We start from the raw sequence: 72,089 nt of genomic DNA, 5'->3' as shown, positions 1-72,089 counted from the left end.
TTCTTCTCAGTTAACGCCAGCTTCGGGCTGGAGTGTTTTTGCGCCTAAATGAAAAGTCGCAAGTGATGAATATCATTAGGCGCATCAAAACATCTGGATTGCTAGGATAAATGAGGGAAAGCTGGTTATTTTTGCTGCGCAGCTAGTTTGGCATTTAGTCGCAAAAATGGCACAAAAACGGGGCGCCTGAATGAAAAGGCGCAAAAACAACAGAAAAAAACGATTGATACATGTGGCCCAAAGTGTGTTCTTAGATTTGCATAGAGAAGGGTTAAAAACATGAATATTAGTTGATATTATCCCTTCTCAAAATGTAGTAACATATAAAGTGAATATTTCCATTATCTGTGAGGTGCAGCAATTCCTATGTGCAGCAAATTCTCCCTGCAGCCTGATGGCTAAGAATCTGGAGATGGGGGAGACACTTCAGGGGGCTGTATCTCTGGTTCTGTGACTCATAGAACCTCACTCCTTTTTTCCTATGAAAGAAGAAAGTCTCCTCTTTTATATGAATCTAAATTTGTGTTTCTAAAATGTAGGAAAACGGAGATATTTATATATAAAAATGGCACCTGATATTCTCACTTTAAACCTGAATATCTCTGGATCCATAGCACCTAGAAACAAAATTCAAGATTCATTTGAAAGAAGAGATTCTCCCCTTTCTCCCAGGGGCCCTGGGCAATTGCCACCTTTGCCTACCCATAGCGCCGGCCCTGTACATAACTCCCTCACATACTATTGTACATAACCCCTCACATACTACTGTACATAACCTCCTCACATACTACTGTACATAACCTGCTCACATAATACTGTACATAACCTTCTCACATACTCCTGTACATAACCTCCTCACATACTACTGTACATAACCCCCTCACATGCTACTGTACATAACCCCCTCACATACTACTGTACATAACCCCCTCACATGCTACTGTACATAACCCCCTCACATACTACTGTACATATCCCCCTCACATACTACTGTACATATCCCCCTCACATACTACTGTACATAACCTCCTCACATACTACTGTACATAACCCCCTCACATACTACTGTACATAGCCCCTCACATACTACTGTACATAACCCCCTCACATACTACTGTACATAACCTCCTCACATACTACTGTACATAACCCCCTCACATACTACTGTACATAAACTCCTCACATACTACTGTACATAACTCCCTCACATACTACTGTACATAACCTCCTCACATACTACTAAACATAACCCGCTCACATACTACTGTACATAAACTCCTCACATACTACTGTACAAAACCCCCTCACATACTACTGTACATAAACTCCTCACATACTACTGTACATAACCCCCTCACATACTACTGTACATAAACTCCTCACATACTACTGTACATAAACTCCTCACATACTACTGTACATAACCCCCTCACATACTACTGTACATAACCTCCTCACATACTACTGTACATAACCCCCTCACATACTACTGTACATAACTCCCTCACATACTACTGTACATAACCTCCTCACTTACTACTGTACATAACCCCCTCACATACTACTGTACATAACCCCCTCACATACTACTGTACATAACCCCCTCACATACTACGGTACATAAGCTCCTCACATACTACTGTACATAACCTCCTCACATACTACTGTACATAACCCCCTCACATACTATTGTACATAACCCCCTCACATACTACTGTACATAACCTCCTCACATACTACTGTACATAACCCCCTCACATACTACTGTACATAAACTCCTCACATACTACTGTACATAACCCCCTCACATACTACTGTACATAACTCCCTCACATACTACTGTACATAACCTGCTCACTTACTACTGTACATAACCCCCTCACATACTACTGTACATAACCCCCTCACATACTACTGTACATAACCCCCTCACATACTACGGTACATAAGCTCCTCACATACTACTGTACATAACCCCTCACATACTACTGTACATAACCTCCTCACATACTACTGTACATAACCCCCTCACATACTATTGTACATAACCCCCTCACATACTACTGTACATAACCTCCTCACATACTACTGTACATAACCCCCTCACATACTACTGTACATAAACTCCTCACATACTACTGTACAAAACCCCCTCACATACTACTGTACATAAACTCCTCACGTTCTACTGTACATAACCCCCTCACATACTACTGTACATAACCCCTCACATACTACTGTACATAACCCCCTCACATACTACTATACATAACCTCCTCCCATACTACTGTACATAGCCCCCTTACATACTACTGTACATAAGCTCCTCACATACTACTGTACATAACCTCCTCACATACTACTGTACATAACCCCCTCACATACTACTGTACATAACCCCCTCACATACTACTGTACATAACCTCCTCACATACTACTGTACATAACCCCCTCACATACTATTGTACATAACCCCCTCACATACTACTGTACATAACCTCCTCACATACTACTGTACATAACCCCTAACATACTACTGTACATAACCCCTAACATACTACTGTACATAACCCCCTCATATACTATTGTACATAACCCCTCACATACTACTGTACATAACCTCCTCACATACTACTGTACAAAACCCCCTCACATACTACTGTACATAACCTCCTCACATACTACTGTACATACGCCCTCACATACTAGTGTACATAACCCCCTCATATACTACTGTACATAAGTTTCCTCACTTACTACTGTACATAACCCCCTCACATACTACTGTACATAACCTCCTCACATACTACTGTACATATCCCCTCACATACTACTGTACATAACCTTCTCACATACTCCTGTACATAACCTCCTCACATACTACTGTACATAACCCCTCCCATACTACTGTACATAACCCCCTCACATACTACTGTACATAACCTCCTCACTTACTACTATACATAACCTCCTCACTCACTACTGTACATAACTCCCTCACATACTACTGTACATAACCACCTCACATACTACTGTACATAAGCTCCTCACATACTACTGTACATAAGCTCCTCACATACTACTGTACATAAGCTCCTCACATACTACTGTACATAACCTTCTCACATACTACTGTACATACCCCCTCACATACTACTGTACATAACCCCTCCCATACTACTGTACATAACCCCCTCACATACTACTGTACATAACCTCACATACTACTGTACATAACCCCCTCACATACTACTGTACATAACCTCCTCACATACTACTGTACATAACCCCCTCACATACTACTGTACATAACCTCCTCACATACTACTGTACATAACCCCTCACATATTACTGTACATAACCCCCTCACATACTACTGTACATAACCTCCTCACATACTACTGTACATAACCCCCTCACATACTACTGTACATAACCTCCTCACATACTACTGTACATAACCCCCTCACATACTACTGTACATAACCTCCTCACATACTACTGTACATAGCCCCCTCACATACTACTGTACATAACCCCTCCCATACTACTGTACATAACCCCTCACATACTACTGTACATAACCCCCTCACATACTACTGTACATAACCCCCTCATAAAATATGTCCTTATTGTGAGAATCTTTTCTCGTCTTGATACATGCCATAATTTTATTTGCTTTAGCAGCACCTGCCTGGCTCTGGTCACTAAAAGTGCGTTTACTATGTACCAATACCCTCAAGTCTATTTCTCCATCAGTTTTACCAAGAAATTTATTGTATAACACATACCGTATATACTCGAGTATGAGCCGACCCGAGTATAAGCCGAGACTCCTAATTTCAACACAAAAAACTGGGAAAACCTATTGACTCGAGTATAAGCTGAGGGTGGGAAATGCATTGGTCACATCCTCCCAGTATATAGCCAGCAAGACCCCTGTAGTGAATAGCCTGCCAGCCCCCTGTAGTATATAGCCTGCCCATTCTGTCTCCAATGCTGCCTCATGTCCTTCACTCCTCTTCGGAATCTTCTGCTCCTCTTCGGGTCTTCGCGCTCGACCGGCACACAAAATTCCGTCAGCTGCTTGCCGACGTCATTGTTTGTGAGCTGCCGGCATTGCGAGGGGACCCGAAGAGGAGTGGAAAAACCCGAAGAGGATCGGAAGGACCCGAGGCAGCACCAGAGCATCGAAACAGGCATAGGACCTATGGGTGACGTTGAAAAGGTGAGTTTTGACTATTTTTTTTTTTACTCGAGTAACAAATTTTGTGCTGAAAAACTAGGCTTATACTCGAGTATACATGGTAATTATAATTTTCATTTTCCTGACCCAAGTGCGTAGCGTTTCCTTACATTGTCCCCTGAGGAAGCCACTGCAGATGGCGATACGCGTGGGGTTTCTGCCCCAACTCCTTAACTTAGACAGACTACTTGCTTTATCAGGTAATTAATTGTTTTATTCAGGGCCTTCATGGTGAATGGTGGATTGAGTATTAATGATATGTTGTGCTTTCTTGAGCACCTGTTCTATGTGAATAGTTTACTATCCTATGAATGCTGTGACAAAATATACACAATTGTTTATTTATCTACTGTCCAGGTGGGGGAGCTAGGCTGCTGGGTCTGCACACACTATCACATGTTATGCTTTCCCTAGATATTTGTTTCTTTGTTTTGCACATAACCTTACATTTATCTACATTAAACCTCATCAGCCATTTCTCTGCCCATTCCTCCAGCTTCCACAAATCCCTCTGTAATTATATACTATCCTCCTCTTTATTAATTACTTTACAGAGCTTAGTATCATCTGCAAAAATTGAAACTGTTATAAAAAAATATTAAAAAGAAGTCGGCCCAATACTAACCCCTGTAGCCCCCACTGTGCCATGAATGACAACCCTTTGTTTTCTATCACTAAGCCATTTGCTTACCCAAATACACAGATTTTATCCTAGTCCAATGATACTATAAATCCTTATCTCATTGTCAGGTTTCTACTGCTGGACGGACTGTACTACTCCTGTGAGTTATTTCCATTACTGCTTGGCAATCATTGTAGAGATGTGCTTGTATTGTGGCCAACATAAAGTTATTTGCTGCTGTAGGGAGGATGTTGTTATGTAATGGAAGATTTTGTGAGGTTTCGGTGTGGACCTGTCTCAGGCACATTAATCCCAGATAGGAAATGACAATGTAGAGATGATCGATGAGAGGACTTGGTCAGAGTTCAGGTTTACGCAGTTTATGTTGTTGTTATCTGGTCTTAGAATCTTTGCCTGTTTTAAATTACATGAAAGGCTTTGGGATGGGCACCATGAGGGGGGAAGGGGGGGGGTGGTAGGTAGCTGTAGGTATCTTCTGCTTTATTTTACCCAAAGCTCTATTTAAAGGGAAGGTGTCAGATAAACTAACCCACATTAACTTTACATATCTTTGAAAACTGCTATTATACAGCAGTATAACTAACCCTATATTGTTCCGCCTCATGCCTGAAATGTTCAACAGTTCATTTGTAAAGTTGATTCACCATCTATGCCTATTCATGTTCTTCTAGCTCAGCCGTGCCTTTAGGGTCCTAATTGACAAGGTGCCTGCTTTCTCTTTAGCCCAGTGAACTCAGCTAAATCATTCACACGCTGGCTATGAGACTCGCTGAAGAGAATTACTGAGGGAGAGGAAAATGCGATTTAAGAAAGATACAGCCTATACGTGACTGGCTGAAGTAAAATCAGCTCACCCCTATGTCAGGATTTCTCTTCTGTGAGGGGAATGAGAAGGCACTGTGGTACAGAAAGAGGTGAATATGCCAGACACAGCTCAGAGAAAAGATCATGATCATTTGCATAAATGGTGAATCGGCTTTACAAATGGACTGTGGAACTTTTTCAGGCATGGGGAGGAACAATATAGGGATAGTTGTACTGCTGTAGAAAAGTTTTCAAAGATATAGTTAGTTAGTGTGGGGTATTTTAAGTGAGAGGTTCACTTTAAACATTTTTGATTATGACTAGAGATGAGCGAACACTAAAATGCTCGGGTACTCGTTATTCGAGACGAACTTTTCCCGATGCTCGAGTGCTCGTCTCGAATAACGAACCCCATTGAAGTCAATGGGAGACTCGAGCATTTTTCAAGGGGACCAAGGCTCTGCACAGGGAAGCTTGGCCAAACACCTGGGAACCTCAGAAAAGGATGGAAACACCACGGAAATGGACAGGAAACAGCAGGGGCAGCATGCATGGATGCCTCTGAGGCTGCTTAATCGCACCATTATGCCAAAATTATGGGCAACAGCATGGCCATGACAGAGTGACAGAATGAAGCTAGATAGCATGTAAAACATCCAATAATTGACCCTGACACTATAGGGGACGGCATGCAGAGGCAGAGGCAGCGGCAGCAGGCTAGAGAGTGGCATGGCGACATACCCTAATTGGACTCAGGCTTCAAACCAATGGGTGTCAGAGAGGAACCAAAGGAGGTGAGCAAGAAGCGCTCAAATAATATCGGTACATGATAAAAGTTTGCCAGTATATTTTGTGGATTACACAGCAGGGTGGCGACAAAGTTAACATGGAAGCCATGAAAACAACCCAAAATTCTGCCTGACACAGCTCGTTTGATAAGGGGACCATGTATGCTTACAGTTCATGCCAGTCGCTGCACTGGCTGCCAGTCTCCTTTCGAATACAGTTTAAAATAATAATAACCCTCATCCATAAAGCTCTGTATAATGCTGCACCCCCCTACCTCTCCTCTCTTATCTCAGTCTATCGCCCAACCCGTGCTCTTAGATCCGCCAGTGATCTTAGATTAACCTCTACCCTAGTGCGGACCTCCCACTCGCGTCTCCAAGACTTCTCTAGAGCTGCACCAATTCTATGGAATGCTCTGCCCCGGACTATCAGACTAATACCTAACCTCCAAAGTTTCAAACGTGCTCTTAAAACCCATTTCTTTAGGCAAGCCTATAACACTCATTAACTGCATGAAGTTTTAACTCTTCTACTAACCCGTCCTGTGTCGTCCTCCCATCTGTTATCCAGCAACCAACAGGCACCAGACTTCTCTGCAGTCCCATTCACCCTGGACCTGGTATATAAGATGACGGCTGAGTGGTTCAAGCGACAGCAATTCCATTTATTATATTTTTTTCTATTCCCTAAGAAGAATGGCTTGACCATTAAATATTCTTTTACCTCGTGTTACCCCATCATCTTCATAAACCGTAAGCTCTGGCGAGCAGGGACCTCACTCCTGTTGTTCCATACAAATGTTGTGCTCTGTTACATTACATTTGTATTTGTTTCCTATGATTTGTAAAGCGCTACAGAATATGATGACGCTATATAAATAAAGATTATTATTATTATTATTATGGAGGCAGTGAACTAGTAGTAGATTAAAGGTGCTGCAACTATGTTAGTTGGATCTTGGGATGGAGCTGGCGCTCTGCAGCCAGGCGAGCTTTTGCCAATCCAAGCCCCTGTCTCTAGGCTACTCCCCAAACAGCACTTCTAAGAACCTTTTGTATAAGATCAAGTGTAGTAGCGTTCTTATAAGTTTAGGATATGGCGGGTGAGGGGAATGTAAACAGATGCGCAAGAAGCGCTGAAATAATATCCCTAAATGGTAAAAGTTTGCAAGTATATTTTGTGGATTACACAGCAGGGTGGCGACAAAGTTAACAACTTTGATGTGGAATGCCCTGTAATAGCTCTTGGGCGGTGTGCCTTTTATCGCCTAGGCTCAGCAGTTTCAGCACCGCCTGCTGTCGCTTAGCGACGGCACTGCTGCTGTGCCTAGAGCTACCGACTGATGGCGCCATGCCCACGGATGGTAATTCGGAGGAGGAGGAGGTGGAGGAGGGGTGGGAGGAGGTATAGTAGGCCTTTGAGACCTGGACCGAGGTAGGCCCCGCAATTCTCTGCGTCGGCAGTATATGACCAGCCCCAGGGTCAGACTCGGTCCCAGCCTGCACCAAGTTAAGTGTAGTAGCGTTCTTATAAGTTTGGGATATGGCGGGTGAGGGGAATGTAAACAGATGCGCAAGAAGCGCATGATGCGCATGGAGCTGGCGCTCCGCTGCCAGGCGAGCTTTCGCCAATTCAAGCCCCTGTCTCTAGGCTACTCCCCAAACAGCACTTCTAAGAACCTTTTGTATAAGATCAAGTGTAGTAGCGTTCTTATAAGTTTAGGATATGCCGGGTGAGGGGAATGTAAACAGATGCGCAAGAAGCGCTGAAATAATATCCCTAAATGGTAAAAGTTTGCCAGTATATTTTGTGGATAACACAGCAGGGTGGCGACAAAGTTAACAACTTTGATGTGGAATCCATGAAAACAACCCAAATTTCTGCCTGACACACCTCGTTTGATAAAGGGACGATGTATGGAGGCAGCTATATGGACGACTTTTGGAGGTAGCAATGGAGACAACGTGTGGAGGCTGCTATGGAGACAATTTAATTTGGATAGTGCCTGTATGTGGCAGTCCCAAACATTTTTCAAACCAGAGGAGCAGGTAGGTGGCCCTGCAGTAAAATGGAATAGATTGAGTGCCTGTATGTGGCAGTCCCAAAAATGTTTCAAACCAGAGGAGCAGGTAGGTGGCCCTGCAGTAAAATGGAATAGATTGAGTGCCTGTATGTGGCAGTCCCAAAAATTTTTCAAACCAGAGGAGCAGGTAGGTGGCCCTCCAGTAAAATGGAATAGATTGAGTGCCTGTATGTGGCAGTCCCAAAAATGTTTCAAACCAGAGGAGCAGGTAGGTGGCCCTGCAGTAAAATGGAATAGATTGAGTGCCTGTATGTGGCAGTCCCAAAAATGTTTCAAACCAGAGGAGCAGGTAGGTGGCCCTCCAGTAAAATGGAATAGATTGAGTGCCTGTATGTGGCAGTCCCAAAAATGTTTCAAACCAGAGGAGCAGGTAGGTGGCCCTGCAGTAAAATGGAATAGATTGAGTGCCTGTATGTGGCAGTCCCAAAAATTTTTCAAACCAGAGGAGCAGGTAGGTGGCCCTCCAGTAAAATGGAATAGATTGAGTGCCTGTATGTGGCAGTCCCAAAAATGTTTCAAACCAGAGGAGCAGGTAGGTGGCCCTGCAGTAAAATGGAATAGATTGAGTGCCTGTATGTGGCAGTCCCAAAAATTTTTCAAACCAGAGGAGCAGGTAGGTGGCCCTCCAGTAAAATGGAATAGATTGAGTGCCTGTATGTGGCAGTCCCAAAAATGTTTCAAACCAGAGGAGCAGGTAGGTGGCCCTGCAGTAAAATGGAATAGATTGAGTGCCTGTATGTGGCACTCACAAAAATTGTTTCAAACAGAGGACCGGGTAGGTGGCCCTCCAGAAAAATTAAATGCATGAAGTACTATAGCAAGAGCCAGTGGGCCCTGTCAAAAAATAGCCATTTTCCTCTGCTTTACTGTACAAAGAGGAGGAGAAGGAGGAAAATGAGGAGGAGGAGGAGTGGATCAATTATTCAGGTTGAGCTTCCTTCACCTGGTGGAGATTGGAAATTCTGAGAAATCCAGCCTTTATTCATTTTAATAAGCGTCAGCCTGTCAGCGCTGTCAGTCGACAGGCGTGTACGCTTATCGGTGATGATGCCACCAGCTGCACTGAAAACCCGCTCGGACAAGACGCTAGCGGCAGGGCAGGCAAGAACCTCCAAGGCGTACAGCGCCAGTTCGTGCCACATGTCCAGCTTTGAAACCCAGTAGTTGTAGGGAGCTGTGTGATCATTTAGGACGATGGTATGGTCAGCTACGTACTCCCTCACCATCTTTCTGTAAAGATCAGCCCTACTCTGCCGAGACTGGGGACAGGTGACAGTGTCTTGCTGGGGTGACATAAAGCTGGCAAAAGCCTTGTAAAGCGTACCCTTGCCAGTGCTGGACAAGCTGCCTGCTCGCCTACTCTCCCTCGCTACTTGTCCCGCAGAACTACGCACTCTGCCGCTAGCGCTGTCAGAAGGGAAATACTGTTTCAGCTTGTGCACCAGGGCCTGCTGGTATTCATGCATTCTCACACTCCTTTCCTCTGCAGGGATGAGAGTGGAAAGATTTTGCTTGTACCGTGGGTCCAGGAGAGTGAACACCCAGTAATCGGTGCTGGAATAAATTCTTTGAACGCGAGGGTCACGGGATAGGCAGCCTAGCATGAAATCTGCCATATGCGCCAGAGTACCAACGCGTAAGAATTCACTCCCCTCACTGGCCTGACTGTCCATTTCCTCCTCCTCCAACTCCTCCAACTCCTCTTCTTCTGCCCATACACGCTGAACAGTAAAGGACTCAACAATGGTCCCCTCTTGTGTCTCGCCAACATTCTCCTCCTCTTCCTCCTCATCCTCCTCCACCTCCACCTCCTCCGATATGCGCTGAGAAACAGACCTGAGGGTGCTTTGGCTATCAACAAGGGAATATTCTTCCCCTGTCTCTTGTGACGAGCGCAAAGCTTCCGACTTCATGCTGACCAGAGAGTTTTTCAACAGGCCAAGCAGTGGGATGGTGAGGCTGATGATGGCGGCATCGCCACTGACCATCTGTGTTGACTCCTCAAAGTTACTCAGCACCTGACAGATATCAGACATCCACGTCCACTCCTCATTGTAGACTTGAGGAAGCTGACTGACCTGACTACCAGTTCTGGTGGAAGTTGACATCTGGCAGTCTACAATCGCTCTGCGCTGCTGGTAAACTCTGGATAACATGGTCAGTGTTGAATTCCACCTCGTGGGCACGTCGCACAACAGTCGGTGAGCGGGCAGTTGGAGGCGGCGCTGCGCTGCCCTGAGAGTGGCAGCATCTGGGCTGGACTTCCTGAAATGCGCACAGATGCGGCGCACCTTCGTGAGCAAATCAGACAGATTGGGGTATGTCTTGAGGAAACGCTGAACTATCAGATTTAACACATGGGCCAGGCATGGCACATGTGTCAGTCTGCCGAGTTGCAGAGCCGCCACCAGGTTACGGCCGTTGTCACACACAACCATTCCCGGCTTGAGGTTCAGCGGTGCCAGCCACAGATCAGTCTGCGCCGTGATGCCCTGTAATAGCTCTTGGGCGGTGTGCCTTTTGTCGCCTAGGCTCAGCAGTTTGAGCACCGCCTGCTGTCGCTTAGCGACGGCACTGCTGCTGTGCCTAGAGCTACCGACTGATGGCGCCGTGCCCACGGATGGTAGTTCGGAGGAGGAGGTGGAGGAGGGGTGGGAGGAGGAGGAGGCATAGTAGGCCTGAAACACCTGGACCGAGGTAGGCCCCGCAATCCTCGGCGTCGGCAGTATATGAGCAGCCCCAGGGTCAGACTCGGTCCCAGCCTCCACCAAGTTAACCCAATGTGCCGTCAGAGATATATAGTGGCCCTGCCCGGCAGCACTCGTCCACGTGTCCGTGGTCAGGTGGACCATGTCAGAAACGGCGTTGGTCAGGGCACGGATTATGTTGTCTGACACGTGCTGGTGCAGGGCTGGGACGGCACATCGGGAAAAGTAGTGGCGGCTGGGGACCGAATACCGAGGGGCGGCCGCCGCCATGAGGCTGCGAAAGGCCTCGGTCTCTACTAGCCTATAGGGCAGCATCTCCAGGCTTAGCAATCTGGAAATGTGCACATTAAGGGCTTGGGCGTGCGGGTGGGTTGCACTATATTTGCGTTTCCGCTCCAGCGTCTGGGGTATGGAGAGCTGAACGCTGGTGGATGCTGTGGAGGATCGTGGAGGCGACGATGGGGTTTTTGTGGCAGGGTCCTGGGCAGGGGGCTGACTAGCAGCTGACACAGGGGAAGGAGCAGTGGTGTGCACGGCCGGAGGTGAACGGGCTTGTTGCCACTGAGTGGGGTGTTTAGCATTCATATGCCTGCGCATACTGGTGGTAGTTAAGCTAGTAGTGGTGGAACCCCTGCTGAGCCTGGTTTGGCAAATGTTGCACACCACAGTCCGTCGGTCATCCGGTGTTTCCTTAAAGAACCTCCAGACTTCTGAAGATCTAGCCCTCGCCGCAAGAGCCCTCGCCACGGGAGCTTCACTAGTTGACACATTTGGCGCTGATGCACCAGCTCTGGCCCTGCCTCTCCGTCTGGCCCCACCACTGCCTCTTCCAACCTGTTCTGGTCGAGGACTCTCCTCCGTCTCAGAAGCACTGTGTTCACCCGGCCTCTCAACCCAGCTTGGGTCTGTCACCTCATCATCCTCCGATCCCTCAGTCTGCTCCCCCCTCGGACTTCCTGCCCTGACAACAACTTCCCCACTGTCTGACAACCGTGTCTCCTCATCGTCGGACACCTCTTTACACACTTCCACTACGTCAAGAAGGTCATCATCACCCACAGACTGTGACTGGTGGAAAACCTGGGCATCGGAAAATTGCTCAGCAGCAACCGGACAAGTGGTTTGTGACTGTGGGAAGGGTCCAGAAAACAGTTCCTCAGAGTATGCCGGTTCAAATGCCAAATTTTCCTGGGAGGGGGCAGACTGGGGGGGAGGAGGCTGAGGTGCAGGAGCTGGAGGAGTGGCGATTTCGGTGACATGGGTGGACTGCGTGGAAGACTGACTGGTGGTGGACAAATTGCTCGAAGCATTGTCAGCAATCCACGACATCACCTGTTCGCACTGTTCTGGCCTCAACAGTGCTCTACCACGAGTCCCAGTAACTTCAGACATGAACCTAGGGAGTGTAGCTCTGCGGCGTTCCCCTGCTCCCTCATCAGCAGGTGGTGTCTCACCCCGCCCAGGACCACGGCCTCTGACCCCTGCAGTAGTTGGACGCCCACGTCCCCGCCCTCGTCCTCTACCCCTAGCCCTCGGGTTAAACATTTTTAAAATGAGAGTTATAACTTTATTTTTTTTTTAACTTTTTTTTGTTTTTTTTTGTGTTTTTTGTTTTTTTTTGTGTTTTTTGTTTTTTTTTGAGTTTTTAAAACCAAACAATGCTATCCTATTGCTATGGCTATTTTCTAGCCAAGTATCAAAGCACACTACTATGCCAGATGAGATGACACTGAGTTAGTGCCTAATTGAAATCCAACCCCTACTAAATTTTCCCACTTCGGTCTTTGCTATGGATATGTGCGTCACTAAGCGCAGAACACAGCGGTCGCAAGTCTCACTACAAATTGCTCAGAATTGGCTAGTACATGCACTGCAGAAAGTACAGCCACCAGCAGATCAACCAGAAATCAAATATATAGAACGCTACTGTAGGCGTAAGTAAGCTCTTTGTATTCTCCTATGGCTATTTTCTAGCCAAGTATCAAAGCACACTACTATGCCAGATGAGATGACACTGAGTTAGTGCCTAATTGAAATCCAACCCCTACTAAATTTTCCCACTTCGGTCTATGCTATGGATATGTGCGTCACTAAGCGCAGAACACAGCGGTCGCAAGTCTCACTACAAATTGCTCAGAATTGGCTAGTACATGCACTGCAGAAAGTACAGCCACCAGCAGATCAACCAGAAATCAAATATATAGAACGCTACTGTAGGCGTAAGTAAGCTCTTTGTATTCTCCTATGGCTATTTTCTAGCCAAGTATCAAAGCACACTACTATGCCAGATGAGATGACACTGAGTTAGTGCCTAATTGAAATCCAACCCCTACTAAATTTTCCCACTTCGGTCTTTGCTATGGATATGTGCGTCACTAAGCGCAGAACACAGCGGTCGCAAGTCTCACTACAAATTGCTCAGAATTGGCTAGTACATGCACTGCAGAAAGTACAGCCACCAGCAGATCAACCAGAAATCAAATATATAGAACGCTACTGTATGCGTAAGTAAGCTCTTTGTATTCTCCTATGGCTATTTTCTAGCCAAGTATCAAAGCACACTACTATGCCAGATGAGATGACACTGAGTTAGTGCCTAATTGAAATCCAACCCCTACTAAATTTTCCCACTTCGGTCTTTGCTATGGATATGTGCGTCACTAAGCGCAGAACACAGCGGTCGCAAGTCTCACTACAAATTGCTCAGAATTGGCTAGTACATGCACTGCAGAAACTACAGCCACCAGCAGATCAACCAGAAATCAAATATATAGAACGCTACTGTATGCGTAAGTAAGCTCTTTGTATTCTCCTATGGCTATTTTCTAGCCAAGTATCAAAGCACACTACTATGCCAGATGAGATGACACTGAGTTAGTGCCTAATTGAAATCCAACCCCTACTAAATTTTCCCACTTCGGTCTTTGCTATGGATATGTGCGTCACTAAGCGCAGAACACAGCGGTCGCAAGTCTCACTACAAATTGCTCAGAATTGGCTAGTACATGCACTGCAGAAAGTACAGCCACCAGCAGATCAACCAGAAATCAAATATATAGAACGCTACTGTATGCGTAAGTAAGCTCTTTGTATTCTCCTATGGCTATTTTCTAGCCAAGTATCAAAGCACACTACTATGCCAGATGAGATGACACTGAGTTAGTGCCTAATTGAAATCCAACCCCTACTAAATTTTCCCACTTCGGTCTTTGCTATGGATATGTGCGTCACTAAGCGCAGAACACAGCGGTCGCAAGTCTCACTACAAATTGCTCAGAATTGGCTAGTACATGCACTGCAGAAAGTACAGCCACCAGCAGATCAACCAGAAATCAAATATATAGAACGCTACTGTATGCGTAAGTAAGCTCTTTGTATTCTCCTATGGCTATTTTCTAGCCAAGTATCAAAGCACACTACTATGCCAGATGAGATGACACTGAGTTAGTGCCTAATTGAAATCCAACCCCTACTAAATTTTCCCACTTCGGTCTTTGCTATGGATATGTGCGTCACTAAGCGCAGAACACAGCGGTCGCAAGTCTCACTACAAATTGCTCAGAATTGGCTAGTACATGCACTGCAGAAAGTACAGCCACCAGCAGATCAACCAGAAATCAAATATATAGAACGCTACTGTATGCGTAAGTAAGCTCTTTGTATTCTCCTATGGCTATTTTCTAGCCAAGTATCAAAGCACACTACTATGCCAGATGAGATGACACTGAGTTAGTGCCTAATTGAAATCCAACCCCTACTAAATTTTCCCACTTCGGTCTTTGCTATGGATATGTGTGCCACTAAGAGCTAAACACAACGGTAGCAAGTCCCCCTGCTAATTCCTCACAAAATGGTACTAGATGCAAATTAAAATAAAAAAAGTAGAACGTTATTGTAGCCCTAAGAAGGGCTGTTGGGTTCTTTGAGAATCACTCCTGCCTAACAGTAAGCTAATAGAACACCCTAACGCTTTCCCTGACCAGCAGCAGCTCTCTCCCTAGCGGCATCCAGACACAGAATGATCCGAGCAGCGCGGGCAGCGGCTAGTCTATCCCAGGGTCACCTGATCTGGCCAGCCAACCACTGCTATCGACGTGTAAGGGTACCACGTCATGCTGGGTGGAGTGCAGAGTCTCCTGGCTTGTGATTGGCTCTGTTTCTGGCCGCCAAAAAGCAAAACGGCGGGAGCTGCCATTTTCTCGAGCGGGCGAAGTATTCGTCCGAGCAACGAGCAGTTTCGAGTACCCTAATGCTCGACCGAGCATCAAGCTCGGACGAGCATGTTCGCTCATCTCTAATTATGACTAAACTACTTGAAAGATGCAGGTCCCACTTCTGTGGCTCACTCCTATCTTGAGAATGGGGACCCAGTGACCCCCTATTTTGGCAGTTAGCACATGTGTGAGCACTCTACATTCACTTCTATTGGATTGTCTAAAATAGGCACAGCTATACACTCTTATAGACTTGAATGGAGAAAAACTACAAACTCTGCTTTTGGTCTGGTCATGGGAAGTAAAGTGGGTATCAGCTAACCCTAGTGGCGTGACGCTGATGGGCCCCAGTGCAAAGTCTGTGCCAGACCTCCGACTATAATGTATGGTTCATAGTACTAGTCTACTTATATGAGAAAGTGAGACCTTATGGGCCCCCAAAGCCTCTTGGGCCCGGTTGCAGCCGCATCCTCCTCAAGTTACGCCCCCCATTCTCAAGACAAGTGAGTCCCTTATTTATCCTGTATTTATAATATTAAATATGAGAATACCCCTTTAAGTATGTGAGTTTCCCTTCACATAATGAGGCGGCCACTAGATGAGTGTAGGTCTCAGCTCATGCTGATGTATACAAGTCACGTATCATACCTGTTCCCGTTCCACCTGTTGTAGGTTCATCTAGTGCGGAATCGGATACATATGTATCTGAATATTCCATAGATGTCTACAATCCCTTTAAACAAACCTTCCCCTGCAGAGCCACCCGGATGCACACAGCACTTTCATCACTCCCAGACTCTGTATATAAACACAAGACTTTAGCTATTTTGTCATTTTTTACCTTATTTTTCCCTTTTTTCGCCTCTTCAAAGCTGTTAATAAAAGAAAGCACAATACAACCTGATATCCTACGATAAGAACTACCTACAACAAAGACGTCGCAGCTAAACCTAAAGGTCGGGACCAGATGTTCCCGGGACAAAACCAAGTTCTCTGGAAAGATTGCAATCTGTTCTCCAGCATCAGGCATCTAGAATATCAGCCACATCTGCTAGAACAATCGCTATCTTATACGCACACGTCTCCCGTGCCCTAGGTGTAAAGGTAGGTTTAATAGGCTTCAAAGGGAACATAAAGCGCAGAATTTCTCCTCCACTTAAACACGATTTACGGCCAGCGTAGTATTTCCTCTCCAATCGCGTTGCATCAAGTAGGATATTAAAACGGTCTCTAGTAGGGTGAATGGAAAAGTGGAAGGGTAGACGCGTTATGAAATCGGAGACTCTCAGCAAACCCTTTATAACAGCTCCTTGGGGGAAGCCGGGTAAGGAGGAGATAGACCAGATAGAGATATAAATGCTGCACTCATGCCCCTCTATGTCCTAATCCGATTAGGGAATTGTGGGTTAATAGAGGGGGTCACTCATTCAGGACTCTTATCCATCTGCCCTAGTGAGGAGAAACTCTGATGATTCTGTTGACTTCTGTTTTGATAGATCAATATGAGATCCATCACATTTGATGCAACAAACATGCAACACAATTGCCTCATTCAATGGACCACATGAGTGAGTATTGTGTCGCTGCTTAAAGGCAACCTGACATCAGAAATTGACCTAATAAACCAATATCAGTATGTTTTAAAGTAGCTGAACAGCTTCTAGATGATGTTTCTTTCATGACCCAGTGTGGTGGCTTCATCCAGAAAATCAACTTTGAAGTGAGATGTATATTGGATGTATAAAGTCAAGAAGGTGGAGAGTTAAATACTGAAGTCAAGCTCTCCCTGTCTTTGAACACTTCCTCCTATGTGATTGACATCATTCCCCAGAATTCAGTAGATCTAATCAATGATGTTCCTTGACAAAGTACCATCAATTACGGTACTGGGGCAGGGAAAGCTTGACTTCAGTCTTAAACTCTCCCCCTTCTTGACTTCATAAAACCATTTTACATCTCACTTCAAAGTTCATTTTCTGGATGATGCCACCACCAAGGGCCATTAAAGAATCATCATCTAGAAACTGCTCAGCTGCTTGACAACATACTGCTAGTGGTGTATTAGGCCAATTTCCGATGACAGGTTCCCTTTAAAAAATATATATATTTTTACCAAACTGTAGCCCGTTAAACTTCAGGGAGTGGATGAAATGTTCTTTCTAGAATTCCCTCTTTTAGGTGAAATCTCAACTCAAAATGTCATCCAAAGTCATGTGATAATGAGCAGATAGTCATATTCTGCATTAGGAGAGTCAAGTTTAGAGGCTGGAGGGGGAGAGTTACTTCAGGCCCCCAATCTTTGCATATATTGAAATATATATAAATATTCTGCTGGTGTCATATTAAAGATAGAAATCTCATCTTTTCAGCTTGTGTTTCTGTAAGCTACAGAACCAGAGACACAGGCAGTTAAAGACATAGTTGGGAATGTATATGATATGATAGAACTACAGATAAAGATCCAGTTGCCTCTTGTGTCTTTAACTGTCTGTATCTATGGTTCTGTAGATAACAGAACCACAACATGTCTGAAAGATGGGATTCTTATCTTTAATATGACACCAAAAGCAAGTTTCTAGGTACTAGAGAACCGGAGATAGGGGCATCTGAAGTGAGACTTTCCCTGCAGCCTCTAAAAGTGACTTATCTGAGATTTTATTCCATAAGATAACAACATACTCAAGGAAGGAAAAACAGGGAAAATGGAATTCACAATATGTGTGTTATACCACAGAGTTTTATCGCCCTTGGATTAGCTGCCGCAGTACTTGCAGTGGCGCACCCATGCTCGTAATTAGTCTCTGCCTAGTAGATTTGAATATTAGAAATCCCATTCACATTCCACATTGAAAACCTGCAGCATATGGATTATTGCTGCAGATTCGGCCAGTTCTGAAATCTGTAGCAGCCGCTGAGAAGTTGTGTCTGAATTGTGTGTGTTCTTGTCCTTACACACACAAATAGCTTATTTAAAGGGGTTGTTCGGACATGGCTACTTTCTTCCATAAACAGCTCCACACCTGACCATGGTCTGTATCAGTATAACAGCTCAGGTGTATAGAAATTAAAGGAACTTAGTCGCAATACCACACACTTCTACAGGAAAGGAGCTGTTCTTGGAAGAAAGCAGCCATATTTTTCAACCTCTAGACAACCCCTTTAATTAAAATATAAACTAAAATACAATACTTTAATGCACCATGCATTGTATGATCTCAATCATGATGAGGAAGTGCAGCCACTGCTGGCAGATATGGTTCCCTCTTTGTCTGATCATGGGATATGTGCTGAAGCATCATGGGATATCAGCAAATTAGAGAAAAGAATAGATTGGGATAAATAAGTGCAGCGGATAGCAGACCATAACTCCCCTTCAGTGCAAACCACCTGATTTCATAGACTGTAAGGTATTGTGTCACCCCCTCATCCTCATAGACTGTAAGATCTTGTGTCACCCCCTCATCCTCATAGACTGTAAGGTATTGTGTCACCCCCTCATCCTCATAGACTGTAAGCTCTCGTGTCACCCCCTCATCCTCATAGACTGTAAGCTCTTGTATCATCCCCTCATCCTCATAGACTGTAAGGTCTTGTGTCACCCCCCTCATCCTCATTGACTGTAAGCTCTTGTGTCACCCCCTCATCCTCATAGACTGTAAGCTCTTGTGTCACCCCCTCATCCTCATAGACTGTAAGCTCTTGTGTCACCCCCTCATCCTCATAGACTGTAAGCTCTTGTGTCACCTCCTCATCCTCATAGACTGTAAGCTCTTGTATCACCCCCTCATCCTCATAGACTGTAAGCTCTTGTGTCACCCCTTCATCCTACTAGACTGTAAGCTCTTGTGTCACCCCCTCATCCTCATAGACTGTAAGCTCTTGTGTCACCCCCTCATCCTCATAGATTGTAAGCTCTTGTGTCACCCCTTCATCCTACTAGACTGTAAGCTCTTGTGTCACCCCCTCATCCTCATAGATTGTAAGCTCTTGTGTCACCCCTTCATCCTACTAGACTGTAAGCTCCTGTGTCACCCCCTCATCCTCATACACTGTAAGTTCTTGTGAGCAGGGCCCTCGCTCCTATTGTTCCATTTGTTTGTTCTTTGTAATGTAATATAATATTTGTACATGTCCCCTATGATTTTCAAAGCGCTACGGAATATGATGGCACTATATAAATAAAGATGATTATTATAAGACACTATCTTGTTAGATCTCTTGTTCTCTGTTATCATTCCCATGATGCTTCAGCAAAAGTATTACATGAAATTCTACTGACTGCTGGGAGGACAGTGTAATTATCTTTCTTTCCATATTCTTCTGAAATGACTATAAGTATACAGTCAGGGAGGCTGCATAGTCATCTTCTGTATTATAACTGTGTGAAAGAACCCAATGTAATCATCCGCAGTAACTGTGATAAGAGTTGCTCCTCCCCCTTTGGAGAGCCTAGGGGGTTGGGCGGAGTCCTTATGAAATCACATGACCCAGATAAAGACAAGATACAAAGAAACAACTGAATGAGATTAACTTTGTAGGTTTTTAATAACAGCTAACTCACTTATTACATGACTGGACCCCAAATAAAAACACAAAAAAAGTACAAAAAAAATAATTATTGAAAATATTAATCAAATAGACATCAGTTACTGAAGGAGAAGCATTAGACACCGGTCAGCACTTGAAGCATCATAAATCCCCAGTGAGTAAATAACACAGCACAGGGAAGCACATTCAGCCCCCAGGCCGCTCGCCAGCTCCGGTGTAGGTCCTGCGCAGGAGGTAATCGGTGATCGAGGAACACGGCCAGAACAATTAAACAAACACTGCAAGAGAACGGGCCAAAAATACCCGGCCGCATCCTCACTCAGGTCTTACATTGTAAGATGTTTATTGAACTCTTAATAAAATGATCACGTAAAACCTAAGTCGTAGACGTAACCCACCGCTCGTCACTGGCACCAGTCATAGAGCGTCTACCGGCATCCAAGTCACCCCACAAGTAGATCCGGTGCTGCGTTTAATGACATTTCCAGACATGTTTTTTTTCTGTTTCGCAGCAATTTATCTTTTTTTACAGAAAATCCCACTTTATGCAAATTAGCTCCTCAGTGCACAGAGGGAGTGGCCATACCAGCTGGTGCACCCATATTCTACTTTCTACACTACTCGCTATTACCCACCACCACCTCTCTCACAATTTTTGACATCTACGGCAAAAAGAGGGTGTAATAAGAAGAGAATGGGAGTGCCAGTAGAATAAGCCACACCCCCAGTGCACCGAGAAAGGAATTTGCTCAAAGATTAAAATATATAAGTTTCTCTGAAATGGCAAGTGACAGGGAAACAAGAAATACAAATACAGGCAGTCCCCGGGTTACGTACAAGATAGGGTCCGGAGGTTTGTTCTTAAGTTGAATTTGTATGTAAGTCGAAACTGTATATTTTAGAATTGTAGTTCCAGACCAAAAATCTTTGGCCCAGAGACAATTGGAGTTTCAATTTTTTTTTGCTGTAATGGGACCAAGGATTATCAATAAAGCTTCATTACAGACACCTTACAGCTGATCATTGCAGTCTGGGACTATAGTAGCATCCAGAGAGGTCACCAGAGGTCAGAGGGGTCTGTCTGTAACTATGGGTTGTCTGTAAGTCGGGTGTCCTTAAGTAGGGTATCACCTGTATAGAAAGCTAATAAAGTGTCCTACTCAATGCTGTTCTTACTTTTGATGTGATTTGGAACCTCGCAGACTCCCTTTAAGGGAATAGTTTACTTTTTAGTAGTTTTGAGCCTGTGTAATGGTACCTTAAGAATATGTAACAACACATCCTAGTAAAAAAGATTAAGTTAGGCTCATCTTACACTACTGTTCCTTCCCTCTGTTAAAAAAAGTAAAGAATGGGGGTTTAATAGAGGTTCTATGTATCACTTAAAGGGGTTTTCCGAGGAAAGAAAATTCTCACATCTCAATCCCCTACTGATGTTAACACAATAAGGATCATGCTGAGCCCGTAATTCACAATTTTACTCAGTTTTATTGCTGTTTTAACACTCCCTAGGCTGCTCAGTACAAAATCCCAGGTTGTGGGTGGGGCCTCTCTAAGCAGACACAATGGGGCTCATTTACTAAGGGCTCCGCAGCCGCACTTTTGTCGGGTTTCCTGATTTTTTCAGTTTTGCGCCGAATTCCGACGGGATTTTGGCGCATTCGATTGGTTTTTGGCGCCGGCTTGCACGCGTCAGAAATTGGGGGGCATGGCCATCGGAAAACCCGACGGATTCGGAAAAACCGCGGAATTTAAAAAACAAATTGTGTCGCAAAATCAATCACTCACATGCACCAAGAATAGGTTGGTGAACTCGGTGGACATCGGGCGCACGACCTTAGTGAATCGCCGGAAAACCCGAATCCTTGTCTTAGAATGTGCCACTGGATCGTGACAGGACCGGGTAAGTAAATGTGCCCCATTATGATCCATCTAGTTCTGTGGGGTGACAATGTGGTCAGATTATCAGGGTACAGGTGTATATGGCTTCTGACATTGTACTAACACACTGACACATAGAAGGAGAGATGAGACAGATCAGATATGCATGATGCCTATTAGAGGCTGACAGACTTTTACACTGTTACACTGTGAGCTCTGCTACATCTCACAGATATGTGCCTACCTCCCCCTTCCTGTGGATCACTTATCTCCTTGTAGTTTGTAGTTTCTCTCTGCTCACAATCTCCTGGTAGGAAGTGAACAGTGCAAGTCTCTGAGCTCCGTGCAGGGGGCGGGGCTACAGGCACACAGCAGAGAGACACAAACATCACAGCAGCACAGCTGTCACACAGAAATCCAAGATGGCGGCCACCCAACCCAAAGTTAGAAGTTACAGGGTTGGTCTAGGGGAAACTGAAATTGTGTACAGCAGGACTGATAGAGACAGGTTGGACATATATCTGTGAAATGCTGTATTAGAGAATGTGTTATTTTGTTATCCTGAGTGCATTTAAGAAACTTGTCTTTATGGGAATATCCCTTTAAAAATCCCATTTACATCAATTCAAACTGTATGTTATCTGTTATGTTCCGTTTAGACAGGGATCCATGTGTTTTTTGGATGGAAAAAATGCTGGAGGCTTCAGTACTTTGAAAAAAACCCCGCATGGATAACAGATCCCTGCCCAAACGGAACATAACGGATGACATAAAATGTACATTGATGTCAATGGGGTTTTTTTTTACTGTTACGTTAAACCTCCGTTCTTCACTTATTTAGTGGAGGGAAAGAAAGTAGTGTGAATTTAGCCTTATTAATCTATTCATACATTTCCAGGAATAATAACACAGCAACAGAACAATGAAAAGGTTCTCCAGAATTGTAAAGTTCTTAATTCCATGTATAGATACACCAATATTCTATCAGTGCATTATAGGGGCTCTATGAAACTTTTTGCTGTAATACAACCTTGTACATGAGACGCAGTGCAAATACAAATCTAATGCCGACTAAATCCTTTCCCCCAAGGTCTCACTCAATGGACATGATAGGGTAAAGTTAAAAAACATGATAGATCCATTTGTTATTCACGAAAAAGTACTCAGGGGTCAAGATCAAGTTCTACAAAACATGTCTTCTAAGGGAGATTTCCCCGTCAATTTCCCATATTGTTGCGCCACCTAGAGAGAGTAATAGAAATTGCTTAATTTCTTAGGAATGTAATAGACAACTAAAAAGCCGGTTTGTGTGGGGGGAATCTGGAACAACAGTAATCATCTGAGGGTATAAACGACTGTGCAAGAGTAAGTACCTTGTTGTCCCAGAGGTCGGACTCCCACAGATCAGCGCTATGCCGTAGACTTAGAATCTCTTATCCAGGATCTCCATCAATTACTCACAGCTGAAATTAGTGTAATGCTTCATTTCTCCTGTAGAGGCACTGCAGGGTAAATGAACCCCTGATTATTACTTGTCCCAGCAACAGGACAACATTTGAGTAGCCTGTTAAAAAGATTATTTTATCAAACATGGCCTACACATTAGAAAACAAAGCCACGGACCATATATAAGCTTCAGAGTGAGCACATGGCCCCTTCAATCAGCTGTTTGAAGGGCATCTTCATAGTTTACATGTATCTGAAGCATAAGAAGCTTAAAGGGAACCTGTCATCAGGAATTGGCCTAATAAACCACTACCAGAATATTGTCTGGCAGTGTAACACCTTCCAGTTTTTGTTTCCTTCAAGGTCGAGTGTGGTGACTTTCTCCAGAAAATCAACTTTAAACTGAGATTTGATTGATTGGATAAAGTCAAGGAGGCGGAGAGTTTAACACTGAAGTCAAGGTGGGGAGCTCAGAGCGCCTCCTCCTCTGTGATTGACATCATTCATTGGACTTCAAGAGATCTGTTTAGTGATGTCTCTGGATGCAGGACCATCAATTACAGTGAGGAGGGATTTTTGAGGAAGAGAGAGCTTGACTTCAGTGTTAAACTCTCCGCCTCCTTGACTTTTTACAACCAATTTACATCTCACTTCAAGATTTTCTGGATGCTGCCACCACACTGGGTCATGAAAGCAACATGATCTGGAATCTGGTCAGCTGCTTGACAACACACTGGTATCAGTTTATTAGGTCAATTTCTTATGAGAGGTTCCCTTTAAAGAAAAGTGGATCCTGCCAGAGATCCTGACACACCAGCATGTAAGTGCACTTGGTTTACAATCCTCAATCGGCGCGATTCACTAAGATAGTGCGCCAATATCCTGCATGTGTGACTTCCCCGCTGAGGTCCGCCGGAGTTCACCTTCTACTTCCCGGTGTATGTGAGTGCACGTCTTGCGACACAATTTGAATTATAAATCCCGCGCTTAGTTCGAATCAGTCGGATTGTACAACAGCCACGCCCCCCGATTTGTGTTGCATGAAAGTTGGTGCGATTGCACCAAAATCCGATCGCGTGCGCCAAAAACCCCTGTTAAATGTGGAGCAAATAGGAAATAGTTGGGAAACCAGACGGAAATGCGGTCCGCGGACCCTTAGTAAATGTGCCCCAATGACCTGAATCAGTGTTACTCCTCATCTATACACATTGGACTATTAACGTCTCCAATGTTTGGTGAGGAATGTGTACCTTAGGATACGCCCCACTGCTCCTGCTCATCATGTAGCTCCACCATAACTAAATGTAAGCAACATTTTCCTCTAGTTCCTGGATTTCTCACTGTCTGGTTTGTGACGTGAGGTAATTATCCGGGCAGCTGGGACATATGAGGTTTCAGCCTGCACAGCACAATACCGTGTCCCTAGTTAAGGCTGAAGTTCTACGTTCCTAAATGTAAACACAGCCGTCCATTTTGGATATTAAGTTTAGCCTTTCTCCTATTTTTCTCTTTCTAGTGGAAATGATTTTTGTCAATGTATGGTTTCCACTTGGCACGTGCTGTATTTGTGATGGCGTCTAGGCTTGCTTTTCACTGCATTTTGTGTGAGCTTTGACTTTAGCCAGTTGTGGAATGGAAAGAAAGCTAATTAAGCCTGACTTGTTGGCAAATAGGCCATATCTTCTCGTTACTTACACTTCCATGTTCCAAGAATACCAAAGAGACCTGTTCGGTTTGTTTGAGGTTACTGAGTCTTCTCTCCGCTACATAAACAAGTCTACCTAGGAAGAACTAGATAAGTGGAGGTAGAGTTTTACACCCTGTAATATAAGAGGTATAACTAACTATTTAACCCTAATCGGGTGAAAGATGATAGTAACAATAGTAGTAGAGAATTTGGTGTTGTATATGAAGCATTTCCTGCTGTGCAATAGGAGTATACAACGTAAGAAACATTCTCACCATGGACATCATCAACAACAGGGTCGAATTTGGTCCAACCTTGGCAAATTCAGCTTATCTTGGTTTGGGGGCAATAGGGTGAAAGGAATAGTGTTTAGCAGACCCAAGCTTTTATTGGACCAGGACTTCAGGTAGAATTTTGGGTTTGGCATTTGGGCTCAACCCAGAGAAAGCTGGTTTATGGGCTGATGAGCAGTCCATCATCCAGCTTTTAATGATGTTTGAAGAGGGCTCACTGGTTGAGCCCTCTCGAAACAACCAGTGCTGGCAACAATCCTAGGGAGAATTTCATTGGATTTTAATGGATTTTAAGGGTTGTGGATATAACCGGCAGGCTGAGCCTGAACAGCGAACCCAAAATTTTACCTGAAGTTGGTGATTGGGTTCTTGAACATGCTATATTCAGCATGGACCTGAACATTGCAGTTTGGGTCAGCTCGTCCCTACACTTCATAATAAAATAGTAAATACAAACCTCAAAAATTCTGAAATAGCGATGTATGGATATTCTCAAAAAGAGTCTTTATATGACATATTCACTTATACATCTATTTTAAGATCAGGTGTCTGCTGAAACCAATCCAATGGCCTGGTCAACTGGAAAGTTGTCTAAACACTCAATGCACTGAAGGTTTGAATGGACAATGGCTCCACATGCGCAGTCATCCTTCCATTTGGCCTGGCCTTGTGATGGAGAATGGATGGCATAAGTAGGTCCATGTTGACTGGAATAACTTGATGGTTGAGCATCTCATGATCTATAAAGAAATTGATGTAAATGAACATTTATCAGGACTTGTATGGAAGATTTTTGGAGTTCAAGTCTTGAAATAATCAGCTAAAATTTTCCCCTTTACGATACCTTCACAGAAGGGGATGCAGACTGGTCTACCTGCGCGCTTACTATGGACGGTCGCTGGTTATAACATAGCAAGGTCTGCTGTAGACTTGTGTGCCTTGTGTGCCACCGGTAACATCAAGAGACAAAGACTTGTGATGTATCTAGAGGCGCTGGAGAGATGGGGCTTTCTTCATATACCGATGCACGAGGAGCAGGTGTATGATAAGTGTCCCTCAAAGGGGGGTCAAAGGGGAACATTTGCTTTTCTAAAATTCAGTGTCGGACCCATTAAAAGGCCTTACATTATGACTTAGTATTTAAAAGTAAATTCCTCCCCAAAGTAAACCGCAGATATTTTGGATGTCTTACACCATTGTCTTCCATAATGGTAAATTACTCTTATGATGGAACAAAGATTTAAAACTTATACATTGACAACAGGGAGGCACCTTCTCCTGTGCTGACTAATTAGTACTATTTTTTTATAGAGCAGCCTGGTGCTGTACATTCGATAAGGACATGTACTGTGGATGAGGTGCTAAGAGGCTCAACTAAAAAGGGGTTGACATCTATCTTCTGACTTGACAACCTGAACTCAATAATTTACTTCTATAAAGTTAATAACTTTACATCTTATCCATATTACCCACATACAAGCTACGTAGTACTATATATTGGAACGATATATTGGAAGAAACATTTTAGGAAGCCAAATTGGATCATCTTAGAAATACCTCCAAGGACCACAGATGGTTGACCTGACACCTCGAAATAAATCTCAAAGTACACAAAGCTGCTCATCCTAAGAAACCACAAATCTTCAAGTCAACTTCGTTTTAAAACCAAGAACACACTTTATGGATACAGAATACTTTCCTAGTAACTGAATATGTTTTATAAGTCCAAAAAGGAGAGAGAGGCATGAGTGTGGTGCAAGTCAGCTTACTCCAGGACAAATGACTCTCCAGGAAATAAGTTACCACCAGCTGTTGTACTCTGTCCACAGGAACCACCTGGCAGTGGGCAAGAACCACAATGACATGATGTAGCAACTATGCAGCCGGATCACATGAGTTCTTTTATATAAATCAATAAATCATGTAATTTTTCCTACTAATCTCCCTGACACTGCAGACATGGCGCAGATGTACCGGCTCATCAAAAAGTTCCACTGGCTAACCTTCTCATGATGATCCAGCTCTAGCTACAGTTTCTTTGGGTCATAAGTAGGCTACAATGTCTTTACCAAAACCACTGTTTATCTAGGCTTGACCAATCGTTGGATCGATCCTTTTAAGTGAAGCCAAATTAATAGTCAATGGTTGTGCGGACCTTAAGATATTTTCAGTAATTTTAGACAAAGTCTTAGGATCATAGAAAGGAAACCAACACGCCTGTGTCCTACAACAGTGTAATAGATGAATATGCTTGGTTTCCCCCGCTATGAGCTGCATCCCCGGGAGTTAAGATTCAGTTTGCTATGATAGTTGTGTAGCATCTAGGATTGGGGTTAGTTCCTCCAGTTTTAAGGATTTTAAACAGGGGTAGACAATGGTATACATAGAAGAAAAGGAAGTCTGTATCAAACATCAAAATTGGCCCTTTTAGGGTACCAGGTTTGCCACCAAAGAGAAAAATTCACATTTTTATTGGCCCTCTGGGACATTTCCCTACTCTAGTATTTGACTATGTTGCAGTTCCTCATTAAGGAATTTTTAGTAACGTTTAACCACTCAGCTTTACGAAGGGTCCAATAGCAACTGCATGGAGTACCTCTCCGGTTTGGAGACCTCTATTATACTAAAACCCCCATGTATACATCAAGTTTTGTTAGGTTTGCCCAATTATCTTCTGTGTATGGATCATCACTTGACTCAATCTTAATACAGTAATTTTTTAACTCTATCAAATATATAATCACGCAAATTGGAATTGAACCGTCTGATCCTTTTGTTCCTGAGAGTGGTGTCAGGCAAGGGTTTTCTTCATTAACTACACATGTACTTTTGGCCGGGCTGACCCAGCATGTATATGTGGGAGTCGGGAATGATGGCTGTCAGCATCTTTCTCATGTCTATGGAAGGTTTAACAACAAACATCTGACCACAGTGATTTTGGCTTTGAAAAATACTTAGAGAGTGCCGATAAAAAATGTAGCAAAAACAGCAAATCTGATCTGAAGGTGTTTTTGGGGGGGGACAAGAATCTTTTTTTTACTTCTAATATAGGTCTCATAAATCCCTATTCTCTATCCGCTTGAATGAAAACATTATAATATTGAGAACCTAAGGAAATACCTCAGTCTGGTGTCATAATATTACACCCATATATCACTTTATGCCTATAGGGTAAGTGACAGGATACCAAGTGATCCTATAACCAAGTGTTTGAGTTGGACTTTGTGCTTTGGAAGTGATATGTTACCCTGGGTTAATGGGGTGCTCATGAACTAAAATAACATGAAAAGTCAGCAAAGGAATGAATCCAACAAGTGGAATTTACCAAAAATAACAACATTTTCTGGCCCCGACTTCTCATTAATTGCATCTGACAAACCCGAGTATCTGAGTCGTTGGATGAAATCTTTTCAACCAGGAGGTATTTTGAGTGAGATTTATATCTGGTCTCTTGGTGATGTATCCGTCTATGCTTATTCTCATTCAGAAGGAGAACACATTTCAGAGAAATTTCCAAACCGCACGGCTCTGACTAACATCTGTGCTTATTGTAGACCATAATTTCTCAATTATAAAATAAACTTTAAAACATAGCAAAACCACTGTATGTCTAACATCCTTAGTGTATACTTCTGGAGAAATGCATCAAAACTTGTAAGTGTAACTTAGTGTATAACCAAAATGAAACAGGTTGTTAAATTCTCCCTCTTCATCCATGAAACTGCGTAAATAAACTAGATGAAATCTTCAAGACTTGGAGCTCCTTTTATTTGCTTCGGGACGGTTCTCGGGCCAATTGCCCATTGTACTCGCCCCATTACCTCAGTTCTCAAGTACATAGGAAGAGCCACACCCACATGTCAACCACGATTTTTGGACTTTGTTGTTTGAAAAAAACCTACGAAAAGGCATTGACAACAACAACAATGGATGTCTCAGTGGTTGGAGAGGACTTAGAATTTGTGGGGTGAAATGAGGTTAATGCTTCTTCTCAGGCTTCCTCTCTCAAGTTAGTGTATTTTGTCGCTCTTATCTTGGGTAGGCAATAAATTGGTTATCTCTAGAGATGAGCGAGCATACTCGTCCGAGCTTGATGCGTACTCGAAACGGCTCCTTGCTCGGACGAGTATTCCGCCTGCTCGAGAACGAGCTTTCACTTAACCCCTAGGCGCACCACGACGTTATACTACGTCCCCGGGCTAGATGCTTAGCGCACCGGGACGTAGTATAACGTCCAGCTTCTGGGACCGGCTCACGAACGGAGCCGGTACCAGAAGCAGCGGCTGTCAGCTGTCTATCACAGCTGACACCGCGCTGTAACACCCGCGATCGGAGCCGACTCCGATCGCGGGGTGTTAACCCCTTGCACGCCGCGGTCAAGCATGACCGCGGCGTGTATGGGTGTTCCTGCTGTGGATCGGATCCCCCGTGCCGCTTACCGGGGGATCCGATCCTCTTCCGGGCAGCTCCGAGGACTGGCATGTGCCCCGGAGCTGCCCGGTTTTCATGGCAGCCAGACCCCTTCCGGGTCTGACTGTAAACTGTCTGAGCATGCGCAAGCTTGCTCAGACAGTTTACACTGCTCTACAATAAAATAGTATTGTAGAACAGTGTATTGGACTTAAACCAGTGATCAGAGCATCACTGGTTTAAGTTCAAGTATGTATAAGTAAAAAAAATGCAAAAACAGTTAACACTACACATTATAATAAATAAAAAATAAATACATAAAATATAAGCCCCTAAAATGTCACTTTCCCATAAAAAAACTTAATAAAGTATAAAAAACATAAAAACACAAAAAAACCCTGCATATTTGGTATTGTCCGTAACAATCTGCATAATAAAACAGAATTGTTACTGGACCCGCACGGTAAACGCCGGAGGAAAAAAACGCAAAAAACGTTCCGAAAAAAGATAATTTTTAATTAACACCCTATAAAAAATGCTCTAAAAAGTGATTTAAAAAATTTTATGCACTCTAAAATAAGCCCACTAAAAAGAACAACTGTTCTCGCAAAAAATAAGCCCCTAACAAGATTTGTCAGCCAAAAAATAAAAAAGTTATGCATATGAAAAGATGGTGATGCTAAAATGAATAAGATTTTCTCCAAATTAGTTTTTATTCAGTACAATTGAATAAAATACACAAAACCCCCACATATTTGGTATCCCTGCGTCCGTAACAATCCGCATAATAAAACAGAATCGTTATTAGATCCGCAAAGTGAACCCCGTAAAAAACAACCTAAAAAAACTCTCTCTGAAAAAGATGATTTTTTATTAATGCCCTTTAAAAATGCTCTAAAAAAAGTGATTTTAGAAAGTTACGCAATCTAAAATAAGACCACTAAAAAGAGCAATCCTTCTCGCATAAAATAAGCCCTTAAACAGATTTGTGAGGTGAAAAATAAAAAAGTTATACATATGAAAGACGGTGATGCTAAAATTAACAACAATTTTGCCAAATTACTTTTTATACAGTAAAAATGGTAAAATATTAAAAATATATATAAATGAAGTATTTTCATAATCGTGGCGACCGATTGAATAAAAATAATATACTATTTTTATGGTATGGTTAACGGCCAAAAAAAAAAACACATAAAAATTTTCCTAAAAATTGATGATTTTCATTTCCTCCACTAACAAAGAGTTAATTAAATCTCACCAATTAGCTATAGAGGCTCCAAAATTATGTATTAGAAAAGTGCATCTCATGTGGCAAAAAAAATAAGCCCCTATAGGTCCACAATTAAAAAAAGAAAAAAATTATAGCCTGTACAATGTGACATAGCAAATCTGATCTGCATGGCGCCTCCTTCCCTTCTATGCCCGGACGTGCGCCCATACAGCAGGTTACCACCACATATGGGGTATCGTTCTACTCGGGAGAAATTGGGTATCAAACTTTGTGGAGCCTTTTTTCATTTAATCCATTTTAAATGTTTAATTTTCCACCCAAAATGAGTGTATTGTGAAAAAATATTACAATTTGCAGACTCCACCTCCGTTTTGTTTTAACCCCTATAAAACAAGTAAAGGGTTAACAAACTTCTTAAAAGTGGTTTTTCATACGTTGAGGGGTGTAGTTTCCACAATGGGGTAATTTATGAGTCTCGCTATTATTTAGGCCTCTCGGTGTCAATTAGAAGTTGAGCAGGTCCATCTAAGTACGGGTTTTGGCGATTTGTAAAAAATGTGAAAAATGGCACCCAAATTCTGAGCCTCATAACATTCTAGTAAAATATGTGGAATCTTAAAAAACCATGCCAACATAAAGCAGACATTTGGGAAATGTAAGTTATGAATTTATTTGGGTGCTTTGACTATCTGCATCAAAAGTAGAGAATTTAGAACGTTGAAAATAAAGAATTTTTCAAAATTTTTGCCAAATTTTGTTTTTTTTCATAACTAAACGCAAAAGATTTCATCCAAATTTTTAAACTAATTTGAAGTACAATGTGTCACGAGAAAACAATCTCAAAATCCCCTGGATATCTCATAGCGTTCCAAAGCTATAACCACTTATAGTGACACAGGCCAGATTTGAAAAATGGGGCCGCGTCCTTTAGGCCAAAATAGGCTGAGTCCCCTAGGGGTTAAGGATCATTTATTGTCAATACACCATCACAGTAATACACACATTTACGATTGATGGCAGTCAATGCAAATATACTTCTGCTAAGTTAGCAGATGTATGGAAACATCTGCAATGTGTTCCTGAAGAGCACAGTGCAGATGTTTCCATACATCTGCTAACTTAGCAGAAGGCACAAGTGCAGAAAGGTGTTCTTCAGAATAGCATGTGAAGAACAATATGTGTGAAGAACACATTGCAGATGTTTCCATTGCACTTTTTGAAGTTCCACGAATATTCCATTGAATAAAAAAAAACGAAGTAACAGGACTGACTTCCTTATTTCTCAATAAAATGTCACGTTTTATTGCAGAGCCTTGAAATATGTTCGAGTCTCCCATTGACTTCAATGGGGTTCGTTACTCGAAACGAGCACTCGAGCATCGGGAAAAGTTCGACATGTGTAACGAGCACCCGAGCATTTTAGTGCTCGCTCATCTCTAGTTATGTCACTTCGATACCGCCTTAATCTAGGGCCGCGTCCTGCTAGATGTTCACATCATTGCCTTCAGAGCTGACCTGTATCAGTTTAGGCTGATGACCAAGAAAATGTCTGGCGTAAGAAACACATTTTTAAAGTTTGGAATGAGTTGGCAACTTCTCCCCTTAAGCTATGACCTTGTCCAGATAGATGTCCATATGATCAACCTATGAAAGCGAAGGCTGTTGACCAAGCAAATGTCTGAGGTGAAGAAGATGTTTACAGTTTGAGGTCACAGCCTGATTTATTTAATGCCCAGTTTTTTTCTTAGAATTACTTTCTCACTACTTCAGATGTTACCTGGGTCAACATCTGCAAAGAGTTTGTATGTTCTCTACGTGTTTGTATGGGTTTTCTACTAGTCCTCCGGTTTCCTCCCACACTCCAAAACATACTGGTAGGTTGATTAGATTGTGAGCCCCATTGGGTACAGGGACTGGCCTGGCAAGCTCTGTGCAGCGCTGCGTAATCTGTGTGCACTTTATAAATAAAGGAATTATTATAATTAATTAATTATCATGTATTACTCAGAGAACCAACTAGATTACCCAAGTTTTCTCATAACAGCTTATTTCCCATGACTTTAATTAGGATTGAGGGTGCAGTTAAAACAGCATCGCAATCAGCTTTGAGGTGGTTTTAGGTGCAGTTTTGTCAATTTAACAGGTGAAAGACATGAACTGAAGGGAATTTGATTTTGAAGGGTGCGGTCACTCGCCGCGTTTAATGCATGTGTTTAAAAACGCATTGGAATAGCTGAAGAATGATTTACCTAATTAAACACCTCCTAACACTTGTGTTTACAAAACGCATGCGTTAACAATGCGTTAACGGTTGTGTTTTGTAAACACAGGTGTTAGCAGCTGTTTAATTAGGCAAATCACTCCGCAGCTATTGCAATGTGTTTTTAAACGCATGCGTTAAACGCGACGTGTGACCGCACCCGAAGAGGAAACCTGCTCCACAAATGTCATTCACCCGTTCCGTTCATGTCTTTCACCTGTTAAATTGACAAAACTGCACCTAAAACCTCCTCAAAGCTGATTGCGATGCAGTTTTAACTGCAACGTGTGAACGCACCCTGAAGTGTTAAGTTGTTCCCATGGAGGTGTTTTCAGCTGGGTGAAATTGATTATTTGTGAACCATACACTTATGAGAGTTCCAGGGTCACATGTTGAACCGTTCCTTAATCTATTGTGTCTGCTTTAGCTACTTAACTTCTAATTTCTTTGTTTAATTCTATTTAAGAAACAAAGTTTTGTGGTTTTCTTACATATGATGGATAATTACAAGGTCACGACACAACTGGGGCTGAACAGAATGATAACATGGTGTAAGCACCATGGGGCTTAACTATGTTCTATTACTGTGAACATGTAATTTGGAGACCTTAAAACACATCAGTCAGTAACTATCATCAAAATCAGAGGGCTGAGAACATGATCATAAAGGGAACCTGTCACCAATTTTTTTCACAAGTACAGCTAATGACAGGTTCCCATAGGGGCACATTTACTTACCCGTCCCGTTGACGACGCCGATCCAGAATGTCCGACGAGGATTTGGAGCTGCCGCGATTCACTAAGATCGTCCGCCGGAGTTCACCTTCTTCTTACCGGTGCATGTAAGTGCTGATCTAGCGGCACAATTTGATTTTTAAATTCTGCAGTTTGTCCTAATCAGTCGGGTTGTCCAACGCCCACGGCCCCGATTTGTGTAGCATGAAAGCCGGCGGCGATGCGCAACAATCCGATCGCGTGCGCCGGAAACCCAGGGCAATTCAGCTCAAAACGGAAAAATTCGGGAAACCCGACAGAAATGGGCCCCATTTACCAATAAACTAAATGTCGCACTTCTTTTAGCTAAAAATTGTTTCTCTCACATCTGCATAAAATCAATCTTGTTCTGCAAGTCAGAGGGTCGTGGCCTCCTCGACCAATTCCAGTAGCTCCTCCCCATGTGAGTTCATAAAGATTGGATCCAGCTCCTTCAGCTCTCAGAAACAAGTTGTTAAATTCTCCCTCCATCCATGAAACTGCATAAATAAACTAGATGAAATCTTCATGACTTGGAGGATGGTTTATTTGTTTCAGGACGCTTCTCGGGCCAAATGCCCATTGTACTCGCCCATTACCTCATTTCTCATGTACTCAGGAAAAGCCACACCCACATGTCAACTGAGATTTTTCCTAGACAGGCAGACCTACCAAAAAGCATTGACAACAACAGCAATGCCTGTCATGTTGGATGGAGAGGACTTTGTACTTCAAATTGAATTTGTGGAGTGAAATGAGGTCAATGTTTATACTCAGGCTTCCTCCCTCAAGTTATACATCACTAAGTAATTTGTGCCTCTTATCTAGGGTATGGAATGAATTGGTTATCTCATTTCTGCACCGCTTTAAGCTTTGACCCTAGATGATCGCGTCAATGCCTTCAGAATGGACCTCAATCAGTTTAGGCTGATGACCAAGAAGTCTGAGGTGAGGAAGACATTTTAAAGTTTGGAATGGATTGGTAACTTTATCTTTTAAGCTATGACCTTGTCCAGTTGGATGTCCATATCATCAACCCATAAAAGCAAAGGCTGTTGACTGAGCAGATGTCAATCACTACCTTCAGAGTTGAACTTTATAAGCAAAAGGCTGAAGATTAAAGGGAACCTGTCACCAGGAGACCCATTTTTAGCACTCCCCCAGTCCCCACAGAGCATAGTACATACACTGTCAAAGTGTTTTTGTATAAAAAAAAATAGGTTTTACAGAAAAAAAGATATGTTATATAGTACTTTTCAATAGCATCTGCTGTGTGACTAGGCACTTGTCCCCTGGGGGTCATTTACTAAGGGCCCGATTCGCGTTTTCCCGACGTGTTACCCGAATATTTTCGATTTACGCCGATTTCCCCTGTATTGCCCCGGGATTTTGGCACACGCGATCGGATTGTGGCGCATCGGCGCTGGCATGCACGCGACGGGGGCGTGGCCGAACGAAAACCCGACGGATTCGGAAAAACCGCCGCATTTAAAACAAAAAAAGTGTTGCGGAGCTTGCACTTACCTTCACTAGGAATAGGCCGGTGAACTTGAGCGCGTTCCGATGCTTTTCAGCGCAGCAGCGCCACCTGGTGGACATCGGAGGAACTGCCTTAATGAATCCCGACCGGACCCGAATCCAGCGCAGACAACGCGCCGCTGGATCGCGAATGGACCGGGTAAGTAAATCTGCCCCTATGTGTCCTTTTCAAATGAATGAATCACTCGGGATTGGCTGTAGAGGAGCAGGAGGCGTCGCTAAGCCAAGTGATGGGGGTTTTCATATATTTGAAAAGGACACATGGAGGAGCAGTTTCCCAAGGGTGGGGGGGGGGGAACTGCTCCTTTCCAGCCACTCCCAGGGGACGAGTGTCTAGTCACACAGCAAGGTACAATGTAACATATCTTTTTTTCTGTAAAACCTATTTTTTATACAAAAACACTTTGGCAGTGTATGTACTATGCTCTGTGGGGACTGCGGGAGTGCTGGTGACAGGTTCCCTTTAAGGTAAAATCCGAAATAAAGGAGAGATTTCAAAGTTGTTAACCTCATTCCTTCACTATGGTCTTGTCCAGTTGCGTGTCCATGTCATCAACCGCTATAACTGAAAGCTGATGACCAAAAATAGTCAAAGAAGTGTTTGAAGTTTAGTATCATGTAATACCCAGTGCAAGAACTAACTAGATTACCCAGTTTTCCTTCAAGCGTCACTTTTCTCATGACTTCTTTATCCCATCCTTAAAAGCTCGAGGACACAGCGTCAATCTGTTTATTACATATTTATTTTCAGGAATTTTTTTTTGGCACATGCAAATCTTGGGTTTTGGGTTCAGCTGTGATTTCTGCCAGGCACTGACTGAAACTTCTTTACATTAACCTCTGTTTTGCTGTGATATGTGACATTTTTAGAAACTTTTTACAGTTTTCATTACTTTTTCTGCTTTTTTGAATAATTGAGAATTCCACTATGTAACAAAGGGTATTCTTTGTATTATCTTTGTGTTCTCCATTAAGGTAAGTAGCCGGTGTTGACTTTCTGGTGGCTAATCCTTTGAGCTGTATAGGACCTGCAAAAATATTCTGGAGTATTGGAAGGACATGTTAAATATGTAGGAAAGACAAAAAGAAGGTGATTTATGTTCATCTATGTTTTCATCCCTCTTTACGCCCTCTGAGCCCTGAGACTTTCCAGCTGTCCTTGCCTGATCAGGAAGTTGTCTACCCTAAGGGTGATACAAGTCGTCCACGTTTCCTACCTGATCCAAAGTACAGAGACAAAGACAAATTAACAAAATCAGAGAGAAATGGTCATCAAATATGTGTCAGATCAAGAGGACAACGCAGTACAAAATCACAAGGCAATTGGGGAGGAAAGTATACCGACCAAGGGTCGAATATACCAAAATTCTGAATGATAGAGTAACACAAGTAGCTTACTAAGTACAAGACTGTAGCAGGGAAAAAGTACAGATTGAGAGGACTTCATATAAGAATCCATAGCCAAAGTCCGGAAGGTGATTGGATCAGTATTCTGACATCAGAAAGTAAAAGGAGTAGAAAACTAGGAATCAAATGGCAGCAAAATCAGACTACACAACACAGAGTTTATTTGTAGTCTGTAACCATGGAGACACTTAACTCTGCATATGATCAGTATATTCAATACAATAAAAAGATATTTTTAGTCAAGATTAAACATAAGCTGCTTAATGTCTTTTAAATCCTAGTTACAGAAGAATTAAGAACATAACATTTAAAGGAATATTCTTCCCCCCAAAAATTATTTATTTACAAATGTCTAATAAAGCATGAAAATCCTGTTTATTTATACAACTTTCTTGGCAAATATACAGTAATACATAGAAAATCTAGAAGGCAGAAGGAATCACCTGTTCATTTCTAGCGATCTGATATGGCGGATTAATATTCTCAGGCAGTATGTATTTTGTCTGCCTTGTTAAAAAAATAACTAAATTGGGTTCAACTACCATGACATAACATGCTGGGGCTGTTAACTATTTAATTTCCCTCTAATAGCTATGGGTTGTGTGTGGACCTTTCCCCCTTTTCAGGTAATAATAAACTCTTTTTTGTTCATTTTATATAAACAGAACAATAGGACAAGTACAGGCGGTCCCCTACTTAAGAACACCCGAATTACAGACGACCCCTAGTTACATACGGACCTCTGAATGTTGGTCATTACTGTGCTTTAGTCCTAGGCTACAATAATCAGCTGTAACAGATATCATAGGTGTCTGTAATGAAGCTTTATTGTTTATCCTGGTTCTTATGATAACCCAACGATTTTAAAATCCAATTTTAAAGACCAAAAAAATTGTCTGGGCTTACAATTATAAAATATACAGTTCCGACTTACATACAAATTCAACTTAAGAACAAACCTACAGAACTTATCTTGTATGTAACCCGGGGACTGCCTGTATAGGGGATTAAAGTCTTATTGCACGAAGTTCAGTCTCTAGGATTCCCAGCAATCAACATCATGGGGAAATGCAAGTCCTGTGATCCATTGATTTCTACTGGACTTCCATGGGGGCTTATAAAACCTGTGTAGTATAGGGCAGTTTAGGAGGATTCATGGTCCCCTGTTCTCCAAGTCATTGGGGGTCACAGAGGTCAGACGCGCCTCATTCACAAAAAAGCTCATAGACAAATGTGAGATTGCATAGAGCAGAGCTGGTTATAGCCAATTAACTAAAACTTCATACATGTCACTATGATACGTCAAAACTTTTTTTAAAAAAAACCTTGTAACATATTTACCTACCTTGTAATGAGTAATGGGTCCCACTATGTGCACTGGCACACGGTCAGTATTTGACCATCTGAGCGTGAGACCAATCAGAAGGTCTAGGCTGTAGGAACCCAATTTGCGGCTCTTATTATAGCAATACAGTTCAGATCCCTCTGCTTGGATTTAACATTTTTAACTACATTTTTAATTACAGGCAGTCCCCGGGTTACATACAAGATAGGGTCTGTAGGTTTGTTCTTAAGTTGAGTTTGTATGTAAGTCGGAACTGTATACTTTATCATTGTAACCCCAGCCGAATATATTTTTTGGGTCACTGTGACAATTGGATTTTAAAAATGTTGGATTGTCATAAGAACCAGAATTAACAATAAATCTTCATTACAGACACCTGTGATAACTGTTACAGCTGATTATTGTAGCCTAAGGATAAAGTACAGTAATTACCAACATCCAAAGGTCCGTTTGTAACTAGGGGTCGTATGTAAGTCAGGTGTTCTTAAGTAGGGGACCGCCTGATCTATGGACTTCAAAATCTAAATAATATTATTTTTATAGTAGTTTGCCGAAAATTCACACAATTCACGACAGCTATTAAGGTACAGAATCCATTGTTACAATTACAGTTTAGTATCTCCCCATCCCATGAACACCTCATCCACATATCTCAATCAGAGTTTTACGTGGCGTTCGGTTGTGTCTGGCATACATTTGCTCCCTGCATGGCTTGAATAAAGAGTTACATTTATGGTAAGTGCTCAGGACTCTTTTCTACTTCGATCTAGAGTTTTATGTGGTGATTATGCTTGTGGGTGGGAACTGATCTTCAGATGCTGAAATATTGGCCGGACTTGGGGCTGCAGTGGACCCCATTACGGTCCCCTGTAACTGGAGGTAATACAGGCAGTCCCCGGGTTAGGGTCCGGAGGTTTGTTCTTAAGTTGAATTTGTATGTAAGTCGAAACTGTATATTTTATAATTGTAGATCCAGACAAAAAATTTTTTGGCTCCAGTGATAATTGGAGTTTAAACATTTTTTGCTGTAATGGGACCCCGGATTATCAATAAAGCTTCATTACAGACACCTTACAGCTGATCATTGCAGTCTGGGAGTATAGTAACATCCAGAGAGGTCACCAGAGGTCAGAGGGGTCTGTCTGTAACTATGAGTTGTCTGTAAGTCGGGTGTCCTTAAGTAGGGGACCGCCTGTACTCAAATCCAAACTGGAAATCATTTGAAAATCTTATTTGAATATTAGATGGTTTAACATTTGCATAAACATTTTCTTTTACAGTGTTTTGGCTTTTGATGTCAATAGTGAAAAATGTATTTTAATATCATCGACATTAATAGTTTGTATTCTCTACAGAAAATCACTAGTATCTTTAAGAGATCTTGGATAATTTCTAACGATTGGTCTTGAAGTGAAGCCGCTCTCCACTGCCTCGTGTCAGCCTAAAGAACTGGATTTGGAGATATTACAGAGAGGTCGATGTATTATATATTGATGCATATGTAATGTATGGAATTGGTGATTTGATCTACTGTACTCGAAAATGTTTCTTGGACTGTGTATATGTAAATATTTTGTAAAGTCAAAATTTATAATAAAGATTGATTAAAAAAAAGATCTGGATTTGGCTATAAAGCCACCGCTGGCCGTTTAGTTGGCCAATAACTGGGGTCTTGATGGTGGAAACCTCACCAACTACACAATGTATAATCCAAGAAAATCTCTTTACATTTTAAGATGGTGACCCATTGTGTTATGCCACAACCGTGCAGTTACGGCAGCATCATCCATCTTTTCTGTATTTATATAAAGTCAATCCAAACACGTCCACAGCAGTGTGAGTAATCGTGTAAGCCGGTATGGGAGGAGAGCTAACTTCCAGATAGTAACGTGTCAGATAAGAAGCTGTCAGGACAAGTCCTCAGTCCCAAGCTGGTGGAATTAGATAGCAGGTTTAGGTGTAGCGAGATCTGCTTTATCCTCTCTGATTTGTATATGTAATGCACAGCTCAACACGTCACAATTCACACACTTCTAAACATTCACAGGTCATTCCTCAATGTTAATCTCTGCAGAACACTCAAGGATCTAGCATATTGTTTGGTCTGAACTTCTTATCTCACAAGGACCAGCTTTTCTTCCTTGTACCAAGCACCATTCTATTTCCATCCGTTCTGCTACACTTGTCAGCCTGTACCAATATTTAGTATATTTTGTCTGACACCACATATATCTCCGGAGTCAAATGATTTCCTGATCTTAAATGTATTTCTTCAAGTACAGATACTTTGATTTTCTCTGTTTTGTAGACATTCCTCCACTGACCTGTCCCCAAGAGGTCGTGCAGCTGGAAGGCTCTATTACCAACTTTAGTCCGTGTATGGCTGTGTAGGGTTGAAGTAATAACAATCTTTACTTATATAGCGCCACCAAATCCCATATTAACATTGCCATATGCCACCGGGAAAAATCTTTTTAATATTTTAATAGAACAGGGATTTTGAAATGTGGCGATACCTATTGTGTTTATAATTTTACTGTTTTTACTTTTATATATGATCTAGTGATCTAGGGAAAGGGGAATGATTTACACTTTCACTTTTTTTCCTATTTTTTAAAATTTTTATTAAAAATTTTTTTTACCGTTATTTCAGACCATCTAGGGTACTTTAATCCAGCAGGGTCTGATTGCTAATACTAAATACTGCAATACTACTGTATTGCAGTATATAGCAATATTACTGCTGATCTCTAATAGGCTGCCATCTGCTGGCTGTTAGAGATCATTACACATGGCAAGCCTACGAGTCTCAGTGAGACTGTAGGCTGGCATGGCCATCCAAGATGACGGTGCCCATGGAATGGTAAGTTAGGTTAACTGTAAGTTAGGTTAAGTGACACGATCGGTGCAAGCACCAACCGCGGCAATAACAGACAGGTGTCAGATGTACTATACAGCTGACACCCGCTGTGTATGGAGAGAGCTCAGCCATACTCTCTCCATACATCCCTCCCAGCACCAGGACGTTATAGTTCGTCCTGATGTGGGAAGGTGTTAATAACTAAAAAATGCTTCTGCTTGAACCAGCCATCAGCCGCCATCTTATATACAAAGCCCAAAGTTAATGGGACTCTAGAAAAGCCTGGAACTTGGTATCTGGTAGTTGCCGATTAACAGAAGGGAGCACACAGGATGGATTAGTAAAAAGAGAGTTGAAGTTTTATGCATTTAGGTAACGTGATAGGCCTTCCTAAAGAGATGGGTTTTAAGAACACATTTGAAGCTTTATAGGTTGGGTATTAGTCTGATAGAACGGGGTAGGGCATTCCGGAGAATTGTTGCAGGTCTGGAGAAGTCCTGAAGACGTAAATGAGAAGTTCGAATCAAGATAGAGATTAATTTAAGAGCAGTGACAGAACAAAGAGCACGGATTGGGCGATAGACTGAGATGAGAGACGAAGGATACGGAGGTGCGCCATTATGCAGAGCTTTGTGATCAAGGGTGATTCATTTAACCGTTAATGGTAATGAAGTCTGACCAAAGAAGAGGTTCATTGAGAATATCTTACTGGTTTATATTATCAGAAATCTAAATGTATTATTATTATTATTATTATTATTATTTATAGAGCACTATTCATTTCATGGTGCTGTACGTTCAATAAGGGATTCACATACATGACACAAACTGGAAATAGAAACACTACAGTGATCAGGAGACAAGTGTAAGGAGGACCCTGCCTGTGAGAGCTCGAAATCTTTATGGGAAGGGTAGATGGAGACACAAAGTGAGGGAATGTAGCAGGGGGGCTACAGTGGGGCTTATTATGTGTTGTAGGCCATTCTAAACAGATGGAAAGTGGGGGGGACAGTCTGAGAAGTTTTGGTAGAACATTCCGGAGTATGGGGGATGCGCAGGAGAAGTCCTGGAGACAGTTGTAAGAAGAGCAGATAGTAGGGGAGTGAAACAGAAACTCTTGTGGAGATCGATTAGTTCCGAGATTTATGGAGGGGACATAACTCATGTTAGTATTTTAAACTGAATTTGTAATACGGTAAGTGCAAATAATAAGTGCCAATACAGATGGTGTCGTGGTACAAAGGTCCAAGTAATGGTTACCTTATCTGGACTCACCACAGCTGTGTTAATCAGAACTGCTCCATAGTGATCTATGATGGGATTTTCGAGCCTAACCAAATCTACTGTCTCAAACTAAAAGGATACTGTAAGTACAGGACAGTGGACCCTAGGTCAGGTTGAAACTCACAGATTCATAAATCACTATGGTATGGTAAGTTAAAAAGGGTTTTCCCATCTGGGCATTCACATTTATTTTAATCCATTTGCCATATGTAGACATTTCTTCAATTGGGTGTTATTAGAAAAAAATGTTTCTGTGTGAAGATAATTTCTAATAATTGTAGCCATGTTGTCCCCTAGAAACAAGATAGCTTCCTCTGATACTACCACCCTGCACTCTGGCAGCAGTGGCCAGACATGCGCTATTGACCCCTGTCTGACCACCTGGATTTAGCGATCATCACCACAGGACGGCTGTGGGACATACAGTAACTCCCGGGACATTTTATATACAAAAACCCTTTGGTATCACTTCAGCAGAAGTGGTTGTATCCAAGGGCACAGTCTTGTTTCTAAGGGACCATATGACTACATTTATAAGAAATTATTTTCACATAGGTAATTTTTTTTTAATAACATCCAATTGAAGAAATGTTTTCATATGACAAATGAATTAAAATAAATGTGAATGCCCAGATGGGAATGCCCCTTTAAGTTCAAATGAAATGCAATGGGTCCAGGAAAAGGGGCCAACATGCAGTTGGTTCTACCTTGACTACTACGGTGTCTGATAAAATCAACCAGCAACCTTTATTCAATAAATCCAAGAAGCCCTACCTGTGTGGGTCATTACAAATATAAGCTTCATATAAGCAAATATAAGATCTGTAAGATTTTGCAGGTTCCTACCCACCATATAACCAAAGGTAGTTCCAAGCTCAGATAACTTAATAAACTACAATTTTCATTGATAAGACGACCCGTTTTGGAAATAATTTTGGGCCCGATTTTGTATCCCTATTACTTATGAGATGAACATGTACAAATACTTATTTTGGTTATTTTAAACCAGGTTTATGTCACATGACAAGTCTACATTTGGGATGAAATTACTTTTAACATTGGACATATATACAGTCTCACGAAAGTTAGAACTGCAACAAACATCTTTGCGAGACAAACGACACGGCCAATGTAATCCACTGAAGATCTTACAGGAAGGTTACTCTTTCTCCGAGAGGCCCTGTTATGATATCTCCACTCTCTGGTGGCTTATAACACACAGCGGCCACTGGGAACACTTCAGGAAGAAGACGAACATCCAAAAACACTCAAACAATTCAGCCGTGATGAAAAACAGATTATGTGCGATGATGAACAATGTCTGTCAAGGAGTTTGTCTAAGGAAATAAAAAACAGCTTTCACTGGGATTATTATTTCCATATATTTCAGGGGAGAGGAGAAACGCTACGCTCAGGGGTCATGACTTCGCACACAGAAGGTGGTCCACTTCCTTAAACATGATAATTTGTCGCCATTGCCATAATATGTTATGTAACACTAATGATGGTGGGTTTGGAATTACACCACTAAGAGGACTTGCTCATTGCTCATGAGATAGGGTTGTCTTCTTCTGGTATGGTTTATGTCTCTTTAGAAGTGGGACGCCAGCACCTTAAGGACTTCCACATGAGAGTAATTTATACAAGAAGTACCCATAGGGGGATAATTGATAAAATGATTGCATGGTAATACAAGAAAGGGGATAGATCAGATGGCAGAGCAAGTCACCTACAGTGATGTTTTTCCTCTGCTGGTCTTCAAAGATCAAAGACATATGTCAAAAAGACTGTAACTCACTGAAGAAAGCAAAGATGACTGATGTCATTCATTGGGGAACGTCAGAACAGCAGATATTATGCAACCAAGTACATGTCCGATTGCACAAACTATCTGAGGCTTTGTATAGCACTATACATCTGTGTTACCTTATCTGGAGTCTTGAACGAGATTTAAATTGGCCATAACTTTGTTGAGCTACGGCCAAAAATGATCATTTCCCTAAAAATTGTTGTACCTATGTGGTTGTTTTCAACCCATTATCTGAGGCAGTACCATAGTCAAGAACAGAACATAGGGTTGTTTGAGACAATCTGCAAGACAAGACGAAGGAGTAGTCAGAAACAAGGGACAGGATCAATTTCAAGAATATGAAAACGAAATGGTAGAAATACAAAGACAATTAGCAGGAAATCAGAGATCAACGGACTGGAAATTTAGGTTCAGCATCCTCCGTTTGGAAGCTCTGCTGCCCGTGTTGCTTGATGGGCAGCACAGGCGGCAACTAGGCATGGATGTGATTGACCAGCTCACCAGTTCACCAGGCCATGTTTAGGCCATGTCTTCGTTAGGTGGAGCTGCTCCACGGTATACACCAAACCTAAACTCTAAGGCTACATTCACACTGCCGTTGCCCGCCGTACAGTAGCGGGCAACGGCAATGCACGGGGAGAGGAGGAGGAGGTGAGCGCAGCTCACCCCCGCCCCTCTCCATAGGGATGTATACTACGGAGAAAGATAGGATATGTCCTATCTTTTTCCAGGGTACGGAGCAGTACGGTGCCGAACGTGTGCTGCACCGTACCGATCCAGTTTGGCGCCGTGCACCCATTGCCATCTATGGGGGACGTATATCGGCCGTATATACGTCGGCCGTATATACGTCCCCCATGCGCCAGTGTGAATGTAGCCTAAGGCAAACCTTAGGCCGACGAACCGAACTCTGAAGGCAACACATTACAGACTGAATACCCATAAAACAGGCAAACAGGTTTGATGTCAATGTTAGGCACAGGTTGCCTGGTAATGTAATAGTTTCACAGTAGATAGGCCTACTGGTCCATCAGGTCCAACCTTTAAGTCGTAGATTGTTGATCGAGAGGAAGGCCAATAAAAACATTGCCAATTGGCCAAAATCAGGGGAAAATACCTTCCCAGCACCAATATAGAAGTTATAGAATTACTCCCTGGATCAATTGCTGGATTTGGAGAAACTTTTGGAAGAAACGGTGGAAGAAACTTGTGGAAGAAGAGTTTTCTTGCAGTTGAAACCACATGAGATGAGAAACAGATTATTTCATAAACATACAGAACAAGAACTTCTAAATATGATCCAAATTTGTTGTAGTTATTTCTAATAGCTGTGTGCGCAGATGGCATGAAACCCTTATAAAGTCACATAATGAACACATGCTCCGTATGACGGAATACATGAAAGTTGATTGTTCAACAAGTTGAGCTTCTGTACAGAACATAACCTGCTGAACACTGGTGTTCACTGAGTCCAACTTCATCAACTTTTTATAACTCTTTGAAATAAATTGATAAATTGCTCCAGCCACAAAGTCCTATTGTACAAAGATTATTAAAGTCGATTTCCTACTTTTGATGAGTAATCAAGGCAGTCAAGAGGAAGGGGGATTGAGAGTTATTGGAGCACCGATGCACGGTGTGTCACTGTGGGACACTGTTCATGCAGTGCCATAGATATGAATGGAGCACACATGTTAACTAAGTCTCCATTCTTTTAGCCCTTTTTCTGCCTATTTCTGGGTCACTTAGTGGTCAGACCCTGCCAATAGTCTGAAGCTTTCAGGGGAACAGTCAGGATGCCCCATAAACATTAGATGTTTCACTAAACCAATTTTTTTTGTGTCTGTATTTTTCACCACTCATAAAAGGAAGAAAGTCCATCTTCATTTTTACATTGCTGCCTATTGCAGTTTTTCAAATACAGGCGGTCCCCTACTTAAGAACACTCGACTTACATACGACCCATAGTTACAAACGGAGCTCTGGATATTGGTAATTTATTGTACTTTAGTCCTAGGCTACAATAATCAGCTATAACAGTTATCACAGGTGTCTGTAATGAAGCTTTAGTGTTATCCTGGTTCTTATGACAACCCAACATTTTTAAAATCCAATTGTCACAGAGACCAAAAAAGTTCTGGCTGGGATTACAATAATAAAATATACAGTTCCGACTTACATACAAACACAACTTAAGAACAAACCTACAGACCCTATGTTGTATGTAACCCGGGGACTGCCTGTATATCTGTCTGTGTGGTATTGAGAAACACCACTGTGCAAAGATATGAGTAGTAGAACTCTGCTGTGCCTAGAGTAAGAATAAGAATGGTAGTAGTACTGTGCTGTGTACATATTTACAGTATAAGGTTAGTAGTTCTGTGCTGTGCCCCTATATACAGGATAGGAGTAGTAGTACTGTGCTGTGTCCATATATGCAGAATAAGATTAGTAGTACTGTGCTGTGCCTATATATACAGGATAGGAGTAGTAGTACTGTGCTGTGCCTATATATACAGGATAGGAGTAGCAGTACTGTGCTGTGCCTATATATACAGGATAGGAGTAGTAGTACTGTGCTGTGCCTATATATGCAGGATAACAGTAGTAGTACTGTGCTGTGCCCATGTATGCAGGATAAGAGTAGCAGTTCTATGCCCTACTCGTATATAAAGACTAGGAGTAGTAGTACTGTGCCCACATATACAGGATAGGAGTAGTAGTGCTATGTTGTGCCCATTTATACAAAAATGGAGTAGTAGTACTGTGCTGTGCCCATATATGCAGGATAAGAATACCAGTTATATGCTGTACCTGTATATATAGACTAGGAGTAGTAGTACTGTAGCCCACATATATAGGATAGGAGTATAGTAGTAGTGCTGTTTTGTGCCCCTATATAGAAAATAAGAGTAGTAGTACTGTACTGTACCCATATATACTGGATAGTAGAACTCGCACTGTTCTGTACTGTTCTGTACTCAAATATACAATATAAGGGCTTGTTCACATGGCTGTGTGCTCGCCTGGACCGCATCCCAGACAAGTACAGGGTGGGCAGGAGGAGGTGAGGCAAGTGAGTGCTTGTCATTCTTCCTCCCTCCATAGGGAGAAGAGCGGCCGCCCTTCATGGTCACGGTGCAGTGATCCACCGTGTGCTCACCACGCCGTGACAGGGAGCCGTTGAAATCTATCATGTGACCAGATCAAGGCCCCCATTGCGGCTGTGTGAATGAGGTCTAAGGGTAGTTGTATTGTGCTGTGCCCATATATACAGGATAGGAGTTGTAGTACTGTGATGTGCCCATATATACAGTATAGGAGTTGTAGTACTGTGATGTGCCCATTCATACAGAATAGGAGTAGTAGTACTGTGCTTTTCCCATAATTACAGTATAAGAATAGTCATACTCTGCTGTGCCCATATATGCAGAATAAGAGTAATACTGTAGTACTGTACTGTATCCATATATACAGAATATGAGTTGTTGTACTGTACTGTGCCCATATATACAGAATAGGACTAGTTTTACTTTGCTGTATCGATATATGCAGAGTAGGAGCACTGTACTGTCCCCATTTATACAGAATAGGAGTAGTAGTACTGTGCACATATATGTAGGATAAGAGTAGTAGTACTATGCTGTGCCCATATATACAGAATAGATATACAGAATAGGACTAGTTGTACTTTGCTGTATCGATATATGCAGAGTAGGAGCACTGTACTGTCCCCATTTATACAGAATAGGAGTAGTAGTACTGTGCACATATATGTAGGATAAGAGTAGTAGTACTATGCTGTGCCCATATATACAGAATAGGATAAGTAGTACTGTGCCGATATATATACAGAATAAGAATAGTAGTACTGCGCTGTTTTTATATATACAGAATCGGAGTAGCAGTACTGTGCACATATATGTTTTTATATATACAGGATAGGAGTAGCAGTACTGTGCACATATATGTTTTTATATATACAGGATAGGAGTAGCAGTACTGTGCCATACCCAAGTATATAGCATAGGAGGAGACAGAAACACAAATACACACATAAAATAACACACTTTCTGGCCACATGTCCTCCATCTCCTCTCCAGAAATTAGAACTGACAAGAGATCCCCAAAGTCCCAGGTCGTGGAGCCACTGCCCCCTTCCTCACCACTAGCTGCTCCTTTGCTGAACTCATGTCTGTACAGATCAATGGCGTTTTCTTCAATATCCTTGGCCCATCAAACATAGTGAATGTAAGTTCTGGTTTTAGTGACATCTCACTTCCCTGACATCAATCGTTTTATATACAATTGTAGTAATACGTATATAATTGATATGGAGATATGAGATGACCGCTGTGTGTTGATAGTAACAATAAAAAGAGTCATCTAAAACTTTGGAATAAGTTGCTGTAGCCCCCTCACTCCATCCCTTATATGGGAGAGCTACAATTTCGGACACCTACTGTTATTTATAAGCTCGGGGGACCAATTCCTCCCAGATACAAAATGTGTTAAGTTCAGGTTGATACTGAATCTCCAGCTCCTACCTCTGGGTAACATGTGTTGGGCTGCAGCGTTCTCGAGCCTCCCTCTTTTCTCTGATACAATCTGTGTACAATTTACATTCCTGGCCTTGCGTGCATATTTAATTCTCTTGTGAGTCAAATTGGCGCAGCAATGATGGAATAACTGGTTTTCATTTTCACTAGGAAGGCACGTCTATTAAAATAATGTGAAAAAAAAAAATCTCGTCCAAAAGAAACGGCAGGATATTTCTGCAGCCGAAAAAATCACCACAGTTCCTATGTAATTGATGTATGTATGTGAGGTTCACGTAACAGGTCTCGGCGCTCGGGAGGAACTTCAACACCACGAATTTCTGCAAAGTTTAGGCGGAAAGGTTCTATAGTGGAGCAGATGGATCGGAACCGTTGCAGGGTGTAAATAGATTCTTACAGTATATTCGGAATATGCCTACGGTACATGTTAAAGGGAATCTGTCACCAGATTTTACCCTAACAAACTACTAACCGCCTCAGGACGGGTATTAAATCTCCTTTCTAGATTTCCCCCTTTTATATAAAAAAATCTACTAATTTACGGGTAGCTTACGGCCGTTTTCATACTTTGGTGTGAAATAGACCTAAAATCTCAAACACATGACAGTTTTTATGGGCATGTCTATGATTTTTGCGGCTTGTTTTTTTGCCCATGCCAACAGAGCAGGTCCTATTTTTGCCCATATTTGTGGCACAATCACACTAATAGAAGTCTACAGGCAAGCAATACAACCAGGTTGTATGCAACATGTGAATGCATTTTGCATTGAATGCTCTAGGGAGCAGCACACGTTGGAGGACCGGTAATGTGAGGTCTTTGCAACACCCAGGAAAGTGACATTTGTGCAGAACTTCTACAAGACTTTTGTTCTTCCTACGCTGGGTCCTCCTGGTCCTGGAAAGCCTCCTGTTATGGGACAAGAGCCTGGAGGAGTACCAGGATAGGGGGAGCAAAGATCAGGTGAAGGTGATCACCAAAAACAGCTTGCAAAGATTGGTAAGTACTCTCTAGTCACCCACCCCCTCCTCCCCACCTTTTAGTAGCCATAGGTAGGGGGTGAACCTAAACTCTCTGTATAGACGAACTATAGAATGGTTCCCCCTCCACCCCATCCAGTAGTATGATATATTTTTTAGCAGGTGGGTTCTCACACCCATGCTAACATCTGGTGGGAAGAGACACTATTTTTTAGAATCAGGTCCTGCTTTGTAGAAGGTGACTGCGCCCCATAATGCTGTCTGTAATGTTGTGGTAAGAACTTGTATAATGTAGAAGGAACCCACACTGGATCACTGGACTGCAGAGGCAACTTTATTCCATGCTTCTCCTTACTCTTGCTGTAACAACTGCCTCGAAGCAGACTGCTCCTCCTCCTCAGTACCTCACTGTTACTGGGCAGAACATGCAAAAAACATTGGTGCTGCATGAGGCAAGATGCTCAACTTGCATCATGGCTGGTGCACCCCTGGCACATAGAGGTATATGAGCTTTCTACTGGACATGTGTGGATCAGCACAGTGATACACATGGTCCTCCCTACATCATTGTGTTACGGATTGAAAGTAGTACCTGACAGACTCCTTTCTATCACATCTAATAGAAGTTGCTGGTTCTCTCCAGTTCTACGATCTGCAGAAAATGGATCCAACACAGTGTTATGGTTTCCACTACGAACAATATCCAGTAGACAGATACTGTATGAACATTACACAGATATTATGTGTACAGTCTGGCCCGGTCATGGTCAGACAAGTCCAACCAACTATGGTGTCTGGCAAATGTAATAGAGTGATTTCAAGTCTGTCCGCAAATACCCTTGTGGAACATCAACTACACAACCCAAATAGGTACTGAAAAGCGGTAAACCGGCCCCGATTCCACAGAGGACATAATTTATGTCTCTCCCTAAGAATGGACTCCTTTTCCAACCCACATTGGTGTCGTTTTCCAATCTAATCCATTGCGTTCAGTCACAATGAGTGTGATGGTAGCAGCGCGAGGATGTATGTCTTGGCGGTAAATATGCGTATTTTGAGAATCTTCGGTCTGATGTATTATGACAAGTGCTGCGCTCGCTCATTAATAGTCATTCTGTGCGAATTGACTTATTCCGAATGAAATTTGAGAACAAAAATGAACAGAACATTAGTAAATGGTTATATGCAGTGACAGGAGGTAATTGTCAACTATTAACATTCCTGTAAAACCACTAATGCAACCGTGGCAGAAACCGAGCCAGTGAAATGTTATGACGTGATAATATGATAATTTATGGGAGTACTCTGACCTGTAAATCTGTGAAAACATTGACTCTGAACTCAAATATTATCTGCTGAAAGACTGCACTTTTTTAATGGCTCGCAATGAAATATTTGACCCAAACAAAACACTCCGGCACTTATCGAGCCTCTTATTGCGGCTGCAAAAATGTGTTCGGATGAAATTCTTTTGTTTGTATTTCTGGAGTTCTGATATGAAATGAATTTAGCCAAGTTTCTGTCCAGGAAATGCTCACTATCTCGAGTGTGGAAAACTCTATGTAGGTGCAGTCATTCATCCTTGATGGTTTTCTTGTAGATATTGTTCGGGTAAATCCACTCTAATCCATCATCATTCCAATATGGCCTTGTAAATTTATTGTAATTTGCGGTTAGATGCAGAATAACATTGAATAACCCATAGAAAGTAGAGTAGTCAATGGGGGAGTTGTCAGGGACTGTGCCAAGATAGAGGTTAAGAAGTCACTTTACTTAGACAAGGGGAATCAGCCAAGCTGAGGACTCATTTAGCTATGACTCAATGACATAGACAATAACCAAGAGGAGAACAGAAATAGTATGGTATGGGCATTATATATGCTACAAAGTATCAAACAGGTTCATAAAAGTCAATGTTTTTGAGAGAATTTGGCTCACGCAAAGATGTTTCAGGCTTAAGAACCTATAGAGAACCTTCAAATCTTCATAGACCAGCATCCAACTTCAAGATTAGGACCTAACTTTAGGTGTACCAAGTTTGACTAGGTTTGGGGTTTTATGGAAATTAGTGGAAAGATGTTTCAGGCTGAAGAAAGTATGGAGAACCATCAAATTTACAAATCTTTACAGACCTGCATCCAACTTCAGGAATAGGACCCAACTCTGGCTCTACTAAGTTGGACTAAAATTGGGGTTTTATGGAACTTTTTGCAAAGATGTTTCAGGGTCAAGAACCTACAGAGAACCTTCAAATTTCCGAATCTTCATAGACCAGCATCCAACTTCAGGACTAGGACCCAACTCCTAGGTCTACTAAGTTGGACTAAGATTGAGCTTTTATGGAAATTAGTGGAATTGACGATCAATCCCTTAGGTTGCCCTTGTGCTATGATGTCTCTACTTCCTTTGATGATCTCTTCCAGCTCAAGGGTAAAAGATCATTAGGTTAAGGAGTCACATTTCACGGCATTAACTAAAATTACTAGAAACACCACAGAAAAGTGAAGGATAACTGTATATTAGGCAGACAAATTTTTTCTTCTGTAGTAGGTTTTCATTGGACCCACCACAATACTACTAGATTCCTCGGAAAGCATTGGAGTAAGAATTGTGAAGACCCATGGTCAAAAATATTGGTACTTGTTTGTCCACCATAAGGAAGTCAAAATCTGCTGATAAAGACTGTAATAGCATATAGATAAGGGTTATAGAAGCTGCATATAATAAACGTCATACAACGACCAGAAATAGCTTTATGCCTCATGTACACACAGTCCACCAATCATCCACAAAAGTCATCAGAAAGGTTGGGTGCTCTTTCTCAAACACAACAAAATAACTTTTTATCTGGCTGGATGACCCCTTTAATCTTAAGGGCACAATGGAACAAATCAATCTTGAAGGTTTAAAGAGAACCTACCATTTATATTAACCCACCCAAAATAAATACTTCATTAAAAACTATGATTAAAAACATTGTCCTTATCCCTAAATGCTACCTTTCCATGGGTGCAATATTACAAAATCAGTTTGTAAACTTATATGCAACTTACCTGATATGAGTCCTGCATATTAAATGAGGATGGGAAGGAGTAGATGTCCATGGAGGTATGCTGTGATTTCATACATATATATACATGCGGAAGACATTGCAAATCAAAATGGGTAAAGGACCTTAGATTACATCATTCTGGTCACATGACATGCTGAGAAGAGGCATCGGACATCTGGAGGAGTAGATTGGTAGGACAGGTCAAGCAGGCCATGCCCCTATGATAACGGGTAATTTAACATAAAGTTAATTTATGGGGATGTGAATGAAGAATGAAGTCAATTAGTTAATACACTCACCAGCCACTTTATTAGGTACACCATGCTAGTAACGGGTTGAACCCCCTTTTGCCTTCAGAACTGCCTCAATTCTTCGCGGCATAGATTCAACAAGATGCTGGAAGCTCCTCAGAGATTTTGGTCCATATTGACATGATGGCATCACACAATTGCCGCAGATTTGTCGGCTGCACATCCATGATGCGAATCTCCCGTTCCACCACATCCCAAAGATGCTCTATTGGATTGAGATCTGGTGACTGTGGAGGCCATTTGAGTCCAGTGAACTCATTGTCATGTTCAAGAAACCAGTCTGAGATGATTCCAGCTTTATGACATGGCGCATTATCCTGCTGAAAGTAGCCATCAGATGTTGGGTACATTGTGGTCATAAAGGGATGGACATGGTCAGCAACAATACTCAGGTAGGCTGTGGCGTTGCATTGGTACCAAGGGGCCCAAAGAGTGCCAAATATATTCCCCACACCATGACACCATGACACCACCATGACACCACCACCACCAGCCTGAACCGTTGATACAAGGCAGGATGGATCCATGCTTTCATGTTGTTGACGCCAAATTCTGACCCTACCATCCGAATGTCGCAGCAGAAATCGAGACTCATCAGACCAGGCAACGTTTTTCCAATCTTCTACTGTCCAATTTCAATGAGCTTGTGCAAATTGTAGCCTCAGTTTCCTGTTCTTAGCTGAAAGGAGTGGCACCCGGAGTGTTCTTCTGCTGCTGTAGCCCATCTGCCTCAAAGTTCGATGTACTGTGCGTTCAGAGATGCTCTTCTGCCTACCTTGGTTGTAACGGGTGGCGATTTGAGTCACTGTTGCCTTTCTATCAGCTCGAACCAGTCTGCCCATTCTCCTCTGACCTCTGGCATCAACAAGGCATTTCCGCCCACAGAACTGCCGCTCACTGGATGTTTTTTCTTTTTTGGACCATTCTCTGTAAACCCTAGAGATGGTTGTGCGTGAAAATCCCAGTAGATCAGCAGTTTCTGAAATACTCAGACCAGCCCTTCTGGCACCAACAACCATGCCACGTTCAAAGGCCACAAATCATCTTTCTTCCCCATACTGATGCTCGGTTTGAACTGCAGGAGATTGTCTTGACCATGTCTACATGCCTAAATGCACTGAGTTGCCGCCATGTGATTGGCTGATTAGAAATTAAGTGTTAACGAGCAGTTGGACAGGTGTACCTAATAAAGTGGCCGGTGAGTGTTTGGCTCTATGGGAACCTGTCGCTAGCTGTATTTCTGAAATCTGGTCATAGGTTCCCTTCTAAGATGCGACAAATGCCATTTCTAATCCAACCAAATTTACTGAATGTTTATTCAGCAACTCATAAAATCTTAGAACTAACAGCGATTCAAAAGGATTATTACACCAGGAGATAAGGGCTTCCAAAGACCATCATGGGTGACCTCCAATGTGTTCTACTCTTGCCTATACAATTCTTTACATTGTACTCAGATCCAGACATTGCAATCAATCGTGAAGACACCTAATTTATACACGTATCACATCATGTTTAACTTTATTCTCTCCGTGAAATGCCGTCGTGTAATTCGAAAAGCCATTAAAATCCTTAAACACTCAGAAGGAATCTAGAAACGATTTCCTAATTGCCATTGCTAATCTGAGTGAAGCAATCTTGGCTCTGATAAAAAAAAGTAGAATTATTGTATTACAGGACTGAAGACTTCAAATAAATATTCTCGGCTTGAAGTATGTAGTAATCACGCCGGAATGTACAGAAAAACAGGTCAGAAGTGAGGACCTGAAATGAATGACACAGATCGTTTACTATAAATATACAAAAAAAAAAAAACATAAAAAAAAAATCATAATAAATGTTGAATGTTTATTCTGTAAATAAAAATCGGAGCTGAGAAATTATGAAGTGAAAAAATATCCAGAAAGTTGGCAAAGTTTCAGGATGATAAATGACAACATAAATGTAACAAAACCCTCATTTACTATGGGGTGGACTGCCCGGGGTAAGCTAAGGTTTGGACAAGTTGAAGTGTGTTTTGGACGGGGGGGGTAACATTAATGAAACATGACAGGTGACTCCACAAATGGAGTCATGTTCTAATCAAAAACTGTTGAAGGATAATTTTTTTGGGATATATTATGTGTTTTTGTTGAAAGAAGTCTTACTTGTGCACTTAACAGATGTTCATACCTTTAGGGGTACACGTTGGTACACTCGGAAAATCCAAGCTGACCCTCAATTATTTGACCAAAAAATTCTTAGATATCTCAAAGGTGGACATCACTTTTTTTAATACAGCATATAAAAGACACATAGGGTCATAAAAAGGGTACCATATATACTCGAGTATAAGCCTAGTTTTTCAGCACAAAAAAAATTGCTGAAACCCCAAACTCGGCTTATACTCGAGTCAAAAAATATCAAAACTCACCTTTCTGGCTTCCCCCGCAGCTGGTTATATACTGGGGCAGGGGGCTGGTTATATACTGGTACAGGGGGCTGGCTATATACTGGGGATATGGGATGGCAGGCTTTATACTGGGGGGCAGGTGCTCACTATATACTATGGCTATACAGGCTTGGCTATTTTTTTATCAATTCTACAGATTTTGAATTGAGGGACAGGGGACATGTTTGATCATTGCTCCACTAAAACTTCCTCCTCTAACTAGATGTCATCTTGTGGCTCCTCAATAGACTCAATCCAGGATGTATGGTAGATGATGGTCCCAGGTAGATGATGTCACATGAGAGCCGTGAATTCACCTTGCTCTGTCATGCACAGGGAGGGAGGTTTGGGGGCGTGCATAATTAACAGGCCCAAGCACTGGACATGCTGTCCCTGCACTCTGGGCTGCTAATTATAACTTTCTTTTCTAGGTGATCCCGGCGTGTCAAGACTAGCGAAAGACAGCGCCGGGATCAACATCAAGAGGAGCGGAGGTGAGCATTTCGAGGATTTTTTGGTTTTTTGAATGGTTGAAGTCTAAAGCGGTCTTCCCAATATGCTGTGGTCAGTATCTCTCAAAATGTGTCCAAAGAAGGATGACAGGTGACTTCTCAACAGGGCTATGACCACCTGAGGCTTATTGAAGTCCCACAATAGAGAAGTTTTATTCATAATCCTATCATATAATAATTAATAATTCTTTATTTATATAGCGCACACAGATTACGCAGCGCTGCACAGGCATGTCAAATTGGTCATAGGGACAAAAAAAATTGTCTGGAGTTACAATTTTAAAATATACCTGTCAAAATTTAATTTAAGAACAAACCTAAAGAACCTATTCTGAGCATAACCCAGGGACTGCCTGTATTGGAAAAACATGTCTGATCCATAGAGTCTGCATCTCAAAACTTACAACACTTGAGGGATATGTTGCTAAAGTCCAGATCCCACAGGACATCTTTAATGGGGTATTCCAACAAAGACAAGTTTCTTAAATATACTAAAAAATAGGATAACAAAATAACACATTATCTAATTCACTGATATTAACAAAAATACAGAATTTTACAGTTATAAATCCAACCTTTTTTTAAAAGTCCTGGTGTGCACAATTTATGTTGCCCCTAGACACGACCCAGTAGCTTCTGACAGGTAGAAGCCATCTTGCCCGAGAGTTTACGGAACTTTTCTCTCTCTCTCTGCACTCCAGCCCCGCCCCCTGCAGTCCAGGACAGAGCTCACAGACACATACACTGACATCCTTCAGCATCAGCAGGAGAACTACCAGCTACAGACAGGTAAGTTCTATATAAGGGGAGGAAGGCACAGGAAATCTAGTGTGTTGTGGAATAGCAGAGATGTAGGAGAACTGACATTGTGTGTAATAGGCATTTCATGGATCTCATCATCTCTGATCTGTCTCATCTCTCTTTCTATGTGCCAGATACTAGTGAATGTTCAGAAGCTAAATAAAAGTGTATATAAACCCTGTGCCCTGATAATCTAAGCACATTGTCAGCACACAGCATCTCATAGCACAGAGGAATCATGAAGTGTCTGCTCAGAGTCCCCACTCACACATAGGAGCTAATACAGCAATAAAACTGAGTAAAATTGTGAAGTAAAGGGTTTAAAATGATCTTTATTGTGTTAACATCACTAGGGGGTTGAGATTTGAGAATTTTCTTTCATGGGAAAACCCCTTCAAAGGAGCCATTGCCTCCATGACCAAAACTGAAAATTAATAGACAGAGACTGCAGGTAGAAAAGTTACAGGTCACATAATAGCTAGAAGTAGTGTTACTATTCCCTTTACCCCCAATGTAATCCATGTGCAGATCCATAAGCAAGATGTGTCATGGTAACTAGAGATGAGCGAACACTAAAATGCTCGGGTGCTCGTTATTCGAGACGAACTTTTCCCGATGCTCGAGTGCTCGTCTCGAATAACGAACCCCATTGAAGTCAATGGGAGACTCGAGCATTTTTCAAGGGGACCAAGGCTCTGCACAGGGAAGCTTGGCCAAACACCTGGAAACCTCAGAAAAGGATGGAAACACCACGGAAATGGACAGGAAACAGCAGGGGCAGCATGCATGGATGCCTCTGAGGCTGCTTAATCGCACCATTATGCCAAAATTATGGGCAACAGCATGGCCATGACAGAGTGACAGAATGAAGCTAGATAGCATCTAAAACATCCAATAATTGACCCTGACACTATAGGGGACGGCATGCAGAGGCAGCGGCAGCAGGCTAGAGAGTGGCATGGCGACATACCCTAATTGGACTCAGGCTTCAAACCAATGGGTGGCAGAGAGGAACCAAAGGAGGTGAGCAAGAAGCGCTCAAATAATATCGGTACATGATAAAAGTTTGCCAGTATATTTTGTGGATTACACAGCAGGGTGGCGACAAAGTTAACATGGAAGCCATGAAAACAACCCAAAATTCTGCCTGACACAGCTCGTTTGATAAGGGGACCATGTATGGAGGCAGTGAACTAGTAGTAGATTAAAGGTGCTGCAGTTAAAACTATGTTAGTTGGATCTTGGCATGGAGCTGGCGCTCCGCTGCCAGGCGAGCTTTCGCCAATCCAAGCCCCTGTCTATAGGCTACTCCCCAAACAGCACTTCTAAGAACCTTTTGTATAAGATCAAGTGTAGTAGCGTTCTTATAAGTTTAGGATATGCCGGGTGAGGGGAATGTAAACAGCTGCGCAAGAAGCGCTGAAATAATATCCGTAAATGGTAAAAGTTTGCCAGTATATTTTGTGGATAACACAGCAGGGTGGCGACAAAGTTAACAACTTTGATGTGGAATCCATGAAAACAACCCAAATTTCTGCCTGACACACCTCGTTTGATAAAGGGACGATGTATGGAGGCAGCTATATGGACGACTTTTGGAGGTAGCAATGGAGACAACGTGTGGAGGCTGCTATGGAGACAATTTAATTTGGATAGTGCCTGTATGTGGCAGTCCCAAACATTTTTCAAACCAGAGGAGCAGGTAGGTGGCCCTCCAGTAAAAAGGAATAGATTGAGTGCCTGTATGTGGCAGTCCCAAAAATTGTTCAAACCAGAGGAGCAGGTAGGTGGCCCTCCAGTAAAATGGAATAGATTGAGTGCCTGTATGTGGCAGTCCCAAAAATGTTTCAAACCAGAGGAGCAGGTAGGTGGCCCTGCAGTAAAATGGAATAGATTGAGTGCCTGTATGTGGCAGTCCCAAACATTTTTCAAACCAGAGGAGCAGGTAGGTGGCCCTCCAGTAAAATGGAATAGATTGAGTGCCTGTATGTGGCAGTCCCACAAATTGTTCAAACCAGAGGAGCAGGTAGGTGGCCCTCCAGTAAAATGGAATAGATTGAGTGCCTGTATGTGGCAGTCCCAAAAATTGTTCAAACCAGAGGAGCAGGTAGGTGGCCCTCCAGTAAAATGGAATAGATTGAGTGCCTGTATGTGGCAGTCCCAAAAATTGTTCAAACCAGAGGAGCAGGTAGGTGGCCCTCCAGTAAAATGGAATAGATTGAGTGCCTGTATGTGGCAGTCCCAAAAATGTTTCAAACCAGAGGAGCAGGTAGGTGGCCCTCCAGTAAAATGGAATAGATTGAGTGCCTGTATGTGGCAGTCCCAAAAATTGTTCAAACCAGAGGAGCAGGTAGGTGGCCCTCCAGTAAAATGGAATAGATTGAGTGCCTGTATGTGGCAGTCCCAAAAATTGTTCAAACCAGAGGAGCAGGTAGGTGGCCCTCCAGTAAAATGGAATAGATTGAGTGCCTGTATGTGGCAGTCCCAAAAATGTTTCAAACCAGAGGAGCAGGTAGGTGGCCCTCCAGTAAAATGGAATAGATTGAGTGCCTGTATGTGGCAGTCCCAAACATTTTTCAAACCAGAGGAGCAGGTAGGTGGCCCTCCAGTAAAATGGAATAGATTGAGTGCCTGTATGTGGCAGTCCCAAAAATTGTTCAAACCAGAGGAGCAGGTAGGTGGCCCTGCAGTAAAATGGAATAGATTGAGTGCCTGTATGTGGCAGTCCCAAACATTTTTCAAACCAGAGGAGCAGGTAGGTGGCCCTCCAGTAAAATGGAATAGATTGAGTGCCTGTATGTGGCAGTCCCACAAATTGTTCAAACCAGAGGAGCAGGTAGGTGGCCCTCCAGTAAAATGGAATAGATTGAGTGCCTGTATGTGGCAGTCCCAAAAATTGTTCAAACCAGAGGAGCAGGTAGGTGGCCCTCCAGTAAAATGGAATAGATTGAGTGCCTGTATGTGGCAGTCCCAAAAATTGTTCAAACCAGAGGAGCAGGTAGGTGGCCCTGCAGTAAAATGGAATAGATTGAGTGCCTGTATGTGGCAGTCCCAAACATTTTTCAAACCAGAGGAGCAGGTAGGTGGCCCTCCAGTAAAATGGAATAGATTGAGTGCCTGTATGTGGCAGTCCCACAAATTGTTCAAACCAGAGGAGCAGGTAGGTGGCCCTCCAGTAAAATGGAATAGATTGAGTGCCTGTATGTGGCAGTCCCAAAAATTGTTCAAACCAGAGGAGCAGGTAGGTGGCCCTCCAGTAAAATGGAATAGATTGAGTGCCTGTATGTGGCAGTCCCAAAAATGTTTCAAACCAGAGGAGCAGGTAGGTGGCCCTCCAGTAAAATGGAATAGATTGAGTGCCTGTATGTGGCAGTCCCAAACATTTTTCAAACCAGAGGAGCAGGTAGGTGGCCCTCCAGTAAAATGGAAGAGATTGAGTGCCTGTATGTGGCAGTCCCAAAAATTGTTCAAACCAGAGGAGCAGGTAGGTGGCCCTGCAGTAAAATGGAATAGATTGAGTGCCTGTATGTGGCAGTCCCAAAAATTGTTCAAACCAGAGGAGCAGGTAGGTGGCCCTGCAGTAAAATGGAATAGATTGAGTGCCTGTATGTGGCAGTCCCAAAAATTGTTCAAACCAGAGGAGCAGGTAGGTGGCCCTCCAGTAAAATGGAATAGATTGAGTGCCTGTATGTGGCAGTCCCAAAAATGTTTCAAACCAGAGGAGCAGGTAGGTGGCCCTCCAGTAAAATGGAATAGATTGAGTGCCTGTATGTGGCAGTCCCAAACATTTTTCAAACCAGAGGAGCAGGTAGGTGGCCCTCCAGTAAAATGGAATAGATTGAGTGCCTGTATGTGGCAGTCCCAAAAATTGTTCAAACCAGAGGAGCAGGTAGGTGGCCCTGCAGTAAAATGGAATAGATTGAGTGCCTGTATGTGGCAGTCCCAAAAATTGTTCAAACCAGAGGAGCAGGTAGGTGGCCCTCCAGTAAAATGGAATAGATTGAGTGCCTGTATGTGGCAGTCCCAAAAATTTTTTAAAACAGAGGACCGGGTAGGTGGCCCTCCAGAAAAATGGAATAGATTGAGTGCCTGTATGTGGCACTCACAAAAATTGTTTCAAACAGAGGACCGGGTAGGTGGCCCTCCAGAAAAATTAAATGCATGAAGTACTATAGCAAGAGCCAGTGGGCCCTGTCAAAAAATAGCCATTTTCCTCTGCTTTACTGTACAAAGAGGAGGAGAAGGAGGAAAATGAGGAGGAGGAGGAGGAGTGGATCAATTATTCAGGTTGAGCTTCCTTCACCTGGTGGAGATTGGAAATTATGAGAAATCCAGCCTTTATTCATTTTAATAAGCGTCAGCCTGTCAGCGCTGTCAGTCGACAGGCGTGTACGCTTATCGGTGATGATGCCACCAGCTGCACTGAAAACCCGCTCGGACAAGACGCTAGCGGCAGGGCAGGCAAGAACCTCCAAGGCGTACAGCGCCAGTTCGTGCCACATGTCCAGCTTTGAAACCCAGTAGTTGTAGGGAGCTGTGTGATCATTTAGGACGATGGTATGGTCAGCTACGTACTCCCTCACCATCTTTCTGTAAAGATCAGCCCTACTCTGCCGAGACTGGGGACAGGTGACAGTGTCTTGCTGGGGTGACATAAAGCTGGCAAAAGCCTTGTAAAGCGTACCCTTGCCAGTGCTGGACAAGCTGCCTGCTCGCCTACTCTCCCTCGCTACTTGTCCCGCAGAACTACGCACTCTGCCGCTAGCGCTGTCAGAAGGGAAATACTGTTTCAGCTTGTGCACCAGGGCCTGCTGGTATTCATGCATTCTCACACTCCTTTCCTCTGCAGGGATGAGAGTGGGAAGATTTTGCTTGTACCGTGGGTCCAGGAGAGTGAACACCCAGTAATCGGTGCTGGAATAAATTCTTTGAACGCGAGGGTCACGGGATAGGCAGCCTAGCATGAAATCTGCCATATGCGCCAGAGTACCAACGCGTAAGAATTCACTCCCCTCACTGGCCTGACTGTCCATTTCCTCCTCCTCCAACTCCTCTTCTTCTGCCCATACACGCTGAACAGTGAAGGTCTGAGCAATGCTCCCCTCTTGTGTCTCGCCAACATTCTCCTCCTCTTCCTCCTCATCCTCCTCCACCTCCACCTCCTCCGATATGCGCTGAGAAACAGACCTGAGGTTGCTTTGGCTATCAACAAGGGAATATTCTTCCCCTGTCTCTTGTGACGAGCGCAAAGCTTCCGACTTCATGCTGACCAGAGAGTTTTTCAACAGGCCAAGCAGCGGGATGGTGAGGCTGATGATGGCGGCATCGCCACTGACCATCTGTGTTGACTCCTCAAAGTTACTCAGCACCTGACAGATATCAGACATCCACGTCCACTCCTCATTGTAGACTTGAGGAAGCTGACTGACCTGACTACCAGTTCTGGTGGAAGTTGACATCTGGCAGTCTACAATCGCTCTGCGCTGCTGGTAAACTCTGGATAACATGGTCAGTGTTGAATTCCACCTCGTGGGCACGTCGCACAACAGTCGGTGAGCGGGCAGTTGGAGGCGGCGCTGCGCTGCCCTGAGAGTGGCAGCATCTGGGCTGGACTTCCTGAAATGCGCACAGATGCGGCGCACCTTCGTGAGCAAATCAGACAGATTGGGGTATGTCTTGAGGAAACGCTGAACTATCAGATTTAACACATGGGCCAGGCATGGCACATGTGTCAGTCTGCCGAGTTGCAGAGCCGCCACCAGGTTACGGCCGTTGTCACACACAACCATTCCCGGCTTGAGGTTCAGCGGTGCCAGCCACAGATCAGTCTGCGCCGTGATGCCCTGTAATAGCTCTTGGGCGGTGTGCCTTTTGTCGCCTAGGCTCAGCAGTTTGAGCACCGCCTGCTGTCGCTTAGCGACGGCACTGCTGCTGTGCCTAGAGCTACCGACTGATGGCGCCGTGCCCACGGATGGTAGTTCGGAGGAGGAGGTGGAGGAGGGGTGGGAGGAGGAGGAGGCATAGTAGGCCTGAAACACCTGGACCGAGGTAGGCCCCGCAATCCTCGGCGTCGGCAGTATATGAGCAGCCCCAGGGTCAGACTCGGTCCCAGCCTCCACCAAGTTAACCCAATGTGCCGTCAGCGATATATAGTGGCCCTGCCCGGCAGCACTCGTCCACGTGTCCGTGGTCAGGTGGACCTTGTCAGAAACGGCGTTGGTCAGGGCACGGATGATGTTGTCTGACACGTGCTGGTGCAGGGCTGGGACGGCACATCGGGAAAAGTAGTGGCGGCTGGGGACCGAATACCGAGGGGCGGCCGCCGCCATGAGGTTCCGAAAGGCCTCGGTCTCTACTAGCCTATAGGGCAGCATCTCCAGGCTAAGCAATCTGGAGATGTGCACATTAAGGGCTTGGGCGTGCGGGTGGGTTGCACTATATTTGCGTTTCCGCTCCAGCGTCTGGGGTATGGAGAGCTGAACACTGGTGGATGCTGTGGAGGATCGTGGAGGCGACGATGGGGTTTTTGTGGCAGGGTCCTGGGCAGGGGGCTGACTAGCAGCTGACACAGGGGAAGGAGCAGTGGTGTGCACGGCCGGAGGTGAACGGGCTTGTTGCCACTGAGTGGGGTGCTTAGCATTCATATGCCTGCGCATACTGGTGGTAGTTAAGCTAGTAGTGGTGGAACCCCTGCTGAGCCTGGTTTAGCAAATGTTGCACACCACAGTCCATCGGTCATCCGGTGTTTCCTTAAAGAACCTCCAGACTTCTGAAGATCTAGCCCTCGCCGCAAGAGCCCTCGCCACGGGAGCTTCACTAGTTGACACATTTGGCGCTGATGCACCAGCTCTGGCCCTGCCTCTCCGTCTGGCCCCACCACTGCCTCTTCCAACCTGTTCTGGTCGAGGACTCTCCTCCGTCTCAGAAGCACTGTGTTCACCCGGCCTCTCAACCCAGCTTGGGTCTGTCACCTCATCATCCTCCGATCCCTCAGTCTGCTCCCCCCTCGGACTTCCTGCCCTGACAACAACTTCCCCACTGTCTGACAACCGTGTCTCCTCATCGTCGGACACCTCTTTACACGCTTCCACTACGTCAAGAAGGTCATCATCACCCACAGACTGTGACTGGTGGAAAACCTGGGCATCGGAAAATTGCTCAGCAGCAACCGGACAAGTGGTTTGTGACTGTGGGAAGGGTCCAGAAAACAGTTCCTCAGAGTATGCCGGTTCAAATGGCAAATTTTCCTGGGAGGGGGCAGACTGGGGGGGAGGAGGCTGAGGTGCAGGAGCTGGAGGAGTGGCGATTTCGGTGACATGGGTGGACTGCGTGGAAGACTGACTGGTGGTGGACAAATTGCTCGAAGCATTGTCAGCAATCCACGACATCACCTGTTCGCACTGTTCTGGCCTCAACAGTGCTCTACCACGAGTCCCAGTAACTTCAGACATGAACCTAGGGAGTGTAGCTCTGCGGCGTTCCCCTGCTCCCTCATCAGCAGGTGGTGTCTCACCCCGCCCAGGACCACGGCCTCTGACCCCTGCAGTAGTTGGACGCCCACGTCCCCGCCCTCGTCCTCTACCCCTAGCCCTCGGGTTAAACATTTTTAAAATGAGAGTTATAACTTTATTTTTTTTTAACTTTTTTTTGTTTTTTTTTGTGTTTTTTGTTTTTTCTTGTGTTTTTTTTTTTTTTTTGAGTTTTTAAAACCAAACAATGCTATCCTATTGCTATGGCTATTTTCTAGCCAAGTATCAAAGCACACTACTATGCCAGATGAGATGACACTGAGTTAGTGCCTAATTGAAATCCAACCCCTACTAAATTTTCCCACTTCGGTTTTTGCTATGGATATGTGCGTCACTAAGCGCAGAACACAGCGGTCGCAAGTCTCACTACAAATTGCTCAGAATTGGCTAGTACATGCACTGCAGAAAGTACAGCCACCAGCAGATCAACCAGAAATCAAATATATAGAACGCTACTGTACGCGTAAGTAAGCTCTTTGTATTCTCCTATGGCTATTTTCTAGCCAAGTATCAAAGCACACTACTATGCCAGATGAGATGACACTGAGTTAGTGCCTAATTGAAATCCAACCCCTACTAAATTTTCCCACTTCGGTCTTTGCTATGGATATGTGCGTCACTAAGCGCAGAACACAGCGGTCGCAAGTCTCACTACAAATTGCTCAGAATTGGCTAGTACATGCACTGCAGAAAGTACAGCCACCAGCAGATCAACCAGAAATCAAATATATAGAACGCTACTGTACGCGTAAGTAAGCTCTTTGTATTCTCCTATGGCTATTTTCTAGCCAAGTATCAAAGCACACTACTATGCCAGATGAGATGACACTGAGTTAGTGCCTAATTGAAATCCAACCCCTACTGAATTTTCCCACTTCGGTCTTTGCTATGGATATGTGCGTCACTAAGCGCAGAACACAGCGGTCGCAAGTCTCACTACAAATTGCTCAGAATTGGCTAGTACATGCACTGCAGAAAGTACAGCCACCAGCAGATCAACCAGAAATCAAATATATAGAACGCTACTGTACGCGTAAGTAAGCTCTTTGTATTCTCCTATGGCTATTTTCTAGCCAAGTATCAAAGCACACTACTATGCCAGATGAGATGACACTGAGTTAGTGCCTAATTGAAATCCAACCCCTACTAAATTTTCCCACTTCGGTCTTTGCTATGGATATGTGCGTCACTAAGCGCAGAACACAGCGGTCGCAAGTCTCACTACAAATTGCTCAGAATTGGCTAGTACATGCACTGCAGAAAGTACAGCCACCAGCAGATCAACCAGAAATCAAATATATAGAACGCTACTGTACGCGTAAGTAAGCTCTTTGTATTCTCCTATGGCTATTTTCTAGCCAAGTATCAAAGCACACTACTATGCCAGATGAGATGACACTGAGTTAGTGCCTAATTGAAATCCAACCCCTACTAAATTTTCCCACTTCGGTCTTTGCTATGGATATGTGCGTCACTAAGCGCAGAACACAGCGGTCGCAAGTCCCACTACAAATTGCTCAGAATTGGCAAGTACATGCACTGCAGAAACTACAGCCACCAGCAGATCAACCAGAAATCAAATATATAGAACGCTACTGTAGGCTTCAAGAAGCTGTTTGTATTCTCCTATGGCTATTTTCTAGCCAAGTATCAAAGGAAGCACAGTACTATGCCAGATGAGATGACACTGAGTTATTGCCTAATAGAAATCCAACCCCTACTTAATTTTGCCACTTCAGCCTTTGCTATGGATATGTGCGCCACTAAGCGCAGAACACAGCGGTCGCAAGTCTCACTACAAATTGCTCAAAATTGGCAAGTACATGCACTGCAGAAACTACAGCCACCAGCAGATCAACCAGAAATCAAATATATAGAACGCTACTGTACGCGTAAGTAAGCTCTTTGTATTCTCCTATGGCTATTTTCTAGCCAAGTATCAAAGCACACTACTATGCCAGATGAGATGACACTGAGTTAGTGCCTAATTGAAATCCAACCCCTACTGAATTTTCCCACTTCGGTCTTTGCTATGGATATGTGCGTCACTAAGCGCTAAACACAACGGTAGCAAGTCCCCCTGCTAATTCCTCACAAAATGGTACTAGATGCAAATTAAAATAAAAAAAGTAGAACGTTATTGTAGCCCTAAGAAGGGCTGTTGGGTTCTTTGAGAATCACTCCTGCCTAACAGTAAGCTAATAGAACACCCTAACGCTTTCCCTGACCAGCAGCAGCTCTCTCCCTAGCGGCATCCAGACACAGAATGATCCGAGCAGCGCGGGCAGCGGCTAGTCTATCCCAGGGTCACCTGATCTGGCCAGCCAACCACTGCTATCGACGTGTAAGGGTACCACGTCATGCTGGGTGGAGTGCAGAGTCTCCTGGCTTGTGATTGGCTCTGTTTCTGGCCGCCAAAAAGCAAAACGGCGGGAGCTGCCATTTTCTCGAGCGGGCGAAGTATTCGTCCGAGCAACGAGCAGTTTCGAGTACCCTAATGCTCGACCGAGCATCAAGCTCGGACGAGCATGTTCGCTCATCTCTAATGGTAACCCTTCCAAAGCCCAAGAGTAGCCTTTAGAATTTAAATTTAGCCCTGTAGGGTATTTGTAGCAGGGGGCCTGACCTCCTAGGCTGCCGGCCATTTGGAGTAGGTGAGGTAAATGTAAGTGCTATTTTACAAGGGTTAAACTCTATAGGGGAGATTGATCATAAGTCTTTTAGAGCAGAACCTTTCTAGTTGATCTCCTTGGTATATTCTTAATGTATAGACTGCAGGATTTAGGGAATACATGTGGAAGGGTTTGGAAGGAGAGGTTCTTTCCTTGATTGCTTTTCATGTTGTAACTTTAAAATTTGTTTTAAAACAATGACCCGATTCAACAATATAACGGCCAAGGATCATTGTATGGATGTAGCAAAATTGAATTACTCAGTCTCTGGCTCTTCCTAACACGGAGGCTGCAAAACAACGGAACTCGGTCCATGTGGGATCATCATCCCCTTTGTAATAACACATTAAGGATTCCAGGCGGTACAACCGATTGTCAATAATGATCTCTCCATTAGTAGATTTGTCACGCTGACGTAAAAATGTGTCCAAAAACAGCAGCAGGGCCTCCCTGTAGATAAACAATTCACACTGTGCCTCCATTATAAAGGACTTATGTTTCTAGTTTTGGGAATTAATAATTATCATCTGTTGGACCTTATACATTGGCCAATTGTTAATAGTTCTCTGGGTCTATTGTTGGAGGTTTGGCGTGTCCCAGCACAAACCTAGAACTGAGCTAAATTTGCTGCTTTTTGTAGGTAAATATCAAATCTTTAAGGGGTCCGACACTTGGCACAACATTGGTTTCTGCTGTTACTGGAAGCAAAACAGAGCAGTGGTGTAACTATCAGGGGCAGCAGTCATAGCAGTTGCTATGGGGCCCGCAGTGTCAGGGGGCCCGGAATCTGGGTTATTGGGTTTGCATATGCTGGATGTGTGTGTGTGTGGTTTGTATATACAGTACTGTATGTGTGTATATATGCTGTATGGTGTTTTGTATATACTTTATATGTGTGGGTATATGTGATGTTTATATTCTGCATGGTTGTATATGTTACTGTATCTATGTGCTGCATATCTGTTGTGTATATATTGAATGTATATTTGCATTGTATGTGTGCAGATGGTGTGTATATATGCTGTATGTGTATGTATATAAGTATATAAATGTGTGTATATATGAGTGTATAAATGTGTGTATATATGAGTGTATAAATGTGTGTATATATGAGTGTATAAATGTGTGTATATATGAGTGTATAATTGTGTGTATATATGAGTGTATAAATGTGTGTATATAAAAGTATATAAATGTGTGTGATTGTTAATATACAAATATGTATATATTTTTTAAGGGGTAAGAGGGGTCCCATTCAGAACCGTACTGTCTGATCTATGTTATTTGCTGTAGTGTCTGATCTACGCAAGTGAATGGAAGCTAAACTGCATAAACCCAACATGTCCACTATACAGAGAACTAAATGCTGGTTGGTTGTTTGTATGGGCATAATGATTTATGGTATAGGTGAAATTTTTGGGTGGTATAATGTAAAAATACACAGTCTACACAGCTACACAGGTCCTACAACATCGTAGTTGACCTCTACCGAAAGATGTAGACATTAGGGGAGACTTATCAGAAGAGTCTGAGGTAAAACTGTTCTAGTTGCCCATGGAAACCAATCAGATCTCAACTTTCACTTTATAAACAGCTGTGGGAAAATGAAAGCTGAACTCTTATTGGTAACTCTTATTGCAATGGGTAACTAGAACACTTTTACCTCAGACTCTTCTCATAAATGTCCCCAATTGTCTTTAAGGTTATCAACAACGTCTAGATATCCGACCGCTCCGATTATTTCCAATTTGTTAAAATAAAAATCAAAATTTTGTTTCCCCTAGCTAGTTAAAGTGAATTATGAAATGTAGCACATAATATACCGTGTGGCTGTCAACACTCTAATTATGTGCAATGAAATATATAATCATTTATCCCAAAGTTGTAATTAAGCCAAACATTGTCGGGTTTTTTTTTGCCTTAATTTCCCAACGTTGTATTTCCAGAGCAGCCGTGTCAAAACTCAGCGCACTGTCTGTCTGGAGACCCTCATAAACCTGTGTGACTTGGCCGCGCTGAGAGTTTTTTGGGAATGTGTAAATTATCGGCACTGTTTGTTTTGTAATATTAGGAAGTAAAAACATAGTAGTTCATGTTTCCAGAATCCCTCCATTTTGTTTCATGTCACTGTGTGTTATGCAGGATCTTATACAGGCGGAGAATTTTCCTCCCGAACGTCTTGGTTTAAATTTCCAATAAGACTTGAGAGATGTGGTGGGAACACCCTTTCTTGGCATTTCGGATTCGCTTACTGGAAGGAAGAAGAAACTTTAGATTTAAGAGACATTGAACATTAATACTAGACATGTTACACGTTGCTCAAAAAGGACAGTAACATTTCAAAAAGTTTTCAATTTTTAATTTTTTGAGTTCTTAGCAATTTGGATATTTATGAAGACTTTTTAATATTTAGTTTTTATTAAAAATGTAAATTTTATTAAAATGTATTTAAAAAAAAAAAACAAGCATGTTTGGTTCATAGTGTAGTGTATAATAGGTTGCAGTGAGATCTCATTTAGAAGACCTCTCCTAAACTAGTCTAAATTTTCAGAGCCCTTCTATTGGCCCACTGGATGCATTTCTTGACAACCAAAATATCACGTAGGAAAGGAAATCTACAATCAAAATCCATCCTGATAAACCAGGGACATTACTCATAGATCCAGGCACCGGGACTGTGGTATCTTCTTTATATATGTTATCCATGTCCTTCTTCCTTCTAAAATCAACTTTTATAATTATGCTAAAAAGCCTTTGAAGGGGGCTTTACCAGAACCCCTCAGTGCTGTAGCTTCACAGGCTGTTACACTCTTTCCCCTAGCTTTGCGTGCTGTGATCTCAAATAGTGGGAGGGGAAAGTGGTCCTGCACAGTGTAATAGCTTGTTAACCTACAGTTTAAAGGGCCTCTGGTAAAGCCCCAAGTAGTCCTTTTTGACTCATTAACATAATTTTAAAAGGTGATTTAGAAAGGCAGGAGGCCATGGATAACAAATATAAGAAAATTACCACAGTCCCGGTGCCTGGATCTATGAGTTAGTGTCCTTGGATCCTCTGTGGATCCTCTGGGCCACCGCAGAGGTTGATATGAGACCTGCGGTGGCAGCCAGGGTAGCAAATGCAGGAAACAGGCCCAGCCTGAGATGACAGCAGGAACGCAGAGGGACACTGGTAATGCAGATACGGACTGAAGAAACCGCTTGGCAGGAACCCTGGATGGCACAGCAGGAGCACAGTAGTATGGGAAACGGACCACAGGATACGGACCACCGGACACGGACCACAGGATACGGACCACCGGACACAGACCACAGGATACGGACCACCGGACACGGACTACAGGATACAGACAGGAACGGGACCTCGGGATACACACAGGAACGGGACCTCGGGATACACACAGGAACGAGACCTCGGGATACACACAGGAATCGGAAATCAGGATACACACAGGAATGGGACCTTGGGATACACACAGGAATGGGACCTCGGGATACACAAAGCTTTCACTTCAGTGGGAAGACTTGAAGATCCAGCGGGGAGAGAAGGGAGCCGGCGGGTTATATAGAAAACCCGTAAGTGACAAGCGCCAATAGGGAGGATGCTGGCCCATTAGATCCTGCGGAGGTGGGACAGGAGGCAGGCGTGCTGCCTAGCCGAAACCGGAGACCAGCCAGGAGAGGTAACTCCAGGTCCGGGGAAGGGGGAGACACGCCGCCACAGAGAGGAGCACGGGTGTGCCCGTGATCCATGTCACAGATCGCAGGGACACCCGTGACATCAGCTTTCATTTTTCCACAGCTGATTATTAAATTAAAGCTGAAGACTCATTTGTTACCATGGGCAACTAGAACAATTCTGCTCTCAGATACTTCTGATAAGTCTCCCTCATTATGTGTCCATTATCTTCAGTCACTAGAATAATCTTTAGCTTCTATCCCAGCAACTGACCAGCCTGGATCGGGATGAAGTACATTACAGATTGTCTCATTATTGAGTCTGGCAATGTGTCAGGATATGTTGGAACATATACATAAAGTTGCCAGTGACATGGAATCCAGATAGAATAAATGAGTAACCAGATCTCACAGTATAGCATGAGATGCCTTATATAGAGAGCGACCTGATAGGTATCACACAGGTGGTCATCCCGCAGAAAAATGACTTGTTAAGCAGATATCTGATCTGGAAGCTCATGTTTCGCTCTGACTTTGGATGTGACATTGAAATCATCCAGTAAACATCTTCTATGAAGCTCCTAGGGATCATTACATCAGATTCCCTCCTCCGATATGGAGACTGCAAGGGGCAAAGGACCATTGGGCCCTGGTGCGTAACTAGGAAAGGCTGGGCCCCATAGCAGATTTCTGAATGGACCCCCTCCCCCCCTCCCTCAAGTGGCATCTAGGTACTTACAGGTGACATGTCTTCTCCATTGATTCAAAAACTTCTTGCTCCGTGGCTTTTCCTTGGAGAATTTGCTGCCAGTTGTCACAAACTCATGAAGAACATATTTGCACTGCGCTCCTAAAAATACCATAGTCATTTACATTTATAATGTCTCATGGATAACAACACTGCAACCCTAAGCTATACAACCCCCCCCCCCCAACATAAGAAACCATGCTGTTCCACCACCGAATATGTCATATACATTTTTGTATACCTCTTATTTATAATGTCTACAGTAAATTACAAATTTGAGATCTCCATGCAGGGCAAGTTAACCCCTTAACTACTGCAATCGAGATTGATCATGGCAGATTCAAAGGGAAGAGCATTCCCTGTGTCATCCCTAAGACCAACCCCCCCCCACCCCCCCCTCCCCCGCTCAGAAATGCAGCGTGCTGGGGTTGCCATGGCAAACAGAGACCTTTATAAAGGCTTTTGTGTCTGCCAAGTACAGACCCCTATTAGGCCCAGCCCGAGGCCTAAGTATAAAAGGCTTAAGGTGATCCTGAAACCAGGAATGTCATTATTAGATGGTGCCAAGTGCCAATAG

Source organism: Engystomops pustulosus, chromosome 5 (genome assembly GCF_040894005.1).
Source record: "Engystomops pustulosus chromosome 5, aEngPut4.maternal, whole genome shotgun sequence".
In the NCBI taxonomy this organism is placed as follows: Eukaryota; Metazoa; Chordata; class Amphibia; order Anura; family Leptodactylidae; genus Engystomops; species Engystomops pustulosus.
The sequence above is the reverse complement of the archived record's forward strand: the minus strand, read 5'-3'. Positions refer to the sequence as shown.